Source organism: Zalophus californianus, chromosome 13 (genome assembly GCF_009762305.2).
Source record: "Zalophus californianus isolate mZalCal1 chromosome 13, mZalCal1.pri.v2, whole genome shotgun sequence".
Classification (NCBI taxonomy): Eukaryota; Metazoa; Chordata; class Mammalia; order Carnivora; family Otariidae; genus Zalophus; species Zalophus californianus.
Window position 1 is genome coordinate 45,820,720 of NC_045607.1, and position 72,089 is coordinate 45,892,808.

Here is a 72,089-nt window from a genome sequence, read left to right on the forward strand (position 1 = left end):
GAATAAAAGCAGACGGCATTTTATCTAAGTTATCCAGCTGATCAATCAATTCAAATGAGACTTTCTATTACAGGGATAACAGCCAAACTGCCACTCCGATCACTGATTGATAGAGGAGACTAGGATTAATTGTAAGTCATAAGAAAAGAATAAAACAACCATTCTTTTTTTTTATTTATAAATCTCTTAAAGAGATGATAGGTTCTTAGTTAGATAAATAAGCAAGCATATCTAGGACATTCATTTCAAAAATTCCAGACCATTGCTTATGCTATTCAGGTGATAACAAACTATCATATAATCCTCTTTTAATCAACCAAAAGAATTTAGACTCCCAAAGACCCAACCCCAATCCCAGGATTTATTATCTATGTTATAAAAAAAACAAAAACAAAAACAAAACTTTGAGTATCTATGAGTCCCTGGTTTACCCATCATACTTGATACTCACAAACCATTTAATGGGCTTTGGACTACCTATGGGTGAGACTAGCTTTGTGCTTCCTTATAAGTTCTCTTGCCCCTTTGACTAGCTTGAAGGTCCCAGGGATGTTATGTTGCTCTTAAATGGGCAGTCTGAAATGTGCTGCAAGTGACAGATTATGGTCAGGAGCCAGCTGTTCACATATTTGATCAGCCAGCGGGAAATCTTTCAGCAGCTCTTAAATAAAAAATACAGGATGGTGTCAGTGTTTGGTGACACTGTTTTTAATCTTCACATTTCTCACTGACAGGAGGTAATGGTTATCCATGGGAGACCTGTCACATGACAACAGCTTCCTTACCACCAGGAGAGTCACAATATGGCCTCCCTTAACAGTCATAGCATCTCGGGCTCCTCTTTCTGAAAATGCTATCTCATGCCTGGGAGGTAAAAAGAAGACTTTTATTAGTTCTAGAATTCTCTTTGATTTCTAAATAATTATAAAATGTCTTAACTAATCTTAACATTACTATAATCCCATAAATTAAAATAGAACATAAGGTCCCATTTCTGTTCCAATGTTCCTAAAATTAGACCATAAAGTGAACTAATTTATTAATAGGTCAAATTGATCAAATAATTGGTAGTAAAGACTGACATCTACCATTCCAGTCACCACTCATGGGAACTAAAACTTTACTTCCGCTGCTCAACATGGAAGAGTGGGTTTCATTAGAAGGTCCAGGGAATGTTTTATCTCAAATTCTGGAACTGTTGCAGAAATACCTATCACCAATTTATAGAAGGTCCAGAGAGGGCTTCATTGTATTCTATAGTCATTCAATAAAAATCAACATTTATAGTAATAACACAAAGTATTCAGACACAATGAAAATATAAAGCCAAGACTTGATCAATAATTTTTTTAAAGAAAACTTCAAAGCAAAGTAAAACATTTATTTACTTCAAACAAGATCATAAGGAAAGAAGTCCCGTTCTTTGTTCCCACAAGCTTAACTTGGGCTTTGCGGGTTTCTTTTCTAGTGATGATGAGGGCCTATTAGATACATGGCATTATTTGTGAAGGTTATTCTACACTGATACATAAGATAATTGTAGGAGAGCTTATTTCTGGTGTGTACACATGTACATATGGTCAGGTGCTCTATTTTGTAACTTGAACATAAAATGTATTCCTGTAAACATATAAATCACAACTGGCTTCAAGCTTACCCTTGCCCATATAGGAGTCCCCTCAGAATATCTAAAATTCAGGGCTTCTAAACCTCAACACTATTGACATTTAGGGCCAGATAATCCTTTGTTGTGAAGTATAGTCCTGTGCACTATAGGATGTTTAACAACATCTTTAGCCTCTACCCACTAGATACCAACAGCCGTCCTCCCCCTACCCCAAGTTAGGACAACCAAAAATGTCTCAAATCATTGCCAAATGTTCCCTAGGTGGCAAAATTACTCCCAGTCAAGAAGCATCACTGGTCTAAATTACTAAAAAGTGGTTCCTTCCTTTTTTTTTTTACTGGGTATGGGTCAAGCTTTTTCTTTAACGCTCCACAAAATGAAACTAAAACATAATTTTAAAAGAAACATCACTGAAAGTTTGAAGATTTTAAAAAATGTGGCTCAAGAATAATTTGGGACTATTATATATAGCAGTTCTTAGTCCTCTCATTCTCTTACTGGGAGTCATCCTGCCAAACTCCTATGTATTTTACATGTAGAAACCACCTAATCTCTCACCACTCATACATTTACCCTCAGAAACCAGTATTCCAAAATGCTTGATGAGAGGAAGAATTTCTTTTCTTTTTTGTTTTATGATTTAAGCATGTGTTTATTCTCACATGCTGATACCCACAGTTTTCCAAACACATCTTTTTTTATGTTTTTATTTAAATTCCAGTTAGTTAAGATACAGTGTAATATCAGTTTCAGGTGTACAATTTAGTGATTCAACACTTACATACAATATTCTGTACTCATCACAAGTGCACTCCTTAATCCCCATCATCTATTTAAGCCATGTCCCCACCCACTTCCCTTCTTATAACCATCAGTTTCTTCTCTATAGTTGAGAGTCTGTTTCTTGGTTTGCCTCTCTTTTTCCCACTATGAGCATTTGTTTTGTTTCTTAAATTCCACATATGAGTGAAACCATATGGTATTTGTCTTTCTTTGATTTATTTTACTTAGCAGTATGCTCTCTAGCTCTATCCATGTTGCTGCAAATGGCAAGATTTCATTCTCTTTTATGGCCAAGTAATATTCCATTACACACACACACACACACACACACACACACACCACATCCTCTTTATTCATTCATCCGTTGATGGACATTTGGGTTCTTTCCATAATTTGGCTTTTGTTGATAATGTTGCTATAAACATTGGGGTACGTGTATCCCTTCAAATTAGTATTTTTGTATTCTTTGGGTAAATACCTAGTAGTGCAATTGCACTGGATCATAGGGTAGTTCTATTTTTTAACTTTTTGAGGAACCACAATACTATTTTCCAGAGTGGCTGCCCCAGTTTGCAATCCCACCAACATTGTAAGAGGGTTCCCCTTTCTCCATATCCTCACCAACACCTGCTGTTTTTTCTGTTATTAATTTTAGCCATTCTGATGAGTATGAAGTGAAATCTCATTGTAGTTTTGATTCGTATTCCTCTGATGATGAGTGATGTTGAGCATTTTTTCATGCGTCTGTTAGCCATTTGTATGTCTTCTTTGGAGAAATATCTGCTCGTGTCTTCTGCCCATTTTTTAACTGGATTATTTTGTTTTCTGGGTGTTGAGTTTGGTAAGTTCTTTATCGATTTTGGATACTAACCCTTTATCAAGTATGTCATTTGCAAATATCTTCTCCCAACCTGTAGGGTGCCTTTTATACTTGTTGATTGCTTCCTTTGCTGTGCAGAAGCTTTTTATCTTAACAAAATCTCAATAGTTCATTTTTGCTTTTGTTTCCCTTGCCTCAGAAGACCCATCTAGTAAGAACTTGCCACAGCCAATGTCAAAGAGGTTACTGCCCATGTTCTCCTCTAGGATTTTAATAGTTTCCTTGTCTCACATTTAGGCTTTTAATCCATTTTGAATTTATATTTGTGTATGGTGTAAGAAAGTTGTCCAGTTTCATTCTTCTGCATGTTGCTGTGCAGTTTTCCCAACACCATTTGTTAAGGAGACTTTTTTCCATTGGATATTCTTTCCTGCTTTGTCAAAGATTAATTGACAGCAATTGGACAACAAAAAGAAATAAAAGGCATCCAAACTGGAGGGAAGGAGTCAAACTTTCACTATTTGCAGATGACATGATACTCTATATAGAAAATCTGAAGGACTCCACCAAAAAAATGCTAGAACTGATAAATGAATTCAGTAAAGTCACAGGATACAAAATCAACATAGAGAAATCTATTGCATTTCTATACACCAATAATGAAGCAGAGAAAGAGAAAGTAAGAAAACAATCCCACTTAAAATTGCACTAAAAACCATAAGATACCTAGGAAGAAGCCTAACCAAAGAGCTAAAAGACCTGTATCCTGAAAACTATAACACTCTGATGAAAGAAATTGAAGATGACACAAAGAAATGGAAAACCATTCCATGTTCATGGATTGGAAGAACAAATATTGTTAAAATTTCTATACTACCCAAAGCAAACTACACATTTAATGCAATCCTTATGAAAACAATATCATCATTTTTCACAGGACTAGAAAAAACAATTCTAAAATTTTTGTGGAACCACAAGAGACCCCAAATAGCCAAAACAACCTTGAAAAAGGAAAGCAAATCTGGAGGCATCACAATTTCAGACTTCAAGTTATATTACAAAGCTGGAGTGATCAATATAGTATGGTACCAGCACAAAAATAGACACATGGATCAATGGAACAGAATAGAAAACCAAGAAATGAACCCACAACTACATGGTCAATTAATCTTTGACAGGAAGAATTTCTTACCCACCATTTGACTCTCACATCATTCAGAACTGCCTTCTCTCTTCAACTGCTATCAGTGAGCACCAGGAATGGCTACTAAAGACAGGAATCCTGGCTGGTGATCCCCAAACTTTTTTGTTAGCTGTGAATTGAGTAACAAATTTGAAGAGTAGGATATGAGTTGCCTGACTTCTTGTAAGTACATGATTAAAGAGAAATATACTGTATCTTCTACCTTCTACCCACCCACTTAGTTATGGCCTAAGTCTAGACATAATATCCACACCAATAGTCCATAATCACTTTTGTCTGGATTATCCATTCTTTATTAATACAGTGTGTAAGATGTTAATATCCCAGATCCTTTTTTATAGTTTTAAATCCAGCATGAGTGAATTAAGCCTATGGTTCTCTCCACTTGCATTTTTCATTGTACATTAAATTGGGACAAATGAAAAACATCCAAAATTCTGCTTGGACATGTCATGATTTGTATATGGCAGAGTGCATCCTAAATACACAGACAGCCAACAAATTTTTTTTTCTCTCTACAAAAAAAGAAAAAATCCTGAGAGAGCAGACTCAGGAATAGCACACTAGAACTCTTAGTCTGAAATGGAGGTATTAGCAGTGGTATTCCACTCAGGATGAATTGAAGGCTTCCATTCTGAACAATCAAAACTGCTTGCAGTTTTGAAAAAGTGGCTTTTAGAGCCCTAACTTCTTAAGATTTTAAAAACCATTAGAGGCCCATCTCAGCCAAGCTGTCCCATTCCATGTGTGTTTCAGTAGGACATCAGTTAAGCTTCACTCAAAGTATTTATTGACTATTTAGGCATACTGTGCAGGCAGCAAACAAAAATTTTAGGGCTTCAATAGCTGTATAAATACCTTTGTTTCTGAGCAATAGGAAACATGAAAAATAAATGCAATGAAGAAAAGAGAGACACTGAATTTTTTAGAATGTTATAGAGGATTGGCTTTTATGTTTTTTAAAAACATAAAATGTGACTGTTTACCCTTATAACTGGTTGATCTACAATTCTAAGTGCAACTCTATTTTGGTTTTTTACCCATAAATTTCTAAGTATTTACATCTACAAGGGCTTTGAATTCGATGCTTTTAATATATTTACAGTGCTTAGAGAATAATACATGTGAAGCTGAAGTTACTGGGAAAGTAGTACACTTAATCATATTGGATAAATATACAAGTCTTATTGTTATATATTTTAAGCTGTATTATTTTGTTCATGGCCCAACTTCTTCATTTATACTGGTATAAAACTCTTGTTTAAAATGAGATAGGTAGATAGGTAGGTAGATAGATAGACAGATAGATAGATTTGAAAGCTTAGAATTTCCAGGACACATGTTTTCTGCCATGCTACTTGCCCTAATGAAAGGACATTGAAATCAAGGAAATTGTTTTGACCCATAGCCCCCCCCCAAAAAATCATAAACAGTTATTTCAACAGATGATTTTTTTTAAAAGATGATCCACTTCCAGTTTTCAGCTCCAACATGTAGAGAGTGCAAAAGCTGTGACTTTCATCTTTATAATAAGTAAGAGTTGAACTCTTAATGAAACTGAAAATAAATGAATGATATTGTAAGAGATGAGATAAAATTGGGAATACTCTTCTCTAAGTTACTAACATCACCCATGAAGTGATTTAGTCTTATTTGAAGATGGACTTAGATTAGTTAAAAATGTATGTTTAGGGACTCCTGGGTGGCACAGTCAGTTAAGTGTCTGCCTTCAGCTCAGGTCACGATCCCAGAGTCCTGGGATCAAGTCCTGTGTTGGGTTCCTTGCTCAGCAGGGAGCCTGCTTCTACCTCCGCCTGCCTCTCTCTCTCTCTCTCTCTCTCTCTGACAAATAAATAAATAAAATCTTGTACTTTTAGAGTCATCACTAAAAATTTTTTAAAAAGGAACTATAAGTGATATGCAAAGACAGGCGATAAAATGGAATAACATAAAATAAAATGAGAGAAGGCATAAAAAAGGGGAAAATAAAAGAAACAAAAAACAAATTCAATAAATAGAAAATAGTTACAAATGTAAGGTATATTACCTCACTATGTTAATAATCACTTTCAATGTGAATGATTTAAATATACCAATTAAATGACAGAGATTGTCAGAGTATTTAGAAAGAAAAAAAACAAGATTCCATATGTTGTGTACAAGAAACCCACTTTAAATATAGACTTAGAAGAGTTAAAAGTAATGGGATAGAGGAAGGTATAGCATGCTAGCATGCAACAAAAGAAAGCTATACCTATAATAATAGACGAAGCACACTTTAAAACAAGAAAAATTATCAGGGGTCTTTTAAAGAGTGGCACTGTGTATGATAAAGGGGTCAATTATCTAGAAAACATAGCAATCCTTAATGTGTATGCATCTAGTGGTACAGCATTAAAGTATGGGAGGCAAAAACTGATAGAACTGCAATGAGAAATAGACAATTCCACTATTACTATTCATAACTTCAACACCTTTCTTTCAAATCATTGATAGATCGAGCAGGCAGAAAATCAGTAAGAACATAATTGACCTGAACAGCACTACCTGTCAATTTGATCTAACTGACATTTATAGAATAGTCCACCCAACAACAGCAGGATACACATTCTTTTCATACTGAGCATTTACCAATATAGACCACATTCTGGGCCATAAAACACACCTTAACAAATTTAAAAGAATAGAATTTATACAAAGTATGTTCATAGACCACCATGGCATTTAACAATAAATCAGAAAGACAGGCAGAAAATCCAAAATGTTTGGGGAATAAATAGCATATTTCTAAAACAGATGGTCAAAGAAGAAATCTCAGGAGAATTTTTTTTAATTGAACTAAGAGAAAATAAAAATACAACTTATCAAGGGCCCCAGGTGGCTCAGTAAGTTAAGTGTCCAACTCTTGATCTCAGCTCAGGTCTTGATCTCAGGGTCATGAGTTCAAGCCCCACATTAGGCTCCATACTGAGCCTGGAGCCTACTTTAAAAAATTACAAATTATCAAATTTTGTGGAATAAAATTAAAGTAGTGCTTAGAGGGAAATTTATGGCATTAAATGCACATATTAGAAAAGAAGGATGACCTAAAATCAGTAATCTAAATTTCTATCTTAGGAAACTAGAGAAAGAAGAGTGATTTAAGCCTTAAGGTAGTAGGAGGAATAATAATAAAAAAAAAATAGAGCATAAATCAATGAAAACAGAAAAACAATTTTAAAAAAATCAATAAAACCAAAAGCCTGCTATTTGAAAATATCAATAAAATTGATAAACCTCTATCCAGGATAACCAAGTTAAAAAGGAAAGAAGACATGAATTATCAATATCAGAAATGAAAGAGAAGTCATCAGTACTGATCACCTAGAAAAGAAGCCCTTTAAACACTATAGCCACAAACTTGAAATGAACCAGTTCAAAGACACAATCTACCAAAAGACATGTGAAGTTAAATAGATAATCTGCATGAACTTCTATGAGTTTAAAAAATTGAACCAGTAGTTAATAAAGAAAGGACCAAGCCAGATGATTTCCTTTATGAATTTTATCAAACATTTAAGGAAGAAATTATGCCCATTTTTCACAAACTCCTCCAGAAAATAGAAGCAGAAGGAACACTTCCTAACTCATCCTATGAGTTAATTTACCCTAGCCACGTTGGAATCTTTGATCTTACTTAAATAAACTTGGCACACTTCTATCTCAGGGCCTTTACACTTTCTGTCCCTTATACCTGGACATTCTCCCTCAAAATGTCCATATGGTCTATTTCTTTATCTCCTTGAAATTTTTATTCTATGGGATCTGACATATAATTAAAATAGCAACAAACTTGCACCTCAACCATCACTATTTATTCACTTTCTATGCTTTTTTTTTTCCTCAACACTTAGCTCTATCTGGCCTATTATATATTTTACCAGTCATCAATTTTCTGTCTCCCCTCATGGGACACTCCATAAGGATATAAGTTCTGTCATATTTTTTTCACTGTTGCATCTTCAGTAGAATAGCACATAATCATAATATTTGCTCAATATATAACCATAATTCTTGAGTAAATGAATGGATGAATTGTGCAAAACAACATTAGACTTTTTTCCTAAGCCTGGCTTACACTGTAAAGAGTAACTCAAGAGCTACAGATGACTCTCTTTTCTTTAGAAGAACTCTTTTCCTATAACAAAATTAATTATAAGATTTCTCCTAAATGAATAAGTGATGTGAATGTTCATGTGTCTTTTGGGGAAAGGAAGGGTGTAGTTCATTATCCTATTAAAATCTTACAACTTTTTTTATTTAAATCATTCATATTCCATTCAATTATATACTTTCTTTATATTTAATATCATTATCTTATGTTGTTATTTAATTTTAAGTATGTTATAATGGGTTAATAAATGTGATGCTATGTATAAATGTTAGCACATGTTCCAGGCACATAATAATTTCTCAATAAATGTTAGCTATTTTAAGTTTGTCCTCAGGGAACATGTACCTGCTATTTGTGTACACAGTCACCAGATGGCATTCTAGTTCACTTTGGTGAACACAATTCATGTTTTTCTTCTCCTGGGGACTATCCAGAAAATTAAGTCCTAGCCATCCTCTTTTACTAGCCAAACTCTTTACTATTAAACACCAAACATTAAAATTGACACAGCTAACCCTTTATATATACTAGAAACATAAATCCATGACCATCATCACCATCTCAAATGGACACATGAAGATCCTATATTTTTGAACCCTGAAATACTGTTCAATATTTTAAATATTATTTAAGGTCTTTAATTCAGTGAATTTTTCTATCTCTCATTCTGCAAACCAAATATCTGGAAATTATACACAACACCTCTATTCCTCTTATCCACCAGTTAGGTTTTATCACCAAATTCATTTGACTTTATTGGCTAAATATTTCTCAAACCCATCCATTTCTTTTCCCTCTCTATTGCTCCTACCAGAACAGACTAAAATCAACTTTTCCCTGGACTAAATCTGATCATATTAGATGCCTGCCTTCAGTTGAATACCATTGTTCTTATAATAGAAACAAAAATCTTAATATGCCAATCAAGACCTTCCATGCTTAACTGCCACTCTTTCTCAGCTCTCATTGTCCAGGGGCACTGGTATACTGTACCATGCTCCCTTCTTTTATCCTAGTGCCTCTGACATGCTTTTTCTCTCCCTTAAATGTCTCACTCTCAACCCCACCCACCGTTTTCATCTACTTAACATTCTTTCTAAACATTAAATGGTCAGTTAGAAAAGGAAATCTTACTTCTTTATAGAAGCCTTCCCAATCTTTTGTGCCACTGATTCTACTGTTATTTACTGTCATGGGACTATCTTCCATTTTTTTCATTTATATTAGTTTATAATTTTAATTAATTTTGTGAGTGTTCAATTATAGTCTTCCTCTTTCTTAATCACCTATGAGTTCCTTAAAACAGAGATTATGTTTGATTTTGCTGTTATTTAATCCCAAGCCTCTGTTTGGTACCTGGAACATTGAAGGCATTCAATATATATTTGTTGGGTGAATGAATGAAAAAAACATCTTCGTGTTTTTTTTTTTATTTTAATCCCAGTATAGTTAACATATTAGTTTCAGGCATACCATATAGTGATTCAACAATTCCATGCAGAAAACTTCCTTGTTGACTGCCATTAACATGACTGTACTCCAAATATTCCTAGTCTCTTTCTGTCCCACATGTCCAGTTCCTGGAAGAGAAAATCAGACTATCCTTGCTTGGATCATATCCAACCCTGGATCAACAAACTATGGCCACAAGTTTAAAGTTAAGAGTAGAAATGTAATCACTATAGGTTCATATATTTTTCCCAGAAAAGGGGCGATTACTTTGAGCCAGCAGCTCACTGAAGAAGTATCTACTACAAATCCCTACCTCACTAGATAGTTACAGGGAGTAAACCGGATGTCATACCTATAGCATGGTGTTCTGCACAGTGTGGAGTAACTGTTTGACACTTCACAGACTTGCTTTTGTTTTTGGTTACTTTTTCAAGTATTTTACAAACATACATGAAGATTAGAAGTCTGCCCTCAAATATTTCAATATAGATTTTTTTCACTGATCTGGGGCTATAAAATCTTCAAACAGGCAAATGACTTACACCATGTATCCATAATACTTAATTATCTGGCATAGATTATAAACTGGTGACCATTTGTTAACAATCATATATTGAAAACCAATTATCCACAAAGCACTGACTTAATAATAAATAGTGGATAAGTAAGCCCCACACCTAAGGAACTCATAACCAGAGTGGTAAAAGATAAACAATCAGGATGAAATAAAAGGTCTTATGAGAGAGCTGAGCACCGAATACCACAGAGGTACAAAGTGGGAACTACTCAATAAGCAGATTCTTCCAAGGGTATTTAAATGTATACATGTATACATGAAATATTCTCCTGCATAAATTGCTATTGGGTGTTTTATTTCTTCACAGGATAAATGTAGGGGATGTTCTCCATTTCGTTCAAAAAGCCTTATGTAGGTCTATCACATTCATAAATGCCCAGTGTCTTATAGTCATAGAAAACCTAAACCCCTGGGCGCCTGGGTGGCTCAGTTGGTTGAGCGACTGCCTTCGGCTCAGGTCATGATCCTGGAGTCCTGGGATCGAGTCCCACGTCGGGCTCCCTGCTCAGCAGGGAGTCTGCTTCTCCCTCTGACCCTCCCCCCTCTCATGTGCTCTCTCTCTCTCACTCTCCCTCTCAAAGAAATAAATAAAAAATCTTTAAAAAACAAACAAACAAAACTTCCCATTAAAAAAAAAAGAAAGAAAAGAAAAACCTAAACCCCCATGAACATCTCCCTCTTTCCTACATTTTCCTATGATCTACCGGTGAAAAGGCTTCCCTTCTAGTTTAAATCTTGTAAAAATTAGAAACAGAGGGGCACCTGGGTGGCTCCATCAGTTAAGTATCTGCCTTTGGCTCAGGTCATGATCCCAGAACCCTGGGATCTCCCTCAACCCCATCTCCCTCTCCCCCTGCTTGTGCTCTCTCTTGCTATCTCTCTCTCTCTCTCTCTCTCTCTCAAATAAATAAATAAAATGTTTTTTAAAAAATTAGAAATAGGAGGCAGATACTAACAAGTGGGGACTATATAGTCTGTTTCATGACCTTCAAGAATCCACTCTCTCCCTAAATTCCTTGACTCCTAAGACCCCACAATGATATTGAATTTTTCCTCAAAGTGATCAATATTCTAGTTTTCTCAGTTTAGAAGAATCAAGTTAACAAAGTAGTTCAAATACCAACTTAAAAGCAATGGTGAAATCATGTGGCAGAGGAAGAATGTGAATTTCAGCAAAGTTTGCTTCTAAATCAGTTGACTGGACATAAAATATTTTAGGCACTTGAAGGATTTCTATGATTAGGCTTTTTTATATATTCTCTTTTCTTTCACAAATTTTGGGTTAGATCTAAATCTTAGAAAATCTTTAGCCAATTCCACTGAGTAAGTACCCACAACTCCTGGGCAATGGGTTGTCCTTCTATCTTTTAGTGAGTTCAAAATCCCCAACATACTCTGATCATTTTAAATCATTTCAGAATCAGTTGTAAATATTAGATAGCTACTTCTGAGAAGCTAATACTATTTGTACTCATCCTCAAAACAAATTCTGTTTATTTTTATTATCTGCACTTCTGTATGTTTCTCCTCATCTTATACTTTTTGGTTAAACACTGCTTAGTGAGATTTTCCCCCAAGCAATCAATTCATTTTAGAATAAATTTGTTTTCCTTTCCTTTGTTAATCCATCACCCAAAAGTGGGAAAGATACAGTATAACTATATTTAAAATTTTGTTTACAATAAAAATGTACTAACTTCAAATGGTACAAAAAAGAAAAACTCTCATCTTGTACAGTATGTTATTAATAGAGATATGAAGGGCTTACAGTGAAAATCAAACCCCAATAAATGAACATGCTATCCTCATATGAACAACTGCACACACTGTAGCTCCACTCTCTGACTGAATGCACACATGCTCAGAGCAAATACTCATAAATTTGCATTCTCACCTATTGCTCCATTGATCTGGCCTTCTAAATATGCTTGTCTTAAAGACAAAGCAACCCAACAATATTCAGAATCAGCAAGAAATAAATGAAGTATGGTTATATATCACTGGGAGAAGAAAAGATCTGATACAATTAAAATAATGAAGTGGACTAATATGGGTACAGAGAAAGACCCAGAATAGCACATAAGACAAACTCTAACACCAAATGCGCAAGTGACACCAGTAATGGGAGTAAAGAAGATGTTCTGACAACTACATCTGTTACTAAAATAGATACCATGACAAATAAAAATAGCAAGAACAAGCCCTATAATGGGATTAAGACAGAGCATAGGAAACTAATGACTGAGGATAAAGACAAACGCGGTGACAATGGCAGGTAGTGTGACAAATGAAATGCTTGGATAAGCAAAATTCGGGAAATCAGACAGCTGAAAGACCCAAGACCAAGACTGAGACAAATCTGTCAGCAATACAGATAGCATCACACTGTGCCAGAAGACAGTGCTAAATTATAAATGTTAATGATAGATGGATTCAGCAAAGCCACAAGCAGAACAAAAGAAATGAAATGGAAAAACACCCTTGCTGCAGTGTTTGATATAGGTCTTCATTTAAGGAAGATGTAATAGTCATGTTGTTTTCTGAAGGGGCCATCTTTGATTTCACATAGAATGGCAGCATGCTATTTTGTGCCACCAGCCATATTCTACCACTGTCCTCTAGTTATTAGGAGATAGTCACGGAATCTTGAACTCAGCAGTAAAATAGTCCTCACAAATCAAGAGGAGAGAAGGAAGAAATGAGGAACAAAGAAAGAGGACAAAGGGCAAAAGGAGGAAACGAGGCTAAAAAAAGAGAAATAATAGGTAAGAGGAAAGGAAAAATGGTAGGAGAATTTTAAAAATCACCTATTCAAGTACTTATTGAGCAACTACTGTGTGACAGATTCTACACAAGGCATTAGAGCGAATGTGGCGGAAAAAAAGCCATCCTGGTTTCTGGACTCATGGAGCTTATAATTTGGTAGCAGAAAAAGACCTTAATCAAACAGACACACAAAGAAATGTAAAGTTGAAAGGCTGATAAGTGTCATGGAGGAGTGCATAATACTCCGAGTGCACGGAGCAGAGATTATAGGCAGGCCAGGGATGCCTACTCTAAGGAATTGATCATCAAGCTGAGATGTAAAGGAGCAGAGGTTTGAGAGTGTAGGTGGGGAGTACTGCAGGCAGTGGAATGGCACATACAAAGGTCCTGTGGTGAGAAAAATAGTGAGAGAGGAGGACCCAAAGAAGGAGGGGGCAGGGCTGAAACACAGAAAACCTGAGGGAGCCTGGCATGCCAAATGAGGCTGGAGGATTCAGCTTTAATTCAGGTTTTTTTTTATCTTCATCATAGGAGCAGTAAAAGCCATTGAAACTTTTAAGCATAAAAGTAGCATGATCTCTGTTTACTGAGTGGCTACCACACCAACCCTCATGGGCTGGCCCACTGTCCACATGCATCTCTTAAATCACATCACTGTCCATCTGCCACAGAAGCCTTTCTCTTCATCCAGCATGCCAGACTTCTTTTCAACTCAGGGTTGAAAACTGAAATATTGAATATATATATATATATATATATATACACACATATAATACATACATATAATACATATACATATAAATATATAAAATATTCAAAATTTCATAATATTTCATAATATTCATAATATTCTCCCCCTGCCTGGAACTCTTTTTCCCAATGCCCACATGTCCTACCCCACACATCCTCTCAGGTCTCTGCTCAAATATCTTCTCACGCAAACCTTTCCTAAAATAAAAACAAACTCAGGGACTACTAACCCCACTCTTCTTTATCCTCTTAACCTGCTTTATCTGCTTTCACTATTCTTATCACTACCAGAAACTATATTTTAAATTTGTCAATTTGTTAAACTGATGAAACACGCATGTGCATCCATACATGCACACACACAGAGAAAAGCATAATTTGGATCCAGGAAGACAGGGATGTTATTGCTAACTATGCCAGGCACATGGTAGTGCTCCGTGAGTACTGAGTGACAGAAAAAATGATTCATAAAGAATGAGTGCTGACTGTCACTTAGATTACAACCACTCAAAAGACCTGTATTCTAGCCCTGGCAATTCTATTATCTGCATTCTCTCCACAACCTCATCCAAACAAGAGAGCATCCCATTTAGAAAGAATTGTAAATCTGAATCACCTACTTACCTTTCCTATTTGCCTCAGAACACAACAGTACATGGAGAGAAGCATGTACAGGGCATGCCCCAAAGAGGAGATTTGCAACATCACAGGCAGGACTGGGAAGATTAGATATATTATTTATAATATATATATATATATAAAATTTATAAAAATCAAGTTGCCATCCTGATTGAAAAATATACAAATACATAAAGAATAGAGAATTATTATATCATCAGACTCTACAGGGGGAAAACCAAACACCCACAAGTGTTGTCCTTACATCACTGAAAACCAGCATGGAGATGAGTTACCTCAAAGAACCAGGGTAATTAAATACCATGAACATGTATTAAGTGCATATTCATTCATCGAGACTTCATTGCACATATTAATATATGAAGCCACCACAATAGGTGTTGGAACAAAACTGGGCCATGCTTCTAGGTACATTCTCTAACATTGAGAGAGGAAGATGAATTCTAACTCTGGTTTTAAGAAGGCAATTACAGAGAGGAAGAAAAGAAGTACAAGATAGATATGAAAGAAATAGATCACCATGGGGGCTGGAGCAAGAAGAAGAAAACTAATCTCCCAAATTAAAATAAGAATCTACTGCTTCATCAACTAAAAAATAAAGAACAGTCAATAAATGTATTTTTTTTCTTTTAAAGACAAGTAAACAAAACTGGCATCTTGTACATGGGAATTCTTTTTTTTTTTTTAAAGATTTTATATATTTATTTGACAGAGAGAGACACAGCCAGAGAGGGAACACAAGCAGGGGGAGTGGGAGAGGGAGAAGCAGGCTTCCCACCGAGCAGGGAGCCCGATGCGGGGCTCGATCCCAGGACCCCGGGATCATGACCTGAGCCGAAGGCAGACGCTTAACGACTGAGCCACCCAGGTGCCCCTTGTACATGGGAATTCTTAATGTATTTATGAAAGGGGGGAAGAAATGCACAGGAAGAGGAAATTGTCTGCTCATGGTTGAAATTTGTGATCACTGAGGGATAACTTGTTTGACCTTCTGGGCTCTCTCTTTCTAAGATCTCAAAGGGTCTTTTTTCTTTTCTTTTCTTTTCTTTTTTTTTAAGGTTTTGTTTATTTATTTGTCAGAGAGACAAGCAGGAGGAGTGGCAGGCAGAGGGAGAAGCAGACTCCCTGCCGAGCAAGAAGCCCACGTGGGATTCGATCCCAGGGCCCTGGGATCATGACCTGAGCCGAAGGCAGCTGCTTAACCAGCTGAGCCACCCAGGCATCCCAAGACCTCAGAGGGTCTTACCAGAATGGACCTCATGCAGAGGCAATAACCACCTGAGTGTATGTTGTGATACAACAATTGTCAAAAACACCCTTGCCTGAAATTCCTATTTTGAGTCACTTTATAGGCTAAAATATTGATGTCTTCTACAAAAATGCAAATATTTTAAGTATTGTAGCAATTGTCTTGTCATTCAGAGTGTGGTCAATGAACCAGCAGCATCACCTGAGACAACTTAGAAATGCAGAACCCAGACTTGCTGAATCAGAGTCTGCATTTTAAGAAGGTCTCTGGGTGAACTACAGGCACATGAACGTGTAAGACACACTTTTGCACACACACACACACACACACACACACATTCCCCTGGAAGGTAATTCAGTAAAAGTTTGCTTGTCTTTTATACTTAGAGTTATATTCACACTATCCTAAGAAGAACTCAGAATTCCTGAATAACTGACAAACAACAACAACAACAACAACAACAAACAACAAACCAGTATTTGTGAATTAAGAGTAACAGGAAAGTCATGAATCTTGGGACACAGCCAAAATGGCAAGCCTGAGGCTGACAATCGTCAGAATATTTATAGAACCAGGTCTGACAGTGAGCATGAGCTCCTGCACACTGAGGTTGGGATTAAACAGGAGAGGAGGGGAGGAGGAGAAATGAAAGGGCACGGGGGAATACTACTTTATGATTTTCTTTACGGGTATCCCTGGGGCTTATGCAATTCACCAACAGATTTGCTTTGAGGTGCCATTTTACAATAAATTAACAATTCCCTAACTTGCCCACACCTTTCAGAGAGAGCAGGCAAGGCATATGTAACGCTGGCTTAGGGGTTCTCTAGCTTCTAGGCCTCTCTGGGCTACTAACTCGCTTCGATGCTCTAAAACAAGGCACTTAGCTTTCTGGGCCGGGCTCTCACCTGCAGAGAGGACGTTTGCACGGAAGCTCTCTACGATGGTTTCCAGCTAGAGTATGCCATGATTCTAAGTGGCATCTTACCAACATATGCCAAATCATGTTAGAATCACACATTTCTAGACAAACATTGCATTCAGCTGCCACTAAGGAGACTGTTCTCTCTCAAAAAGAGACTATGTACCCTAAGGAGATGCTGTTTAGTGGAAGGGCTGCTCTCAAATGGTGTAGCCCTTTTTATTTTGTACCCACCTGCCCCTCCCTCTTCTCCCCTTCAAAGTGCTACCCTCATTACTAACAGACATTCCCTCAGAGTCAGTACCTAGGTGAAAGAATGCATATAGGAGCTAGAATTGAAGCAGTCGCACTATTGTGTATTATATATTAACACACTCAACATATATTCATGTATGTGCAGATGCATATTACATATAAGCTGTAAATAATACTTTTCTTGTTATTCCTAACAGTTCACTAACTTTTCACTTAAAGTTAACTTAGTTGCAGTGATCATTGAAATTAATGGAAAGTATCTATGTCTCTACATATGGAAAACATATTAGCCTGAGGGAAATCTCTCACCCGGAAATTACTAAAGGAGATTTGTAGAAGAGACATGGCTCCTGGGTGGAGTGGAGTATTATCCCAAGAACGGACTTGTATAATGCATGAGCATCCCCCCGAGAAGTTCCCAAAATCCTGGGAAAGTGATCCAATAAAAAACTGTATCTCCCCTAACAAGGCACGGTGAAGATCTGGAATTGTTGAATTTATAGGGTTAACTATGGAAAGCTTTGGGGGAAAAAATGTAGTTGTTTTTTTTCAAATGCTCTCATGAAGAACTTTTTTTTATTCACATTTTGATGAGAGTAGGATTAGCAGCAGTGTCTAAATGGTTTTCAACACTGATATACTGAGAGAGGATTATTCATGGAACGGTAGTGTCTACGTTATACTTGGATTGGTTGAATTGGGACACATTTTTAACTAATGATATCCTTGGTTAGACTTGCAGTGGATAAGAGATTAATCAAACCCAGAAAAAAAAAAGAAAAGGCCTCTGCCCTTTTCTGCAAGTACCCATCCATGCTAGAAAGAATAAATGAAACAAAGGTGTTTCCACAGAGTACCCCACAAGAATTCTCCCTTGAAAAAAGGTCTCAGTTTCTCCAGTTAGTATTCCCACTCCAGGATCTAAAGTTCCCAACTGTGGCTTCTGACGACTCCCTCTTGTCTTGCCATTTGAAAGTCTAAAGAAAACCTGCTTGACTAAGTATTCCACTGTATATTCTTTCCACATTTCCATTCTTTCATCAATGTATTTACTATAAAATGGTCACTGATGATTTTCTTTTTATTCATTTATCACTGGCAGAAGCATCAAGTTCCTGATCCACATATTTGTCGCTGGTGAAACAACCTTGTTATTTCACAGGCCATGCTTTCTCTTTTTCTTTGCTGCTCAGCTCCATTCTACAAGAGCAAACATCTGAGTAGCAGCAGGACCTGCTGGTTTGAGCACAAGTCTGGGAGTCAGTAACTTTGAGTTTCAAATCCCAACTCTGACACATGTTTATTCTGAAGATGTCAGCTGTCCTATAAAAGCACTCTCCATGGCATTCACACAAGCCTAGAAACTACTGTGCTTATATGCTACCACAAAGAAATCTTTCTTGCAGCTGGGCTTATGGCATTTTCAATAGTCATCTAATGGAGGTTTGGTCTGCCGCAGAAAGTGTAGTGAAAGACAGAGAGCAAGTGGCCCAGCTTGCCCTTCAGTGAGAATGACTTTGACTGCTCAGTCCAGTAGGTGGCAAAAGGAAGATTTCAAGGTCAATTTCCTCACCTTTCAAACCTGTGATTTCATATTAGAGGATCAGGCCGTCAGCCTTCCTGTGTCTACAATTCTCTCTGGGAAGGTTAATGTCACTTCTAAGCTTAATAATGACCCCAAAGTTAGGAATGTACTGTAAACATCCTGAATGTGATGAATAAGTCAAAATAAACAAGGATACTAAAAGCAAACTGTGCTTGAAATTATTTACAGCTAATACTGACTGCAAAATAAAAGGAAAACATAAGCTAAGATTGTATCCATCGAGGATCAGATTTGTATATGAAAAGGAAAGCATTTAATCAAATATGCAGATGTACCATCTTCATGCTATGAAACTGAAAATTTCCAGTCTAGTGTTTAGCAACATATAAGCAAACATAAATCTTCTGAAAATTAAGTTCTTAATGAAATTTTAAAAGTATAAGGTCTCAGCATTTTCTTCTGTAAGATAAGTATAGCATCATCTCTCTTACTCGTATCACAAGATCATCATAATGAGTTTAAATATGACTTTTATGTTAAAGAGCTAAGGTAAATTGCAAATCACTATAGAATCATCAGATTTGGCCCTGGTCTTAAAAACTTGTTAAAAAGTATTTGTTCAGGGGCGCCTGGGTGGCTCAGTTGGTTAAGCGACTGCCTTCAGCTCAGGTCATGTTCCTGGAGTCCCAGGATCGAATCCCACATCGGGCACCCTGCTCGGCAGGGAGTCTGCTTCTCCCTCTGACCCTCTTCCCTCTTGTGCTCTCTGTCTCTCATTCTCTCTCTCTCAAATAAATAAATAAAATCTTTTAAAAAAAAGTATTTGTTCAGTTATTCTAAGCTACCATGATTTTTGCTTTTCTCTAGTACAGTGGTCCTCAATCTGGCTGCCCATTGAAATCATCTAGGGAGCTTTTTAAAAATTTCCAATTCCCAACCCCATCCTAGACCAATTAAATTAGGAGATCTAGGGGTGGAATTGAGAAATTACTATCTCAAAGGGTGCTTCTGAAGTGTGGGTAGAGCAGAGAACCACTAATGGAGTGCAAATCTACTTATATAATAATAAACTGGAAAGCCGAGAGCTAACAAATGAAAGCTAGGCATGCTCCAGGATATGATGCAAACATCTTCCTAACCTTTATATTTCTTCTTATGTGCAGTTTTCCATTAAGCTTCTAATTATTATCTCACCTAATAAAGCTTGGAAGACCAAAGGATTAGTGAGAGAGAAAATCAGGACCCATCCCCACAATTTGGAATAATTACAAAAAAGTCTATCTAAATTAAGAGAAATTCAACAAGTTAAGATACTTTTAAAAGAAATGTAATCTTCTGCCTCCTCAAAATGCCATCCTTTTTCAAACAAAGGCTTATAAATTCAACCAATGCATCTTTCGTTCATTGAGGGAGGCTTGTAGAGGTCCTTCAGGGATTTCCTTCAATGAATAAGTTTTTAAAATTGTGTCAAATCACTATGTTGTGCATTTGAAACTAGTGTAACAGTTTAACTGTTAAACAGTGTAACTGCTTAAACAGTGTAACTGTTAGTGTAACAGTGTAACTGCTTCTAACATGTATATCAATGATATTTTAATAAAAAATAATTTTAAAAAATAAAATAAAATAACATGGGAAAAAATTAAAATAAAAAATAAAATGTGTCATTAGCAAGTAAATTGCATCAGTGTATCATTTGTGTAGAAGATGTTAATATATTTGTAATAATGATCAGATGACTGTGACTTTACAATAAGGAACAAATATAATATTTGTAGTAGTCCTTATTTTCCTATTTCTTCCCAACTACAGTTGGGAGATTCTGATACTTTCTTCTACCTGTAGACTCAGTTGCAGACACCCACTCATTTCTCATTCCAGCTTTCTGTCTTTCTATCTCCATCTCTGTCTCTGTCTCTGTCTCTCTCTCCTCTCTCCTCCTCCCACACACATACACACACACAATCTTTGAAAATGTGTGTGTGTCATCATCTCAATTCTCTAACTGGCAGAGCCTAGAATTAGTCTTGTTTCCCACAGACCTGACATCTACTGAGCTGGGGAAGAGAACTGGCATCTTAAGCATTGCTGAGACTACACTGCCTCATCACCATTTGACTCACAGCTAGACTGAGGGACTTGCTAATCAGGGACAATAAAATGTTATAAGAATTAGAGTTATTGCTGGACATGTAATGGGAAAACTGATTAATCAGAACTCTTCTGAAGAAGAGTACTATATTCCATTGGTAAGAATGAGCCACCTTCTGAGGAAGGAGAAATAAGATCATCAGGGAAGTTAACTGCCTGCCAAAGAGTAAGGATCTGGCTAATTGCAGGACTTTTGAGGCGAATAAGTTTGGGATTGTGGTTGACTTGCTCAGAACCATGTTAGGGAGGCTAGGCACTGCCACCATCAGTACTCAGTCTCCACCTTCCTGCCTTCCCCTTGCTTTTCTTTTAAGTCAGTGGTCCTCTAAGTGAAATCTCCAGACCTACAGTGTCTCCTGAAAACTTGTTAGATTCTCAGGCCTTTCCCCAGATCTACTCAATCAAAAATTATAGTGTGGAACCCAGTAATCTGTGTTTTAACAAGTTCTTCAGATCATGCTGATGCATTCTTCAACTTCAGAACCTTGCTCTAAGGGTTGAATAGAAACTAAAGAGTAAAAAACAAAATGTATGCTACAGATAGTATTCCAACCCTGACTAATATTCTGTACAATGTCCCTATCTAGATTTCCAGTTCCTCATTAGGAATGGAACCATTTCCTCACCTCTAACCTATTGTGGCTGAGACCCTATCACTATCTAGCTATTACCATTTCTCCATTATCAAGGATGTAGATCCTGTACCTTTATCCATTCAGTCATCCCCTGAACACCATCATGAATGTACTGACTGCTTCTAATAACTACCAATGCTTCTTTTACCCCTTTCCAACTCATGACTACCTTATATTCTACAGTGAAGGTTCTCCTGGTTTGTCTCCCTTAATTTCCTTAATCATGAGTGACTAAATGAAATCCAAGTACTTTCTATGGCAAAGGACTTGCTACAGTTTGTACAGATACAGTTTAGGTATCATTACAGCTAAATGATACCTAAATGGTTTAGGTATCTTCAGTATCAAATCACCTTCCTTAACCTTTCCACACACTATCCAACAATGAGGGGTTGTGCTAAAATATTTAATAACTCAATCTACGAGGAAAAAGTCATGATCTGTAATGTTTGCCAATTTCTGAGATGTAAATACTCCCACTTAACTACCAACATGATGTCACCAAATGTAGAGTTGCAACGAGATGTGAATAATCAGCTCTGGAGAAACTGTGAAAGCCAGCTGCAGCCCACCACTGTCAGAAGCTTACAGTAATCTGAATAACCCTCTATCCAAGTCCACCAAATTTATAAATACAAAAGTGTTAAAATGAAAATATAACACTAGCAAGTATGAGAACATAAGCCTACAAAACCTCAGGTTAACATAGTTAACGTCTACATTTCTCAACAAACATTTATTCTGTATCCAGTAGGCAATATGAATAGAGCAGCAGGCAAAATAAACGTACTTTTTTACAAAGGGTAGACAATAAGCACAATAAGTAATTAAAATAAGTATATTAGATGGTGATAAGTGCTAAAAGAAAAGTAAAAGGAGGTAGAGAATATTCAGGGTTTCAATTTTAAATAGTTGTCAGTGAAAGTCTCACTGAGAGGCAGGCATTTAAGCCCAGGCCTAAAGGAAATGAGGGAATAATTTTTCATAGAGAAGCGACAGCAAGTACAAAGGTCCTGAGGCGGGAAAGCACTTAGCCTTCTCAAGGCACAGCAAGGAAGCAGTATGTCCTGGGTGGAATGAACAAGGAAATAACATAAAAGAATGAAGATCGTATGAGGGCTTATAGGATTTTCACAGTGATATGGGAACCCTTGGTGGGTTTTAAGCAGAAGAGTGACATGATCTGACACACATTTTAGCAGGATCATTCTGGTTTACATACAGAGAATAGATTCTTGTGCAAATTGAAAGACGTGTGCAAACAGGACAACTGTAAGAAGGTATTACAGCAACCCACAGGAGAGATGGTAGTAGAATGAGCCAGAGTGGTAGCAATGGAGATTAAGAGATATGGTCAGATCCTGAATGTGTTATGAATATAGACACAACAGATTTGTTAATGAATTGGTCATGGGGTATATAAGAGAGAAAGGAACCAATGTCAACTCCAAGGTCTTTGATTTGAGCAACAAGAGGATTCAGGTGGCATTAGATGAGATAACAAAACTGGTAGGAACAGACTGAGAAATTCAGTTTTGGACGTGTTATATTTGGAATGATTATTAGATAACAAACAGAAGATGTAACATAAATAGTACCTGTAAGAGCATGAAGTTCATGGGACAATTCCAGGGCAGAGCTGTACATTTGTGAATAGTCAGTGAATAGATGGTATTTAAAGCCATGAGACTGGATGATTCCAACAGTCAATTCAGGCATAGAATGGAAGAAGTCCAAGAACTGAGCCTTGGGAAAAGCCAGTAAAGATTATAAAGACAGGAACCAGAAAAGTAGGATTTCTTGGTTCATGTATTTCTGTGACTAACTTGAGATAGAATCAAATTCATTAACAAACATAGAGCACTTACTAAATGCTAGGTGTTATTTCATCTAAAAATGTCGAAGTCTTATAACACTAAGTTGCATTAATAATGAAGATAAGATTGATAAGGAAAGCCTGCCCTTACTAGGGAAGGGTGGTTTTACTTAACATAGCCTAGTTTCCAAATAGAGTATCCAAGTTAAAGATGATTCACTGTTCTCATTCAAATTGGAAAAAAGAACACCAAAAAAATAAACCCATTATTTTAAACTTTCATTCCATTTTCCTCAACTGCCAACTCCTCCTTGAAATGTGCCCTGATTGTAATCCTTCAAAATTCATCTTACATTTGATCTACTACTCCATAAATTTTTCAGTTGCTCCCAACTATATGTTCACTCCCTTCTTAACCTTCCACAAAAGTAGGGTTGGCTTACTCTTACAGCACCCACTTTATTTCAATTTATAAAAGTCACATTTTTTTCCCAATTCCTTGCCTTTCCTTCCTTCTTTCATATACTCACCATTCATTCCATCAACAAATAAGAATGTGCAAGGTACTATGCTCAAGGCATGTGATTTTCACTGGTCTTTATATATCTAACCTCCTGGAAGGGAGCTTTGCAGATTTTAGGAGATCAATTAAATATCACGTAATTTAAAGAATAGTTTTCTTAGTTATTATTTAAAATGTCTTGGCTCTTGTTCTGTCTTTTCTCTGAAATTAAATATCTGTGCCAACCCATAAGCATACCCAAGAAATAGCACAATGAGAGAAAGTTTCATGGAATGGAAAGAACACTTGGACCACTGCTTAGTAGCTCCCAATTTCAAATCTTGTTTGGTAAGGAGAAAGACAAAGCATTGCTGTGAGCCTCAAAGCAGGCTGCACAAATGCAGTCCCAATGATACAATCAGAATTTGTTCTTTATATAAATTTTATCCCCTTGCTTCTGTCATCAAGAATCAGAGTGAATATGTTCCTCCAGGTTGTGTTTTCAGAAGTGGGAGTTCATTCCCAAGTGACTGATTTACTCCCAAGACTAGCTCATTAGCAGCTGTATCCTGCCTTTTAGTTCTTTTTTTTTTCCATTAAACTAAAGTTTAATTATTGTACAACAAAGAAGCAACATCTACTGTTGTATATATGACAAAAGACTACATCCCAAAACAGTTTTTACCTTTTTCATGATTCTCACTTTCTTTTATTCCAATTAAACTTAATATTAAAATCCTTCTCTAGTCCTAAGTTCCAATGATCAGAACTCAAAATTTTATTCATGGGTAGAGCTATATTTATGCAAAAATATCCATCATGTGGGAAATAAAATGATATAAGTGAATATGACATGTTGTCTTTGCACTGGATATTACAAATGCTATATGATATAATGACAGTAGGTTTTTAAATTTCTTTATTTAAAGTATTACTTATCTGCACAAGATAAACTATATTTGGACTTGGGATCCATGAATACCTAGAAAGTAATAAAATGCAATTATAACCAATTTTGTAATTGTATTTATAATTGTAACCAAAAAATCATGCTTTTTCTTTTCTGTTGACAGAACAACTGAAACAAAATTACATTATGTTGGCAAATATGTGATAATATATTTGCTCAAAGGAGTAAAAGAACAAAACTTTGTCAAAGATATGTTTCATCCACCAAAGGCTGTATAAGGCTCTTAATTATATGTCTTTATGTGTAAAGTACAGACATTGGAAGCAAGACACTTGAGAGTATTGTTACCTTGTGTATTAGAAATTTTACCAAAATTTACTTGGTTACTTATGCCAGAACAATAAAAAATAAAATCCTTTTATTATTAAACAGGCAATTCTTATCCTTTATGTTCGTTATATAATTCAACACATGTCTAATCAAAGTAGATTTTACTAGAATAAATCACTTATGAGCACTCACTATTAGAGGTTCATTCATAAATAAAGTGGAACAAACAGAAGTTTCTACACCCTGAAACTTTCATAGATTTCTGAGAATTAGAAATGATAATGTATACAAATGTATCCACTGTAGACTAAAAGAATATGAAATATATGGCTTTGCTTTTAATTTTTTAGTTTTTATGAAACACATGCAGAACAGTGAATAGAATAGTCATTATACAGTTTATAATTATTACTGTAATTACTAGCTCCTATATAACCATAATGGGTCAAGAATAGGGCACTGCCAACCCTCCAACAAGTAGAGAATTGCTGAGTCATGGAAAAAGGAAAGGAAGGAAGGAAGGAAGGAAGGCAAAAAGAAGAGAGAAAGGATAGAAGTAATGTAAATAGTTAATCTAATCCACTAAAATGAACTATGTTTCGGTACAAAAGTGTAAAAGGAAAATGTAAAATTAATCCATTTAAAGTAAGTCATAACTAAGAAAAATATTAACACAAATAAAATTTATGTTATAGATTGAGAACCATAAATAATTCAGGAATAATAACATAAATTTATTTCTTAAATCAGTAGTATAATCCTGTTATTAGATCATCTAATGGAAGAATGCATCTAGAATTCCATGTAATGGAAGATGAATACAAGTGTCATATTTATAAGGTTTACTCAATATACCAAAGTGTAAGAAAAAAATCTCAGACAACTTGAAAATTGCACTGTCACATTACAAAAAAATTGCAATATCAATAGGTTCTTAAAGGAGTCTTCATCAGACACAACTTATCTTGGGTCTGGCATATAACCAGTCTGAATTTCTAAATGCTTCTTTGTGTAAACACACACAGTTATACTAGATAAAATGGAAAACATTCAACATATATTGTACTGGTTTAAGAATGTGGAGACAGGATTCAGTTTCAAGTCTTGCTTTGAGCTTGCTATATGACCTTTGGTAAATCACTTAACCTTAGCTGACTCAATTTCTTCTCCTTAAAATGAAGACACATGTTTATTTACTAATCCACTCATTCATTCAGCAAGTATTTATTGAAAGCTTACTATGTGCCTCACACTATTTTAGACACTGGGAATGCAACAGTAAACATGTATCTTACCTCCCTGTATATATACACACAGGAAGGGAGTAAACCCATAAGCCAGAAAGCAAATAAGGAAAACAAAAAAACACAAAACAAAAACAAGAGGTGCTATGAAGAGAATCCACCTGGCAATCTAATTTCTGAGAAACTGGAATTTTTCTCTTTAAGTTTTCACAGTTTTACAGTAGGGAGGGAAGGGTTACTTTTGTTTCTAACCATATACACATTCATCTAAGTTAATGCTCACCTATTCCCAAAGAAACGTTGATATCTCACACAAGACATTTCATTCACTCACAGAAAATCTACATAACTACCAGGGAATTGCACAAGGGAAAATTTCCTCCTAAACATGAAAGAGCAAGAAGTGATGAGCTAACCTTTGGTTTGCTTGTTTTGAAGATAATATATTGCCTGAGTTTTCCAGGGTGAAGAGCTCACTCAACTAGAGCATGAACAGAAAAAGTAAATAACTAAACCCAGGAGGAGATGCTCCTAAAAGCTATTGCATTCTTTCCTCACAAAGACTGATTTTAGAAAATTCAAGTTTCTCTTCTCCCCCTAGGTGCCTCCTTAAAACTTTGTATCAGGACATCTGCCATTAGCTCTCAGCATATAATTTCCACAAATTAAGGATATATGGTGTATATTTGTTGTGGAAACTGGACAGTTTTCAGACAGATCAACCTACTTCCATACCTTAACATGCCTTGTCTACATGCAAAGAACTGTTTAAGGGAATTCAAAACATTAAATGGAGGAAAGCATGTGAATAAAATAATGACGCTTGATTTTGGAGAAGTATGCAAACAAACAGACCTCCACTACCATGATCACAGTAAAATCAGGCCTTGGGCAAAGAAGGTTCCTGCCGGAGAATTACTAGCTCTCTACAAATGGACCACAGAACTAGATAATCCCATTGGTGTTCCATAATTGGATATCTGACTCACAAAGATGAATTTACACAAGAGAAGAAGAAAGCAGTAAAAGCATGGAAAAATATAGAGAAACATGAGAGAGAGAGATCTAACTTGAGAACCATTAATATAACAATGGCTGCTCCCTCATCTTCAAATTTCCCCTTTATGAAGATGCCTAGCCTATCTACAGCCAGTCCTTCCTCCCAAGGTCCACATGCTCATTTCTAACCATCTTTTGAATAATTCTGCATCTGAAACCACGTATCTCTAAAATCCTTCAAAATGTATTCATTTTTAGGATTCACCTTTTCATGATTATTCAATTTGCAAAGTCTACTCTTACTTTTTAAAAAGTTTTCTTCATTATATTCAAAACTGGAAACAGGTTTTCCTTTCTTTCTCTGTTATTATTTGCTAGCATGATCTCCAGTATCCAATAAGTAGACGCTATTCTTTTTTTTTTTAAGATTTTATTTATTTATTTATTTGACAGAGAGAGACACAGTGAGAGAGGGAACACAAGCAGGGAGAAGCAGGCTTCCTGCCGAGCAGGGATCCCAATGCGGGGCTCAACCCCTGGACCCTGGGATCATGACCTGAGCCGAAGGCAGACGCTTAACAACTGAGCCACCCAGGTACACCAAGTAGATCCCATTCTAGATATATATATACAGCCTTTCATCAAAAACTTCAGACCTTTTTGTCAAAATTCAAGTCAAACCAAAGTCCCATTGAGAGAACGGGGACTCAGCCCAAGCAAGAACTCACTTATTAACAAAACACAAGTTTGTCTGTTTTGTTTTGCTTTTTAATCTGGAAGGTAACAGTGGCTGCACCAGTTTGCATTCCCACCGAGAGTGCATGAGGGTTCCGGTGCAGCCACTGTGGAAGACACTGTAGAGGTCCCTCAAAAAATTAAAAATGGAATTACCATATGACCCAGTCAGTAATCACACTACTGAGTATTTACCCAAAGAATATGAAAACGCTAATTCAAAGGGATACAGGCACCCCTATGTTTATTGCAGCATTATTTACAATAGCCAAACTATGGAAGCAACCCAAGTATCCATCAATAGATGAATGGATAAAGAAGATGTGGAATGGGCCACAATGGATATTATTCAGCCATAAAAAAGAATGAAATCTTGCCATTTGTAATGACATGGATGGAAACTAGAAAGTATTATGCTAAGCGAAATAAGTCAGTCAGACAGATACCATACGATTTCACTTATGTGGAATTTAACAACACAAAGGAGCAAAGGAAAAATTTAAAAAAGAGACAAACCACAAAACAGATTCTTACATAGAGAACAAACAGAGGTTGGTTACCAGAGGGGAGATGGGTGAAGTATGGGTGAAATACGTGAAGGGAATTAAGAGGTACACTTATTTTGATGAGCACCAGGTAATATATGGAATTGCTCAATCACTGTATTGCACACCTGAAACAAATATAACACTATATGTTAACTACACTGGAATTAAAAATAAATTAAATTAAAAAAACAAAAAATCTAGAAGGCAACACTCATCAGACAGGGAAAAGTATAAATTTCAAATTCTAACACAGTAACATATATCACATGACCTTGAGAGAGTCTGCTCTCCTTTCTTCATCCCATTTTTCTCCTCTACAAAAGGTAATAATCCCGGTCTCATAAAATTAAAAAAATAAATAATTAAGTCAGTGATTTAAGCCAGGGATAGGCATAAGCACCTTTTAAACTAGTTGTGATAATTAGAGCTATGAATACAGAAAGGGCGACCCATGAGGTACCTACAGACCATGTATCAGCTAGTCTCATAATAAAGGTCAACAAGATTTTGTCAAACAAAAGGGCTAAATCAGTGTTTCCCAAAATTTGCCTCCTAGGAAACCAAGTCCCAAAGAGTTTATCTCTTAGAAGAAAATTCTGTAGTCAAGTGAACTTTGGGAACGCTCTACAATAGATACACATCAGAATGATTCCTAATACCCATTAGTATATTAAAGCCCCAGAAATCTTAGAGTAAAATGATCTCTAATATTTTTTGACATAGTTTCCTGAGCTGCTTTGACCATAGAACGCTTTTTGTCAGAAACTATCTAATAAAAGAAGTTTCTAGCCCAATTTAAGTTAGTATTAATAATATACGTTTTATTTCCCCAAGTCTGTGAAGTATTATCTTTCTTATCTGTGCTCTCACCCCATGGAATCCATAGTTGATTCAGCTTAAAGTAAGCAGAGTTTTGGGGGTTTTCCACATTATTAAATGAAGTTTCACTGTGGCATTTGTACCACTCCCTATTTAAGTCTTGCAAGAAGTGCTTTCATTTACTTCATCGCCTTTTCAGTCTTTTACATATTCACCCAGACTTCCTATTTGAAACACCTTCTCAAGGACTTTTGAAGAATTCTGTTTTACAACACGAGGGTATTTAGAAGAAATATTTCCTTCTTCCTACGAGTTTATTTTGCTCTGCTAACATCATCTGACAGAACTTTACCTTTGCATTTGATGAAGCCTCTTTCAAGGTGTGTTGACATGTCAGTGGATGGTCTAGCAACTCTATTATTTGTAGCTGCTAAAGTGTTGCTTTTCTAAAAATGTATATACCACTTGAAAAATCAATCCAGAGCATTCTACAGTTCAACCCTCACACATAAGCAGTAATATCAATTTCACTGTCAAAAGTGAAATAATTGGAAACTTGGTTGACCAGATTCTACCACTCCCCAACTAGACCGGGATACCAAGCTCTTGCCTCACTGTCCAAAGTTGTCAATTTTCTGCTCTACCTAGTCCTGGAGCTCTCAACTGTTTTATCCTCATGCTTGCACTCTCTTCTGTTATTATTTGAAATATCAAGAGAGTTAAATAATACAACTAAAGAGAATTTTAAATTACCTTAATATGAAACATGCCTATTTCAGGGGCACCTGGGTGGCTCAGTCGGTTAAGCATCTGATTTGATTTCAGTTCAGGTCATGATTCAGTCCCGCATCAGGCTCTGGGCTCAGCAGGGAGTCTGCTTGAGGATTTCTCTCCCTCTGCCCATGCCCTCTGCTTGCTCTCTCTCTCTCTCTTTCTCTCTCTCAAATAATTAAATAATTTTTTTTAAATGCCTATTTCAAACAACATTTTTTGTGCTTCTCCTGGAAATTCTGAGAAAAACTCTGGAACCAGGTACAAGGAATGGAGCTGGGGCAATGGATGCTAGTTAAGAATACCAGACCTAGGTTACTTACAATAGCTTTTAAATGGTCTTAGTGCCTTTCTTTCTGATTCTGCTTTCTGCAATTTCTCTTCACATTTACCATTCATTCATTTTTTGGAGTTCTAAAGGCCAGCATTTATGTTCTTATATACTTCATACGCTTGAAGAGTTATATATAAATTAAAGGAAAAAAATGAAGCAAGCTCTTTGAATATTTGCTAATAACTAACCCATCTACATCAATCCACATTTTCTAAAGATCTGATGGAAAACACTGACATTAAAGGATGTATTCTAGGGGCGCCTGGGTGGCTCAGTGGGTTAAGCAGCTGCCTTCGGCTCAGGTCATGATCCCAGGGTTCTGGGATCAAGCCCCACTTCGGCCTCCCTGCTCAGCGGAGCGTCTGCTTCTCCCTCTGCCTCTGCCCCCTTGCTCATGCTTGCCCTCTCGTGCTCTCACTCTCACTCTCTGAAATAAAAATCTTTTTTTAAAAATTTAAAAATTTTAAAAATATTTTTAAAAAGAATGTATTCTATAAAAGAGTTCTGTGGTCAAATGACCTGGGGGTTGTCAAAAGAGTTTAGAAACACTGGTTTAAACAGGTCCTTATCTCAGGACCTTTCAGATTATTCAATATACTAACGTTCTTTATGACTCTCTAAGAAAAGCATATAGGATACAATATTCCCCAATTATTTAACCATGTAAACTTTTCAGTTTGTCATATATGTATTAACATATGCCAGAAGTGAGTCCAGTAGAAAAATGACCCAAGCCAGGAACAAGGCCTTCAGGGAACTCTGGGCCAAGTCAGGCCTCCATTGTGGTTACTCCAGGTATGGTGAAAGTAGAAACAGCACTCCATAGGAACTTATATTTATTCCCAACCCCCCTCAAAAATAGCAGGAGCTAAAAATAACATTAAGACAGTTTCCAAATATGCTTAAAATATGCTCAAACAAGCCACTGAATTTATCATTTTCAAATTTTAAAATAGAGAATATAAGTAAATTTGAAGTTTACCAGATTAAATTTGGAATGATATATTACTTATGATTTTCTTTTAGAGAGGGAGAGTGGAGAGGCAGAGAGAGAGGGAGAGAGAGAATCTTAAGCAGGCTCCACACCCAGCACAGAGCCGGACACAGGGCTTGATCTCACAACCCTGAGATCATGACCTGAGCCAAAATCAAGAGTCAGACACTTAACTGACTGAGCCACCAGGTGCCCCAAGAATGATATATTACTTATAAAAGGAAAAATACAATCATTTGATTATAATTTTTTTAAATAAAGTCTATCTTTCAGTATACAAGATCTGGTCTTGAAATTGTTCCAGTTAGTATTCTCACATACAAAAACCACCCCAAAATTTGATAGCATAAAACAAACATTTTTACTATGCTCACAGAAACTGTGAATCAAAAATTCAGAGTATAGCTTGTTTCTGCTCTTTGATATTTTGGGCCTCAGCTGTGAGTGATTCAGACAGCTAGAGCTAGGACAGCTGAGGTTAGGGACCCACTTTCAAGGTGGTGCCTTCACCCACACACACATGCAGCACCTTGGAATGGAAGGCTGCAAATTTGGCCTCAGGTGAAGTGATTAGCTGAGCACATGAATGCATGGCCTCTCTAGCCTGGGCCCGCAGCATAGTCAGGCTTCCCACATGGCATCTCATTGTTCCAACAAACAAGTCAGAGCACCCATGGCCTTTCATGATCTGCTCTCACAAGCCGTAGGGTATCACTTCTGCCATACTCTCTTGGTTTTAGCAGTCCCTAGCCCACCCAGGTACAAGGGGAGTGAACAGAGATCCCATATCCCAATGGGAGAATTGCCAAAAAATTAATTTAAACTGTCACAGAAATACTGTACAAGAAGTTTCTAACATCTTTTTCCACCAAAAGAACCTCTAGACTTCATCTCTCAGATCCACATGAGATAAAGTGAATTGGCATGATAGGACATAAACTTAGAGAAGAATAATAGAGCTTAAGAGCTGGAGCTTGAGAGAAAATGGAGTGTGAGTATTGGTGAGGGAATTGTTATCTTCATTTTTGCAGAAAAAAGAAAAATAAACAAATACAGAATATGACACTTGGTTGAAAAATTAAGAAGTGGCCTTCTCATTTGTGAGTTCGAATCAAAGTTCCCTCTATTATTGACATTAATCAGACTGGTTTCCTAAACATATTAGTAAAAAGCACACCTTGTGCTGGATTAGCAATTCGTATCTAGGTGTAACAGACTAATCTTCCCTGAGATATGAACGAATCAACTTTTCAAATGGATATATGCATCTGTGCCTTCATCTCTATTAGTATCTCATCTATTCATGCAGTCATTCAACAAATAGGTCCTGACTACTTTCCATGTGTCTCTACTGTACTGGTTGCTGAAAACACATGGGTAAATGGTACTGTTAGTTCCTGCTCTTGGACAACACAGTGTAGAGCTATGTTCTCACCTTCACTTGTTCAACTTTTTTTAGGCAGTTGCTATCACAGTATGCATGGCCTCTCTAGCCTGGGCCCTCAGCATAGTCAGGCTTCCCACATGGCATCTCATTGTTCCAACAAACAAAAAACCCCCACAAAACAGTGTATTAATAAGTCACGAAATGAATGGTACAGACAATAAGTTAAGTTCAGAGTGGAAAGGGATCACTATGGAACCGGGCAAACTAAGAAGACTTCATGGAGGTGCTTTAGAAATTCATTCTCTAAAAAAAGATAACTCACTAATTGCCAAATATTGAGCTTTATTTGTACTGATTTACATTGTCAAAGGTATGTGACAATTAAGAATTGTGCTATGAAACACATAAAGGATGGACAATGGTATGTGCTTTTAACTTATCTAAATCAAATTATATTTAGCTCCAACTGACCAAGTTTGGTGAAAAGACCAACATTAATAATTTTTTGTTTCACTACATTCCATTCCCCTACATGCCTTTCTCTCCCTTTCTCCTCCTCCCTCCCTCCCCCTGGTCCCTCAACCCCATTCTTCTCATTCATTCATTTTATATTGTACCAAGACATCAGAACTTAAAAAGTCCAAGAAAAATAGAGCAAATTCTCAACCAGGGGTCATTCATGGTCATTTCTAAAAGTAGTCACTGTCCTTGTTAACAGAGCTCATTCAGAGGTGGCCCATGTTGCTACTGGCTCTACTCCATGTTGTTGCCAAATTGTCCCTATGCACTTTCTCCTCATCTGTCAAGTCAATGTTGGGGATTATTGTCCAACCTTTGGGGACACTTCCACATAAAAAAAAGCTTGTGTAAACTTTTCCCTAGGGTAAGGAGAGCTAGAACACAAAAACACTAAGCACTGGCTGAACTTTCAGCCAGAAAATGTGTAAAATTATTTTTTTATTCGGTTGTTGATAAATCTATTCCAGCAAAAAGCCTAAGAATGAGGTATAAAATTATTAATATATCTCCCTGCTATAAGTGATAACTGTACTTTTTCTTTTATTTAAAGGTCACCAACTTCCAGAAAAGAGCTACTCTGTTGAAAGGGGAGATCAAAGCACACAAATCTTGAACACCTATTAGCGGCACAAATGTGAGACAAAATGTGTAAATGGCTCTGGTAATAAGAAAATGAAAAGGCATTTCTATTTAGTTATACATCTAACATATGTAAAATCAATCATTTTGCTCTGTGCTCTCATTTTTAAACTACTTGGTATTCATTGTAATTTATCCAATCATAATAAATTCATTTTACTTTGGAGATTATAGCCTAGACATTGTCATCCAATTTGTATATTTTTTAGGATCAATTGCTTACCAATACTGTGAATTTTTTTTTCCTAATTTGAAAACTCAGTTGAAACAATAGTTTTTCATAACTGACAAGAAGCTCATAGCAGTAATCCTGGGGTTTTTTTTCTTTGCCTTTTTGACGGACACACTTTTAACGCAGCATCTCATTATCAGAGATTTCCATTGTTATCAACATGTTGTTTCAATCTATCTTTAATCTATACCACCAACTGAGGAATATTAACCATATTTTACATTTCAGTAGTCAATCTGCCTTTTCTATTTCCTTTGTGAATAAAATACTTAGGTGTAATTCTTGACTGATCATATTAGCAGACGGTGTTGGTATTGGTATAAAAATAATAACATTGCATTTAAATATGATTTCTCAGTTGAGAGCGTCATTTTACAGGAAGTTAAAATCACTCCCGTCAGGGATAGAACAAAGTTAAGTGTTTTGCCCAACACACTGAGCTATTAATATAATCAAAAAACTTTTCCTCCTTTCCAATCTTTATGCCCACCTTCATCCCAGATCCTCACTAAGTACTGTCTATCCATGAATAGACTCTGCACATTTTAACTACATCTACCAAAACAAGCTCCACAGCCCCATAGACTTGTGGAATATTATTGCTCAAAAATTCTTTGGAGGTGTTGAAACTTGGTTGCAAATTGGAATCACCTAGGGAGCTTTAAAAAATGCCTGTTGCCTGGGTCACGCCCCAGAGATTCTAATTTAACTGGTAGAGAGTGAGGCCTAAGCATCAGGATTTTTTAAAGCTCCCCAGGTGATTCTAACATGCAGCCAAAATTGAGAACCACTGTTCTAAACCTTTGTTTTACAGATAAAACAATTAACCCTATCAGTGACACATGCAAATTTAATGTTAAAACTAAAGCTAAAACTTGAGTCTTCAGGGTTCCAGTTAATAACTCATTTCACTAACCCAAATGTTTTCAAATGTGTTTCCCCAGGCCTGGGTTTCCTCAGACTTACTGCAGTAGGGACCATAGAAATAATGGAGATAAAAGAGCAGAGGTTTAGACCCACGTACCCCTCAACAAGAGCGGCTTTGATTTTTCTTTTTTATATGCTGGATTTGCTTTGCAAGATTTTTTCCAGGCAAGAAATTAAAAAAAAAAAAAAAAGGAAAAAAAATGTCTACTTGCTTAAAGTAAAAAGGAGTTTTAAACTATTGCAAATAGACCATACATAAGTGGGAGATCCCCTTCTAAGAAAAGAAAAAAAAGGGGGGGAAGGACAGGGAAGGGAAGAGAGGAGAAGAGAAAGCTCACTTCAGCAGTATATATACTAAAATTGGACTAATACAGAGATTAGCATGATCCCTACACATAGATAACACTCAAATTCATTAAGTGTTCCATTAAAAAAGAAAAAGAAGGAAAATTATGACTTCTCAAGGATAACCCAGGGCTAGTGGATAAAATTATATATGTTAAAATATAAATCTGGGGATTTTATCTGTTTCAATCTAAGACAATGAAGAGTCCTTAAGGCCAGAAAGTAAGTGCTTTTGACATCCCGGCTCAGTGGGGAGCCTGCTTCTCCCTCTGACCCTCTCCCTTCTCATGCTGTTTCTCTCTCTCTCTCTCTCTCTCTCTCTCTCTCTCATAAATAAATAAATAAAATCTTAAAAAAAAAAAAAAAAAAAAAAGGCATACAGCCTGAGAAGAAAAAGTGGAAGATGGCTATTTCACTGTCAAAATCTTTGTCTGGAAAACCTCCATTCTTTTACTTTTAGAGCAGCCTAGAATGATGAAAAAGTCAAGCCACAATGCTGAACATGCCTATTCACTGCAATGACACTGGCTAAGACTCATCAACATCTACTGAAATCTCCCAAGTTGTTACATAACACTTGTCTCTATACTTTTGCTATTCACATCTTTCTGCCTATGAATTTCCAGCAGTCATCCATTTTTTTATTTTTATTTTGATATGTTTATATTCCCCATTACTATATAAAATCTCATTGGAGATAATATATAATTTATAAGAATAGCTATCATACACTAATCACTTACCACATGCCAAAAACCATGAGTGTTCAGCCTGTAAATATTATCTCTAATCCCCACAAAAACACTATGAATTTAATGTGATCTACTTTCTACTCCTGGGGAATCTTGGGCTCAGAAAGGCTATTATAGCCCAAGGTCACACAACTTTAAACCATTTTCCTTAAAATTTTCAAAGCGCCTGTTGTTTACCATACCATACTGTTTCATTCTCTCCATAAGACCTCTGAATTAACTGGAAATGCCCCCCATGTTTCTGAAGTATGTAGGCCAGCAAATAAGCATATTTGAAGCTACTTTTTTTTTCCATTAATGGGCCTCCATTTTCCTTTATACCCAGAGGCCCTCAGGAAATTACTACTTTACTATGAAGTAAAGATTAAAGTAAAAAAGAATAAAAGTATTTATAAAGAGCATTTTGTAACATAGAATGATATTTATTTCTGAATGAGACTTTGAAAACTTTCATCAAATTTTACAAGGCGTAAACACTGTATATTAATGAATCTAGAAGCCCACCCCTATCTAATAGTTCATCTTATGCCTATCTACCTTATAGCAGACCGTTACACACACTTATCTTTGAAAATCCTTTTTTTTTCCCTTTCCTCTTACAGAATATCTAGAAAAAAACAACAACATTGTTGGGGGTGCCTGGGTGGATCAGTCGTTAAGCATCTAACTCTTGATTTCAGCTCAGGTCATGGTTTCAGGGTCATGAGATTTAGCCCCATGTTGGGCTCTGGGCTGAGCTCTGGGCTGGGTATGGAGCCTGCTTAAGATTCTCTCTCTCTCTCCCTCTCCCTCAGCCCCTCCCCCACTTCTCTCCCTCTCTAAAAACAAACAAAAAACAAAACAAAAGAACACAACATTGTCATTAGCACTTTGGGTTTCAAATGTTAAATTGTTTCTTATTAAAATCTTAAAAATAGGGTGCCTGGGTGGCTCAGTCATTGGGCGTCTGCCTTCGGCTCAGGTCATGGTCCTGGGGTCCTGGGATAGAGCCCCACATCAGGCTCCCTGCTCCGCAGAAGGTCTGCTTCTCCCTCTCCCACTCCCCTGTTTGTGTTGCCTCTCTCACTGTCTCTCTCTCTGTCAAATAAATAAAAATAAAATCTTTAAAAATAAATAAAAATAAAAATATTAAAATGTAGAGGTCCTTTCTTTCTTCCATTTACCAAGGATGCATGCCTTAACTCCTCTCTAAAATAAATCCACCATTGTATAAATCTGACAAAACACTAAAGTAAGATTTTGCTGGATCATTTTGTATTTCATATATATGTATGGTTTTGTTAATAGTTGATACTGACTTGTGATATAATCAGTATTCAGCTTCCAAGGGTTACATTATTTCCAATTCTCTCTTCTTTCAAAATTTAAATCATGTTGCAGATGTCTTTGCTTGCTGAAATAAAAATAACTATAAGCTACTGAATACTTAATATATCTTAGACATTTCAATCATTTTAAGTAGAATGTATTGATTTATCCTCATGGCAAATCTATAAGGAACATATAAATATTACCCCCATTTTACAGATAAGAAAACTGAGTTTAAGTAATGTACCCAAAATTACTTGGTTAACAAGTGTATAGCATTGATTCAAATCCAGGCAATCTGACTGTAGAGTCCTTTGATGACATGGCTACTCTTTGACATACAACTTTCATTCCCTTTAGTCCTTCTTTTACTCTGCCTTAAATTATTGTTATACCTCATTGCCTGCACAAAATTATAAACAAGAGAAAGAGACTCTATCTTTTGTATTCCTTTTATCATCTTACCAGCTCCTAAGATAAGGCCTTGCACAAAATAGATGCCTAACAACTTGAACTAAAATACTAAATTAAATTGAACTAATTAAATTAATCATTTATTCATTCCATAAATATTTATTAAGCACATCTCTGTGCCAGTCACTGTAATATTTGATAGAGACAGAATGTTGAATAATATAAAGAAGGGCCTTTTTTGCCCTACTAAAATGAATATTCTAATTTGGAGACATTATTTTTAAAAAAATGTTCTAGTTAATCAGTGATTCAGTTGGTACAATTTTATTTGTCTGTGCAAGGAACTCAACCAAAACTAGCTTAAATGAAAAGGTACCTTAATGTCTTACATTCCTGTAAAGTCTAAGAGGTGCTGACTTTAGACTCCATTAGATAGACCCAGGGCTTCAAAAATGCCATCAGTAAATTTTGTCTTTCTCATTCTTGGTTCTGCTTTCCTCATTCTGTTTTGTCCTTAGGCAGAGTTCTCCCCACATGATGGCAACAAGAGCTCCCAGCAGCTCCAACTTAAAACCTAGCAACTAAGAGGTAGAGGATGTACTTTTTCCTGAAAGTTCCAGCAAAAATTTTTGGTTGGCTCTTATTGGCCATGTTTGGGTCACACATCCATATCTAAATCAATCAAAATGGCCCAACTACTGGCCAGGCCCTGGTAATGTGCTCACAGCTCAACCCTGTGGTAAGTGGTGACTTCTAGAATGCTGGGGAAGAGGAAGCTTGCCAATAAACCATATACCTATTACTGTCAATGAGATAAAAGTGTTAGCTACTCCATATACTCACTGGGCAAGGAACAGTTCTCCGTCCATATCCTTCAAAGAAATTACCCTTCATAAAATGATCACTGCCCCCAAGAAAGATTTTTTAAACCTTAGTTTCAATCATTTTGTTGTATTGGTAACTGTACTAAGCTCACCAATTATATTGAACCCATTAGTTTAAAAAAAAGAGATAATCCCACCAACAAAAGCAGCAGGCTACTAGCCAGACTCTAAACTGATATGTGCATTGAAAGAGCTTAATTTGAGAGATATTTTATATTAAAAAAGATCTAAATTTGAACAAAATGTTGTATTGCTTCTCCTAGATTGTTGGGATTATAATCTCTTCAATTTATACCATATCCATAGAAATCCTTTCCTGAGTTCAGTTTAAGCAATCTTTATCTGTATAGCATTGGCTAATCCCAAAACTGCTTGATAAAGACTGTCACAAAATAGCCCATAAAAAGTGAATTCAAAGTCAAACTGATTCACATATCAAATTCTGAAAAACAAAATTGTACAAAATGCAACTATAATGTATAAAACACACTGGGAGACCAAAATTAATGAGAAGGTCAGGGAATGGGGAACAAACAGACATAATTGAAGTACTCATTAACTTCTTTCACTTTGGGGGACTGAATGTATAAGTAGTGATAAACAACCACCCAGTTGATTATGGGAACATGGGGAGCAATCAAAGTTTAAAAAAAAAAGGAACAAGAAATCAAGGTAGCTAAAGGGAGTAACTTGGAAACAGATAAGAAATAAAAATAAAGAAAGCAGCTGACAAACTGAAAAAGGTGACAGGGGACTCCTTAGGGGATAATAAGGGAAAGTGGGCTTTCACAAAATGTAAGGACAGATTTCCAACTATAATTAAAAAGCTCGAGAAACATTAACATTGAGCCTATTAGTTAAAATCAGAACTAAACGCAGCTGGTATCATTTCAGAGTCCAGTAGATAGCACCAATCTATAAGAAAAGATCCCTTGAGTATGCTTAGTGAAAAATTTAAAGGTACCAAAGTATATATGCCTACTGCATAAACTAGGCTAAGTATAAAAGCAATAAAAAGGGTAGTTTAAGACACTTAAATAAGCAAACAATAAAACAAAGAAACAAAATTGATGAGAGCCTCTTCTTTCTAAGGAATTTGGAATTATTAAATCAAACAAGAAGGCCTGCTTAAGATGGTGAGTTCATGGATAAGAAAGGAATTTCTTCTAAAATGTTAGTAAAGGAGTGGAGACCCAGACTGGGCTTCTACTTAGCAGGTCAACCTTATATTTTTCGGAAGTTTGACAGAAAGAATCTTATATATTCATCAAAGAAAATTTAATTTTCTCTGGAGCACACAGCCAGACAGCATTTTGCACCCTCTCTTGTAGTTAGTGAATAAGTTCTGAATAGTAGCATACAGGAGGGAGTGACAAATGATACTTCCAGGCCTGACCCTAAAATCTCTCAGGCCATCCTTTGAGTTATCTCATTTGTCCAAGGAGAGAGTAGAGCCACTACATGGAAGGTGCCTGGTGCCCTGAAGGACTGCATGGGGCAGAGCCTCTCTGGGAACCCACAGCAAACCATGACATAAATATTAAATGCTAATTTTATTAAGCGAGTAATATCAGCCTCCCCTAAATAATATACAAACATAGGCCCAGAACTTACTGAAGAAAATTGAATTGTTTACATTATAAAACCAGATGATTTTTGAAAAGAGAACTAAGGAGAGACAAGAAAGAAGGGTCCTGCAGTACAAGTAAAGTCTAGGGATAGATGAGGTGGAACTGGAAAAAAAAAAAAGTTCACAATATTTCAGACAGCAGAAGGGTATTTAAGAGAAAGGATGTCTAATATAAATTTGAATTGTAGGCTGTGCTGTGCTGCACTGTGTGTTAATCCCCCTCTTGGATGCCAAATCTTTAGTAAAATTTGCTAAATGCAACGACTTTTTAAAAAATAATATCTTGGGATGCCTGGGTGGCTCAGTCAGTTAAGCGTCTGCCTTCAGCTCAAGTCATGATCCCAGAGTCCTGGGATCAAGTCCCGCATCAAGCCTGCTTCTCCCTCTCCCTCTGCTGCTCCCCCTGCTTATGCTTGCTCTCTCTTTCTTTCTCTGTCAAATAAATAAATAAAATCTTAAAAAATATATATTTTCTTGATAGTGAATGAATCTAATCAGGGTGGTGTCTAGCAGGGTAATATAAGGGAGAAAGAGAGCAATGTGCACAGGAGGGGAAACAAAGAGTGGAGATTAAGAATTTAGTAATAGCAGCTTTCTTACTTATTCTGTGAGGACAGCATTACCCTACAACCAAAACCAGCAAACAACCATTACCAACAAACAAACAAACTACATACCAATAACTCTCATGAACGTATATACAAAAGCCTCAATAAAATATTAGCAAATTGAATCCAATAATGTATGAGAAGAATTATACAGCATGACCAAGTGGGATTTATTTCAAGACTGGTTTAATGTTCAAAAATAAATTAATGTAATGGTATTGGGAAAACTGGATATTCACAAAAGAATAAAAGGGAGCCCCTATCTTAAGTGACTCACAAAAATTAACTCAAACTGGATTAAAGGATTAATGTAAAACCTGAAATTGTAAAAATCCTGGAAGACAATATAGGAAAAAAGCTCTTTGACATTGGTCTGAAAAGGATTTTTGGATATATAAAGAGCAAAAGCAACAAAGGCAAAAATAAACCAGTAAGACTACATCAAACTAAAAAGCTCTGCTCAGCAAAGGAAACCAGCAACAGAATGAAAAAGGAACCCATGGAATGGGAGAAAATATTTCCAAACCATAGATCAGATAAAAAGGTTAACATCCAAAATATATATAAGGAACTCATTCATACCAATAAATAGCACAATAAAATAAAATAAATAAAATAAAATAAAATAAATAATACATTTAGAAAACAGGCAAATGACCTGAATAGACATTTTTTTCCAAAGAAGGCATACAAATGGCCAACAGGTACATAAAAATATGCACATCACTAATCATCAGGGAAATGCAAATCAAAACAGCTGACACCTGCTAGAATGGCAATTTTCAAAAAGGCAAGAGATAAATGCTGGTAAGGATGTGGAGAAAAGGGAACCCTACCTAGTGCACTGTTGGTGGGAATGTAAACTGGTACAGCCACTGTGGAGAACACTATGGAGGTTCCTTAAAAATAGAACTACCAGGGCGCCTGGGTGGCTCAGATGGTTAAGCGTCTGCCTTCGGCTCAGGTCATGATCCCAGGGTGCTGGGATCGAGTCCCGCATCGGGCTCCTTGCTCATTGGGAGCCTGCTTCTCCCTCTGCTTCTCCCTCTGCCTCTCTCTCTCTCTCTGTCTCTCATGAATAAATAAATAAAATCTTTAAAAAAAAAAAAAAATAGAACTACCATATGATCTAGCAATCCCACTTTTGGGTATATATCCAAAGGAAACAAAACCATTATCTCAAAAAGATATTTCTACTCCCATGTTCATTGCAGCATTCATTTCTGTATACATAGAAATAGAGAATAGAAAAGCAGTTGCCAGGAACTGGGATTGGGGGAAATAAGGAGAGGTTAGTTAAAGGGTACAAACTTTCATTTATAAGATGAATGAGGTCTGAGGCTCTAGTACATAACATAGTGACTGTAGTTAATAACACTGCATTCTATCATTGAAATTTGCTAAGAAGATAGAACTTAAATGTTCTCACCTTCCCCAAAAAAAGCAAAAAGTATTGCATTTTTCATTGATTGTAAAAAAATTTAGAAAAAAAACACAAAAATTAGAGGCTAAAACTATTGATAATCCATAATCCCAACACTCAGAGGACCACTACTATAATTTCACAATTATAATGTAATGTTAATAGCTGATATCACCTTCCATATCCTTATATTTTTCCATTCAGTAACTACTTTGTTATTATTTGAGTATAGTGGACATACAACGTTACATTAGTTTTGGGTGTACAGTTTAGTGCTACTTAAACTAACCAAATTAGAACAACAGAAATATTCCCATTTAGTGAAATGGTTATGTAACCATTTTGACCTCCTGTACTATTTGAAATGAACTATTTCAAGTGCCTAGCATGTCACATACCTATACGCACAAATTTGGCATCTTTTTCCAAATGGCACCACTAGGCTTTTCTTTTTTTTCTTTTGTTTTTATTATGTTATGTTAATCACCATACATTACATCATTAGTTTTTGATGTAGTGTTCCATGATTCATTGTTTGCATATAACAACCGGTGCTCCATGCAGAACGTGCCCTCTTTAATACCCATCACCAGGCTAACCCATCCTCCCTCCCACCCCCCTCCCCTCTAGAACCCTCAGTTTGTTTTTCAGAGTCCATCGTCTTTCATGGTTCATCTCCCCCTCCGATTTTCCCCCTTCATTCTTCCCCTTCTAGCTTCTTCTTTCTCTTTTTAACATATAATGTATTATTTGTTTCAGAGGTACAGATCCATGATTCAACAGTCTTGCACAATTCACAGCACTCACCATAGCACATACCCTCCCCAATGTCTATCACCCATCCACCCCATCCCTCCCACACCCCACCACTCCAGCGACCCTCAGTTTGTTTCCTGAGATTAAGAATTCCTCATATCAGTGAGGTCACATGATACATGTCTTTCTCTGATTGACTTATTTCGCTCAGCATAACACTCTCCAGTTCCATCCACATCATTGCAAATGGCAAGATTTTATTCCTTTTGATGGCTGTTATTTCTCAATCCAAATAGATACTGAAAAGTTGTCTCAGCGAAAGACAAAAAACAAGGATGTATATTCCTCCTAAATTCTCTTGTTCAGTCCCTGCTTCCCTGTGATAACAACCAGTTGTACATAAGGAAGTTGCCTATCCTTGACTTTTCCTTCTACTTGAAACCCAGCTGCATTCCAGATTGCTAATAATTGAAAGATCAATTGCATCATAGGCACTTGACTAAATGTCATTTCAAGTGGCACATTTCCAAGATAGCAAAAGCTATAATATTGACCAAAACAAAGAAACTGCTGAAGTTGTTGGAATAAAAGATGATAGATCTATGTGTGATTTTTCCAGCAAAACATCAACTCTTGCGTTCACTTCTAGGCTGTATTCTTGGAACAGACAGATGGGACTTAACTAACCATATTTTAAAATACAAAATATAACATAACTTTTAAAGTATGATAAGTTTTAAAAAATGGAACCTTGAAAACAAAATAGAAGTCAGGAAATAAATACACACGCATACAAAAATTTAGTATAAAACAAAGATAAGGCAATGACTAATTATTCCATAAATGATACTGTAAATTTAGATAGCCATCTGGGGGAAAAACAATTGCATCTACACCCATTTCTTATTCTAATAAACATTGCAATATATCACTATTTAAATGTAAAAATGAAAACATATTAGTTCAGAATAAAATATGCGAAACGACTACCTTCATAACCCAGAAGTGGAAGCCTTTTTTAAGTATGGCAAAACAGAGAAGCTATAAAAGAAAAGATGGACAAATTGTGTCTGAGCTTAAGAATAAAATCTATATGACAAAAAGCTCACCAAAAGTTATGTCAAAAGATTATCAGCAAAATAACAAAATGAGAAGTTATTTTAATTCACATTACAATGGACTAATATTTCTGTAATATACAAACATTGTCCTAATATTTCTCTAGTATACAAAGAGCATCTGCATCTTGACAAGAGTAACATAAAAAAATAGAAAATATAGGCAAAGAATATGAACCTATATTTCACAGAACTGTAAATACAGATAGCTCTTAAAAATGTGAAAAGATGGGGTGCCTGCGTGGCTCAGTTGTTGGGCATCTGCCTTTGGCTCAGGTCATGGTCCCAGGGTTCTGGGATCGAGCCCCGCATCAGGCTCCCTGCTCAGCGGGAAGCCTGCTTCTCCCTCTCCCACTCCCTCTGCTTGTGTTCCCTCTCTTGCTGTCTCTCTCTGTCAAATAAATAAATAAAATCTTTAAAAATAAAAAAAAATGTGAAAAGATGCTGATGAAGAAAAAGAATTAGAAATGACCTTACCTTCAGGACTTATCATTATTCACAAATAATTAAAAGGTGGGTATTTAGGAATGACAATGTCACCTATAATTTTGCAATTTGCAATTTAATAATATTTAATTAGTCTTCAGGTGAATTTTTCTTCCATCACTGTTAAGTGTACAAATGAGTTTGTTAGATCACTTGTATTAAACATAACTGAAAAGGAAAAATTATAAAACTTTGCAAAAATTAGAGAAGAAACAATATGGCTGGGTTTGGGTTTTGTGCTTTTTTTAAGTTGGTTTTTCGAGGGAAAGGGGACTGTCAACTTTTTAAAAATTTCAGAAATTCTGAAAAGTACAAAAAGCATAATAATCATCATCCATAATCACCTGAAAATGGTCACATTAAGCACTTTAATGTGATTTCAGTCTCCATGTCCTCTATAAATAGCCATTCTTTTAGTATACAAACACACACACACAACACACACACCATGCATACAATATACATTGTGTATACAGAATATATTATATACTGTAATATAGCAGAATTTTGTAATCTGCATTTTTCACTGAACATATCATAAGCTGGTAAGAGTTTTAAACCACTCTGAAGGAAATACAACGGTATTTTAATATATGAGCTAGCCATTTCCAAAATTTAAGAATGGGAAGTTGGAGGAGGGAGGCTGAATTTGAGTTTCTTCACAGCAATGTGTGTATCTGTTGGAGAAAGCTTATTATTTTCTGTCCTCATGTTTCCTTTCCATGCAGAAAGACTTCCCCAAAAAATAGCACTTCCAATTTCTTTCCCACATAAGGTGGAGTGACTTAGGCGACTGATGTGTCTGAAAACAGAATTGTCCATGCGCAGCTCCGTTCCAAGGTTCTCTTGGCCTCTGTACAGGATGCATTCTTCTCTTTGCTCTCTGCCTTTCAGTAAGTTACCTGTCCCAGTGGGTAAGACTTGCACCTACCCTTGCCTGTGTATGCCTGAGTGGGTAAATTTAATTCTAGGGAAAGGATTAGAAAGTACATCAAAACTACAATCTTCAGTACAGCTTTAATCTGTAATTAGGTGGCTACTTTGATCTTGAGATGTCTGCCTCTTCTCATTTCACTTGAACTTGCAAGGTGAAGAAAGTGGTAGTATGTGTTGACTCCCCAAAACTCTAACTTTGTCTATAACTATGTTTCCAATCCACAGGGCATTTGCGTGTTCATTATTGTATTTGATTTTCACAGTAACTTAGATGTAGGAGGGAAGATATTAACATTTGTTGAGTGAATGCCTACTATTTGTCAGAAATGTGCTAAGACTTTTACCTTTTGGTAAAATCTTAATTAATGATCGCAACTTTGAAAAATAGAATTGCCCTTATTTTAAAGATCTGAAAGTGGAGTTTCAGAGAGGTAAAATGATTTGCCTAAGATAGACAACTGGTAAGTGACAAATCTAGAAGTTCAAACGACTATAAACACCAGGATCATATCTCTCGTTCACTTTTGAATTCCCGGGTCCTGCTGGTCTCATGCTCGACACAGAGAAGGCATTCAGTAAAAATAATTAAATAAATGACTCCAAATAAATGCTCTTTCCACTAAATCACAGAGTGAGAACAGAGATTTTTTAAACTACAAAACTCAGGGAACCTTCAAGCTGCAATCCTATTTCCATGGGAGTTGGTGGTGGGAGCTGTGCAGAGAGAACCTGAGGCTCATTTCTGGAGATGTGTATGGAAATCCTATGAGGTTACATGTGGTACATCAGAAAACAGAACGGACAATGAAATGCGAGCTCTAGTATTTCATGGGGTCCCATAGTTTTGAATATAACATAGTTCTCACAAGTTGACAAGCCCAGAAACTCCTGCGGCTAGAAAGACAGGAGATGTGAATCCATAAAATCAGAACATCTTAAAAGGAAGTTATGGCATAGATTCTGCTTGAAAATGTATTGTTCCAAAGTCATGATTTAGAACTTGCCATTAACACTGAGCAGATCTAAGACTAAATAGGAAAACAGTTTTGCCTAAGTAAAGGAAAAGAAATATACCTACCTTTAAGCTTTCTCCTTTGTGCCTCACCCTCCCACGCATGCTTGCACACGCACACACACAAACACACACACCCCATGAATGATATTTTGCCACAAACACACACCAGACAGGTACCTAATTTTAAAAGAAGGGAAAAGGTAATGAAAAGAAACAGTCATTTTCTTTTTCACATCTGAAAATGCCTCCAGCAACAGGTGACAATGAAGGAAATCAGAAGCAATATGCATCCTGCTATCTCTTTGTTGACCTGAATCTTTCACAGTCAAAAAGAAAGCAGCTAATGTCCTCCATTAACAGAAGAAAAGCTTTAAAAATTGCTCAAGTTCACCAGCATGGTTATTATGCTATTTGAATTTCTTTAAGATGCAGATGTAAGATTCAAAGTGACTGTAGAATGTACGTGTCAAAAAATATTCTATTTAGTCGCCTGAATTTTAAGGAAATAAAGAAACCTGAAAATTAACTTAATCTATTTACAACAGGTGTAAACCATAATGTTGTAGGAAAAAATAACCACAAAATGCATTAAGGTCATCATTGCCTGCATCCAGAGGCATATAAATAATTACCTGTCCATTGGATACCAGTTCTAGCCAAATCATTCCTACAGAGTAGCAACAAAAGAGTGTTTCTTGCTAGATAAGAATCAAGTATCATCTTACCAATATTCCAAAGAAAAGGGGATGAGGGAGGGTGCTATGTATATGTTAGAATTATTAAGCAAGTACGTTTGTTTTGTTTTTTTTAAGAGACAGAGAGCATGTATGTGAGCAGGGTGGGGGCGGGGGCGGGGGGCAGAGGCAGAGGGAGAGAGAGAATCTTAAGCAGGCTCTGCACCCAGTGCAGAGCCTAATGCAGAACTCAATCCCATGACGCTGAGATCATGACCTGAACTGAAATCAAGAGTCGCACATTAAGCAAGTACTTTTAAATAAACTGCGTGGGGGTGGCCTGTCTAATATTGCTATGTAAATGATCATTATTTGGTCCAACAGAGTTTTGTAGTTCTCACTCTAACTTTTGACTCCCTCTTGAAAAATCTAACCCTGACACCAGTTATCTAGCTTTAATATCAATAAAAATCTCTTCTGCTGTAGCAGCTTCATAGCGATAATCTAGCCAGAATTAAAAAATAGTCCCTTAGAAATGTACCCTTTAGCCTTCAAAGCACTTATACATCCATTTTCAAGAATTATAGAAAACATGAACAAAAAGGGGCATCAGGTATAATCTTCTAAAATCTCCTTATATGACAAATCATTTAATTCAGTAAATACCATTTGTGTATTTACTAAGTAAGTCCTGTGCTGGAGATAAGAAGGAAAACAAATTTAAAATTAAAAATGCAAATGCTGTCATCGTGGAGTTTACCCACTTGTCTAAGTTCATCTAATTTACAAAAAGCCTGACCCAGGACATGGGACCATAGTGCCTTAAGCTCTCTTCAGTATGAAACATGCCCTTCTGTTCTTTTTTTTTGGTCCTTTAAACCACGTAACGACTATGATTCCCATTTTATAGATGAAGCAATGGAGGACTGAAAATAAGTTCAAAATCATATACCTAATAAACTTCAAAGCCAGACTTTATCCCATGTTTCCAGACACCTAGCCCACTGCTCCTACTAGTATACCGGAAGTGGTAAGTAATATTCTATGAATAGGTACACTAACATAATTTGGCAGTGGCTGCCCAAACTGCATGGTTAAAGTGGTAATTGTTGGCTATATCCAAGATTAGGGGGAAAGAGTTCTTTAACTGATTAGTGACATCTGCCCTGGGGGCAAGAACGGGGATGATAGCAAATGTGTTCAATACTTTCCATTTGTGTACAGAAGTTTTAATACAAACTCAAGAATCATTCATATTATCAAACAAATACACTATTATGATAAGTTATATAATATGCAATATTTTCCATTTTTATCCATCCAACAAGCACTATAGCTATTATGTGATGCTAGGTATTGGTAATATAAAAATGGATGAGATTTGGTCTCTGTCCTAAAATAGCTCATACTCTAGCAAGAAATACAGAAATCTAAACAGCTAATCCAATAAGATAAGCATTGTACTTGTAAATATGGCTCTAATATTCTGATGTAACATCTTTAAATTTATAACATGGGAAAAACAAGTTTTGCTATCTTCATATACCAAATATCAAGTGAGTGTTTTAATATGACCTATAATTATCACAATAACCACAGTTTAAGTGCATATGATGAATGTAACTCTTTTATAAGCTTGTTGTGTAAATTAAATGATATAATGCCTTTTACATGTTTAATACAATGTCTGAAACAGAGAGTACTTTAATACCAGCTACTATAAATAGCCAACTGCCCCTTCCTGAAACTCTACCATAACTTCCACTAAAATGCTCATGAAGCACAAATATGAAAATTCACAAAACCAAAAACTGAACTAAGATTCAAACTATTGTCAAAATCTGGAATAAATTAGCACTAAGTAAAAAGGCTATGAAAATGGATTTTAAAATATCAATACACTTGTTTTTGAGTGGATATAGTAAGTTGTAGCTGGTAGCAAGTAGGAAAAAATGGGTAAATTGGCACAATTTTTTCATACGGAAAATTGGAGAATCTGAGAGCAAAGTATACTAGATGAATTAAAATTCCAGAGGAAAAAAGGTCCTTCTCGGGATTATGGGTTAAATTGTGTCCCTCAAAAAAGATACGTGGAAGTCCTAACCTACAGTACCTATGAATGTGACCTTATGTCAAAACAGGGACTTTGCAAATGTAATCAAGTTAAAATGAGGTCATTGGGGGGGACCTAACCTCCAGAACTGTGAGAAAATAAATTTATCTTGTTTTTAAGCCACCTAATCTGTAGTAATTTGTTAAAGCAGCCACTGCAAACTAATACACTATGTGAGGAAACATCATTTCTTTCTCTGGGGGCATTTTCTGATTCTGGCCATGGCTAAAGATCAGCCCTTTCCCATGTAGAAAGACTATAGCAGAGCATTTGGCAGCCCAGTGAGGTTGGCAGGGCAGATTAGAAACTGGTGAAGCACAAAATTTGAGCCGAATTTTCCCCATTTGCTGAGCCCTAAAGTAGAATGGCAAGCTGGGAGGCTAGATCAAAAGGCTTTTAAATGCACAGAAAAATCCCTAAAAGTCTTATGAAAAGGCAGATAAATGTAACCAATAATCAAGAGGGGGAAAAAGCAGAAGCAGATCCAAAGATTATTTACATACTGGGCTGAATAGAGAAGGACTCTAACATACTACGATTAATTAGTCCCTAGTAGGACCTTTCTCAAGGAAAGAGGGGGCAGACATCTCAAATTATCAAAATCAGGATAAAGAGGCAACATTACTAAAAATTGTTAACATACTAAAAAAGGAGTAGGAGGATATAATGAACAACTTTATGCCAATAAATTTAAAATTTAGTTGAAATGGAAGAATTCCTTGAAAACCATAAAATGGCAAAACTGAAATAAGAAAAATATCAAAATTGCCACTTATCAATTAAAGAAATTTAATTTGCAATTAAAACCTTTCTCACAGACAACCACTACTGCTTACCTTCTACTTAAATCAACCAATAAAAGAACAAAATATATGAAACAACAGTTTTCAAGACACTTGACATCAGGTCAAAGGACAATGATTACTGAGAAATCAAAAGAAATGGGATGAGTCAACCCTACCATTACCTCAACTAACTGCTTTTAGAGAGTTCCTAGGCATCTACTTGGGACGGGGAAACATAGGCAGAGTCCAGTAGACTCCCTGAGATGAAGAGACAGTGCTGGAAGTCTGGAGACACCAGTCAGCAAGAGTTTGCTGGAAAGAGTCCCAGAGAGGAGAGAGCAATAAAAAGAAAGAATGTTGGAGAACTGTACAGTCCCCTTCAAGTTTTCAGCTGAGTTTGATCAGCACAAGCACATGAAGAAACTATCTGGGGCCAAGGAAAGAAAGTTGAAAGGGTTAGAGGAAATAATGCCTGATGCTTACACCAAAAAAAAAAAAAAAAAAAAAGGAAAAATTATGATTCATGGGGCAGTGAGTATACAAAAGGGTTTATCTCAGGAGTGAGGAAAATTTAGCTCTAGATTGAGCATGGCTCCAGTCCCACCTCATAAATCTTAAAAGCAACACCTAAAAGGATCAAACTGTTTCCAAGAAATTTAATTGCATCCCAGACAAAACATCAAGAATATTTATAAGAAGAGAAAAGTCTCTGGAAATAAAAAGACAAAATTCACAATATCTGACATTCAATCAAAGACTACCAGTTGTGCAAAGAAGGCGGGTAATATTACCCATAACAATGAGTAAACCAGTCAGTTGAAACCAAAGGATAATTCCACATATGGTAAAATCAAAAGACAGCATTAAAATAGCAATGATAACTGTATTCCACATGTTCAAGGGCAAAGTGGAGATTTAGAAGATTAAGAAAAAGAATCAAATCTCATTTTTAGAGATGAAAACTATAATTCAAAAGATTAAAAAAATGCAATAGATGAAAATACCAGAAGATTTAAAGGAATAGTAATAGAAAATATTCCAAATAAAACACAGAATAAAAAAAATTTTTTTAAATTAACAGAGCATCAGAGACCTCCATTACAACTTCAAGCAGCCTAATGTACATATAATAAAAAAAAAGCTATAAATCAGTAGGAAAAATTGTAAATTACATACCTGATAAAGGACTTGTATCCTTTAAGATAAATAAATAACTCTAAAAATATAACATAAATACCTCTAAAAATTCAATAATAATAAAACAGCTCAATTTTTCAAATGAGCAAAAGATCTGACTATACATTTCATCAGAAAAAATATACAAATGTTAAATGAGCATATGACAAAATGATTAACATTATTAGACATTAGAGAAATACATATTAAAATCACAATAAGATACTACTACATACCTACTACAAGGGCTAAAATTTGAAAGACTGACTATACCAAGTGTTCATGAGGATGTGGAAAAATTGGAATTCTCATACACTGCTGGTAGCAATATAAATGACATAACACCTTTGGAAAACAGTTTAGCACTTCCTAAAACTACATATTCACCTATCATTTGATCTAGTCATTCTACTCCTTGGTACCTACTAAAGAAAAATAAAAGAAAATGACCATACAAGTCCTACACATGAAAGTTCATTGTAAGTTTATTTGTAATAAGCAAAAACTGAATGCGACCCAACAAGAGATTAATTAATTAATGTAATATATCTGTACAGCGGAATACTACTCAACCATAAAAAGAACAAACCATTGTTACACACTTCAACATGATGAATACCTAAGTGATTATGTTGAAAGAAAGAAGCCAGGCTAAAAAGTGTATACATTGCAGGAGTCCATTTATATAAAATTCTAGAAAATATAAACTAATAGTAACAGAAAGTATATTGATAGCTCTCTGGGGTCATGGAAGTGGAAAGAGTCAGAAGGAAGGGATTTCAAATGATCAAGACAAAATTTTACAGGTGATGGTTTCAGTGGTACATACATATGTTGAAATATCAAAATGTTTTGCAATTTCTTTAATTTACTGCATGTCAGTTATATCTCAATTATGCTTTTAAAAATATTCTCGAAAAGAATACTCCAGGCCCAGTTGGCTTCAGTAGTGAATTCTACCAAACAACAACAACAAAAAGAAACACATTAATTTCAGGCAAACTCTTCCAAAGAACACAAAAAGGGAAAATACTTTCCATTGTCCAGCTACCAATATATCCCTGATACTAAAAGCTGGCAAGGACATTACATAAGAGGAAATCATAAGCCAATATGGCCCATAAAAATAAATGCAAAGACCCTAAACAAGATATTATTGAGTTCAGCAATATATAAAATATATCATTACCAAGAAGAAGGGCAAGTTTGAATTAACATGTGAAAATCAAACAGTGTAATTCACCATTTTAACAGAATAAAAAATTATCATTTTAATATATGCATAAAAGGTATTTGATAAAACTTAAAACTTATTCATGATAAAAGCTCTTAGCATACTAGTAATAAAAGGAATCTATCTAAATCTCGAGAAAAGTTAGCAACAAAAATCCTACAGTTAGCATCTTATTTAATGGCAAAATATCACATTCTTTTCCTTTTAGTTAAGAAACATGATAAGGATATCCACATCACCATTTCTATTCAACATTATACTTTCAATAACACAAGACAAATGAATAAAAGCTTTTAAAATTGAAAAGGAGGGTGCCTGGGTGGCTCAGTTGGTTAAGCGACTGCCTTCAGCTCGGGTCATGATCCTGGAGTCATGGGATCGAGTCCCACATCGGGGGGGGGGGGTCCCTGCTCAGCAGGGAGTCTGCTTCTCCCTCTGGCCCTCTTCCTTCTCGTGCTCTCTATCTCTCATTCTCTCTCTCTCAAATGAATAAATAAAATCTTTAAAAAAAAATGAAAAGGAAGAAATCACATTGTGAATATTTATAGATTATATGATTGGGTACATAGAAAATCTAAAAAATACCTACAAACTATTAGGATTAGTAAGTAAATTAATAATTAAACATAGTGAATTAATGGCCTATAAGTATGAGTTCAATATACAAAATATGTTTTTATACACTTGCAAGAAACAATTGGAAAATGTAATTTTAAAAAGAATACCATTTATTTAGCACACAAATATAAAAGATATAGGAATAAATGTAATAAAATCTATAAAAGATTTCTACAACATTTCTACAATGAAAAAACACAAAATGTTATTGAGAGGAATTTAAGAAGCCTTACATAAATGCAAAAATACGCAATATTCATGGGTTAAAAGGCTGAATGTTGTTAAAATGTCAATTCTCTTCAAATGGATCTACAGTCAATGCAATCCTAATCAAAATACCAGCATGTTTAATATGTGAGAGAGAAATGACAAGTTGATCCTAAAATTTATATGAAAATTAAAAGGACCTAAAGTAGCCAAGGCAATCTTGAAAAAAACAGAATCTGAGATCTTAAGATACCAGACTTCAAGACTTATAGGAAGCAACTGTAATTAAGATAATGTGGTATTTGCAAAATAAAACACAACTACACCATTGGAACAAATGGGAGTCAGAAACACATTCATACATAAATGGTCACTAAGTTTCTTTGAGGGTAACTGTACTTTTAATAGAAGAAGGATGGTCTTTCAAATAATAATCTTAGAGCAATTGGATATATAAATGGGAAAGTATGAACCAGGGCTACTTCATATCATACACAAATTAATTTGATATGGATCATAGACCTAAATGTTAAACAATAACTCTTTTAGAAAAAAAAAAAGAGCACAAACAATGAATCATGGAACACTACATCAAAAACTAATGATGTACTGTATGGTGACTACATAACATAATAAAAAAAATTAAATTAAAAAAACAGGAAAATATTGTCATGACCTTGGGCTGAGCAAATTTTCATAAAAGAACACAGAAATCACTAACCATTAAAGAAAAAATTGAGAAATGGCATTCCATCAAAGTTAGGATATTGTGGCCATCCAAAAGCATAATTAAGAAAGTGAACATGTAAGCCACAGAGAGAGAGAAAAAATATAACTGATAAAAGGGCTCACATCCAGGAAATACAAAGAACTCCTAAAAATCATTAAGAAAGAGACAGACACCTCAATTTTAATGGGTATATTTCTTAAAGTGGTACCCATAAGAAAGGCTATCAATGGCTATTTACATATATGAAAAGATACATAATTAGCCATCAAGAAAATTGAAATTAAAACAACAGTGAAATACTTCTACATATCAACCACAATGGCTAAAATTAAAAATGACTGATCATACCAAGTGTTGGTAAAAATATGGAGCAACTAGAATTCTCATGTGTTACTAACTGGAATGTAAACTGGTTAAACTACTTTGGAAAACTGCACTGGTGATGTTATGACCCACCAATTCCAATCCTAATTATATATCCAAGAAAAATGAATGTATACCAAAAGCATGTTCAAGAATGTTCATAATGGACATTATTACAACCAGATGCTAGAAACAACCAAAATAACTATCAACAGTAAAATGAAAACATAAATTGTAACATGGGATGTTTCACAAAAATTTCAAAAAAGGAACTACCACCACACACAACAAGCCAGATGCAAAAGAGGTCATAATGCATGGTTCTGCTTATGTAAGAACCTGCATTAGGTTATAAACAAAGACAGGACATGATCAGATAATACTTAAGATAATTCAGTCACCAACCATTAAGCAAGCAAGAGTAATGTAAAGCAAAGAGGATAATATAAAAACATACAGTAAAATTCTGCGATGAGGTTACACATGAGATCCAAAATATTGAGTAAAGTTTGGAGATGCAGGATCTGGCTACTTTTTACAAATCTGCTCTAAAGTTTGACACAGATCTCACTGGGCACAAATCAAGGTGTTTATAGGGCTGTGTTCCTTCTGGAGGTTCTAGAGGAGAATCCACTTTCCTTACCTTTTCCAGCTCTCAGAGCCTGCCTGCATTCCTTTGGTTCATGACCCCTTCCATTTTCAAAGCCAGGAATACCAGACAAATCTTCCTCATGTTGCATTATTCTGATACTCACTCTCCTTTCTCCCTCTTTCATTTTTAAGAACCTTTGTGATTACATTGGACTTACCCAGAATCTCCAGGATAATGTCCATATTTTAAAGTCATCTGATTAGCAATCTTTTTTTTCAAAATTTTTATTTTTATTTTTATTTTTTTTAAAGATTTTATTTATTTATTCGAGAGGGAGAGAATGAGAGAAAGAGAGCATGAGAGGGAAGAGGGTCAGAGGGAGAAGCAGACTCCCCGCCGAGCAGGGAGCCCGATGTGGGACTCGATCCCGGGACTCCAGGATCACGACCTGAGCCAAAGGCAGTCGCTCAACCAACTGAGCCACCCAGGTGCCCCATCTGATTAGCAATCTTAATCTGCAACCTTAATTCCCCTTTGCTGTGTAATAAACATATTCAGGGAGTTTAGGTATATTAAGGATTAGGATAGAAAAATCTTTGAGGGGCCATTACTTTGCCTACCACACTTGGGTATCCATCCATGATCCAAATTCCCTCACACTCTCCATCTCAAGATGCAAATAATACCCTGAATTTAGTGTTTATCAATAGCATATATATTTTAAGCTATTCTATGTGTTTGTAGGCATAGCAATATATAAGTGTCATTTCAAAGCTTTTTTATGAACAGCATAATATATATAAAACTCTGCAACTTATCTTTTCATTTAATATTATGCTTTTGTATAGCCCTACATCATTTATTTTGAGTGATGTTCTATATGTATATGTCACAATGAACATTCTTGTACTTATCAACTCATGCCCATGTGCAAAACTCTTGGTTAAATATCTAAAGGTAGAATTGCAGGGGTGCCTCGGTGGCTCAGTCAGTTGGGCGGCTCCCTGCGGCTCAGGTCATGATCCCAGAGTCCTGGGATCGAGCCCCGCATCAGGCTCCCAGCTTGGCAGGAAGCCTACTTCTCCTTCTCCCACTCCCCCTTCCCTCTCTTGCTGTGTCTCTCTGTCAAATAAATAAAATCTTTAAAAAAATAATTTAATAATAATAAAAGTAGAATTGCAGAATGGAAGATAAGCACATCTTTAAAGTAACTTATTATCAAATTGCTCTCCAACATGGGTTTGCCAATTTACATTTCTATGAGCACTCTATTGTACATTTCTCTGCATCTTCACAGCATTTTAAATATTTCCCTGCTGTTATAGGCTGAATTGTGTTCTCCAAAATTTCATATATTTAAGTCCTAAACCCCAGCACTTCAGACAGTGACTGTATTTGGAGATCAGGGTTTTTAAAGAGCTAATTAAGTTACACTGAGTTACAATTCGATGAGCCTTAATCCAATACAGCTGATGCGTTCATAGTACCATTTCATAAGATTATTGGCCACCCAGATTTTTTATGAGTGCTGTCTTTTTTCTTATTGATTTGTATATGCTTAATACATTCTAAATACCTTTCTGTTTGTTTTTTGTCTGCCTCTGATATAACTTATCTTTATCTTTGTTAAACAGATACTTAAATTTGTACATCTTTTCCTTTATGGTTTATTCATTTCTGTTTCTTTTTCACCAAAAATGTCTTTCCTGATGTCATACAGTCCCCAATATTTTCTTTTCTAAGTTTTAAGATTTAAGCTTCACATATCTGTGTATGATATGATGTGCCATCCAGATCCTCTTTCAAGAACAAAGCACTCATTCTGCATGCATCACCTCACTTGTCAGGTATATTGGGTACTCATGGCTTGCAACTGTATCTCGAAGGCTCACCTTCAGGCAAAGAACACAGCCCTATCCAAGGTTGCTATCCTTCCCTGAGCATAGTCCATGTATAATGACTACTCAGTAAGAGGTTACAAAGGTCAGGTCTTGTATTTGTTAGTTTTATCTTTCTAACACATAAAATTTAGTGGCTATCAGTTCTTTTGGCAATATTAATTGAATTTTATCAATTTCTATGGTTGTCATGATTTTCTTTCCCATATATTTCATCTATGTTTACTTTTCTTTTTGTTGTGGTACATCTTTTCATGATTCTTTTAGTGAAAGTGGGTGTTATAAACACTCAAACTTTGTCTAAAATGTTTTTACTCTTCCCTTTTCCTCAAGTAATTCTAAGATGATATTTTTTCTCATTACATTAAAGATATTACTCTATTATCTCCTACTATTAATTATTGCTAAGAAATATGTTGTTGGTCCAATGACTATTTTTTTTTTTTTTTTTTTTTTTTTTTTTAAAGATTTTATTTATTTATTTGAGAGAGAGAATGAGAGATAGAAAGCACGAGAAGGAAGAGGGTCAGAGGGAGAAGCAGACTCCCTGCTGAGCAGGGAGCCCGATGCGGGACTCGATCCCGGGACTCCAGGATCATGACCTGAGCCGAAGGCAGTCGCTTAACCAACTGAGCCACCCAGGCGCCCGACTATTCTTTTCTATATAGCTTAAAATTCTTTCAGGGAGTTTTTGAGATTTGCACGTTTTAACCCTGAAGTTCTTCAATCAAGCAGTGTCTAAGCATAGACTTATTTTTGTATTTGTATTTATCTTATATAGCATTGTGTATGTCCTTTAAATTTGATAACTTGTGGCTTTATTTTTGTGTACATGTAGCCATTATTTCCTCAAATTGTACATCTCTACCATATGTACTGGTGCCTATCAATCTATTCTCTGCATCTCTTACAGTCACTTCGAAATTTTTAACTATGTTTCTCTTTTGCATTCTATATATTTTCCTTAGAACCACCTTCCAATTCACTAATTCTTTTTTTGACTATGTCATTCTTGAGTTTACCTCATCTATCACATTTTTTAATTAATATTTTGGTCATTATATTTTTTAATTTCCCCAAGATTTGTATTTGGTTCTTTTATAAGCCACCTATTCTTGTTTCATTTCTACCTTTTTATAATTTCTTACTCTTTTTAAATGGAAGCTCTTTCTTATTTACCTCATTGAGATTTTAATTCTAAGCTTATTTATTTTGAAGTGTTTGTCAGACTGTTCCATACAACTGATTTCATGTGGAACAAATTATATTTTAATTCCTGAATGTGTTGTTCCCACTGGTATCATTAAGTATCTCATGTAGTGTGGATTATTATGGGAAAATTTTTAATGCTCTCTCAACAATCCATTCACCTACCTATTCTCTTATTCTCTGTGTTCATCCCTCTCATCTCTCATAATTTTGCAATTGTTTCTTCCTATAACCTAACCTCATATGAAACCAGTCTTATAATGGCATTTGACAGCTACTGACTCTCAGTGAAACCAAGAATAACTGAGATGAATACAAATTCAGTCATGCACTATTAGAAGAGTTTTCAGTTCTTGACATCCTGAAAGTGGTGTAATATGCTAATTGTTCCTATGGTATGAAATGTAGGAAATTCTATAGCTGCTAGCAATGATCTGAAATAAACTTTTTTTTTTTAGATACCCTTATCTGCAAGAAATTCTCATCCAAAGCCCTATTTTCAAGCAATAAATTTAGATTTTTCATCTGCCTTTTCCCTTCCTTTCCTCTTGTCTGGAGTACTTTTAGTCTCCTTCACCCTAAAGGTATCCCATTCCTGGCTGCCCCTATGTGTAGTAGATCAAGATACCAGAAAGTCTGTGACTTCAGCCCCACTAATATAATTTTTCATTCATTTTCTGGTTCTCAGAGATTTTGATCTTATGTTTGAACTCTGCTAGGTCTACATGGTTTTCCATTGTTATAAATTATTTTCACTGCTACAGTTTGAGGAGGAAGCAGTGTGTGATAGCTTGAACTTATGCCTGTATTTTATTTTCTCACCAAAAAAAATTCTGATAAAATTTCTCCATTTTCTCATAATATAAAACATTCAGGAGTTAAATACAGAACATAAAAGGGTCTCATTATCCTGTGTAGAATAATGCCTATAGGATTTTTCCTTTAAGAAAGAATAATCCATTTAAATCAGTGGTTTTCAGAATTTCTGGGATTTTTAATATCTTGAGAATCATGTTAAGAATGTGAAATTCTGGGCCCTAATTTTCAAGCATTCTGATTTTTCAAGTCTAGTATTAAACCATTTGGGGGGTGAACAATTTTGGTGAACACCAAGTGTTATATCCTATAAAAATGATTTTTTTAAAACTATAAATTGAATCTCATATGTAGTGATTGGTTTTTAAAAACTGATCTATTCCAAATCTACACACCTTATAGCAAAATGAGGGAAAAGATAATTTTATTGGAAAAATCTCTTTTCTCTCAAGATTTTTATTTTTCTTTTAGTTTTTAATTATCTCAAGGAAAATTGGTTTAAGAATAGATTACATCTAACTAAACTTATAAGAAATAAGGTTATACATCTCACCTTGATAACAAATGGCCCAGTTTGTACTTCTTGAGATAAATAAGGCATATTTTTTTGTCACAAAGACTACTTCTCAATGTTTTAGTGGAGTTAAAAATAGCCCCTTTTCCATGGATGCATAGATGTATTCCATACTTTGAATCACTTAGTGTGTGTGTGTGTGTGTGTGTGTGTGTGTGTGTGTGTGTGTGCAGTAGAGGTGGAAAAGGGAGGGGTTATAAGGAGACACAATGAAATATATTCCAGTATAAAGGTCATTGATTTAGGTCAGGGCAATGAGGGAAACAGTAATAAATGCTAAGCCGTGTCGAAAAAGTCAAAGTGACTGACTCATTACTGCATACCTTTCTCTTCCCAGCCTCACATTTCATGAAGCTATGTAGTTTAGTACCTTAGTACTGCCAAAGCCAATTACCAAAGCCAATTTCATGCATGGACAACCTTGAGTTTTACCCTCTCTCTTCTTCCTCCTCCCTGTTTAAGCCAGAGTAAATGTATTCCTAAATCATCACAAATTCAAATTTATAAATGAGCATGAATACTAGGATCTGTATTTTAGAATATTTTGCTATCCCTAAAACTCATGTTTCACCAAGCCAACTTGGATATAAGATATATCTGTTTATTGTGGGCATCTAATACTGAGAACAGAGAGATTTCACAAAGATAATTAAACATTCCTCCAAAAAAGCTTAGTTTAGGAAAAATAAGCTATAGGAATGCAAATATCAAGCATTTGGAATTAAAGTATAATTTTATAATAAAGAAACTGGGAGGACCTCTTTTAACATATTATGTCACTATTACATATAACTATGCAGAATTAATAGGGCAGAATTTAACTATTTCTCTGAATCCCTAATAAAATATATAATTATCTTTTAATAATACAAGAAACATAAAGAATATAGAGAGGTTCTCACGATAAGAATTTGATAGCTTTATGAATTTTTTAATTACCTTGATTCCTTTCCAAGAATAAGACAACTACTTGGCAATTTTTAACCACCGAAGATATGGCATTGCAATCTAGAAAGAAGATAGTTATGTTTCTAACTATTCCAAATAGAAAATAGGATGATCACTGAAACAAACTTAGACATGAAGGGTTTTTCACAGTTTCTTAAAACACAAAATTATACTCAGAGTTTATGCGTTCTTTGATTTGGGATGTGAAAATGATGTAGTGTGATAGAATTAGATGATGGAAATAAGACACACTTTTTAAAATCTGAGTCAAATAATGACTCATAGCTAGTTAGTGAAACCAAGAATTGAATATGGGGATCTTTCCGACTCTAAAGCATATTATATTATCACATATTCTAGGCACCATACTGCCTAGAATGTCTTGCCTTCCATCCCTTCATATACAACTTCTACATTTTCAACACTAGATAAAATGCTGCCTCCTTTATGAAATTTTCTGTGATTCACATAATGGGAATAATCTCTCCCTCATATAAAATTCAACAGCAATTTATAACTCCATCATTTTCAATAGACTTATTAGCTTATTAGCCCACTATTTTAGTTAATTTGGGAGAATGACAATATCCCCTGCTATAATGTAATTTTGTTTAGGGCAGGTTATTTGCCATATTTTTACAGCACCAATGAGTTAAAGATACTGCCTTGTCCCTAGTACTTGCTTAGTTATTATTTTTTAAATGAAGGAAGAGATGAATGAAATCCAACTCTTCTATAATGTAAATGAGTTAATAATGCATTGATCTAATCAGTATAAAGTTAGGTTTTATCAGCTAAATTTGTGAACATGTTCACAATATTGCCCCTTATAGCTAAATAATAGTTACGTAAGCTAATGAAATTTCTATAATTTTTCATGTAAAAATGTAACTATGCTAGTTATTGTTGAAAATCAGGATTTTATGTTTATTGCCATTAAATTTTAAGCTGCTACTTTCATCTAATCATCACAAACCATTGTTCTATTTCTTTATAATAATTCTGTAAATGAATGCTTGAATTATCTTTTCTTTTGGGGTATACTTACATCTGGTAAGAGTTTATACCTAAGTGGCCAATAATGTGTTGAATAAAAGAAGTAAAAGAAGAGCACTGGAAACCTCTCAAATGAATGAAAGTGACTTATTAGCAAGCCATCTTTCAGTAAGTTCTTTTAATCTAACTATTAATTAAGGGCATGTTTCCATATCATTTTCAAGAGCTTATTATTGACTTAATATCAAATTACTTGTTTAAATTAAGATGGGCTAGCTATTTAAAAATCCTATTTGGGAGAGGCGCCTGGGTGGCTCTGACATTAAGCATCTTCCTTCAGCTCGGGTCATGATCCCAGGGTCCTGGGATCGAGCCCCACATTGAGCCTGCATCTCCCTCTCCCACTCCCCCCTGCTTGTGTTCCTGCTCTCACTATCTCTCTCTGTCAAAATAAAAAAATAAAATCTTTAAAAAAAAATCCTATTTGGGAATTTTATTTCCAGAAATGAAGGACTAGTCTATTTGAAATCACCTTCCTAATGCAAATAAATAGAGAATTAAAACAAAGAAAACATGAAATACAAAATATGATAAATATAATTGCCAGAAAAAATAAAATTACTGAAATTAAAAATCTCAATACATGGGGCTAAAAGATTATATGTAACTGAAAGGAATGTTAGTGAACAGAAAAAGTGAGTGAAAAGGAAATACGAACTAAAGCCAAAGAGAAAATAACAAAACTAAAGGAGACTGTAAGAGACAAATGGGAAACAGTGAGAATGTGTTTTAAAAAAATCTAACATATGTAAATAAAATGGACAAAAACTTTCTAAAATTAAAAAAAAAAACATGATGTCAGAAACTTAAGGAGGGCAAGCAAGATAAACACAAGAAAATCACACCCACACCTAGGTACATCAGAGAAAACCTACTGCAAACTAAAGACCAAGAAATATCTTAAAAACGGTTGGAGAAAAGAGACCAATTACTTTCACAGAAGTGGTAAGTTTGATAACTAATTTCTCAATAGAAACAATGGAAGCAAGTAGATAATAAAATAATTTTCAGATTGTAGGAAGAAAATAACTTCCTGGAGAAGGAAGTAATATTTAAGAAGCATCACTAAAGATAAGCAAGCACATTTTATAATGACAAAAAGATAATTTACCAAGAAAATAAAACACATCTAAATCCATATGGACAATCACTTAGCCTCAAAATATACAGAAGAACTAAAAGGAGAAAGCAAACTCACCATCATTGTGGATTTAACCCATTTCACTCAGTAACTGATAGAATAGTCAGACAAAAAAAGTAGTATGGATATGAACAATTTGAATGCCATGATTTAAAAACATGACCTTGGAAGAGGAGTTAAGATGGTGGAGTAGTAGGGGGACGCTGGACTTCCTGTCGCTCAAATACAGCTAGATCAACATCAAATCATTTTTTAACAGCTAGGATATCAATCTGAGAACTAAGAAAACAATCTGCACAACTGGAGGGAGAAAACATGGCAGATCCAAGGTTTGGAGACATGAAGTTTCCCTCCCCAGGGACCAGCTTTGGGGCAATGCCATCTTCCACCACCATCACCACCACCATCACCACCCTCACCTGACCCAACACCCATCAGCATGCTCAACTTCAGAGAGAAACACAGCACCTCCAGTGGAGGCTGGAGTCACTTACACCAACCCCACCCATCCTGCACTGCAGGGGTAACTTTACTAGGGCAGGTCTGACTGTGAGCCAGCATAGCAGGCCTCTCCCTTAGAAGACCAACACAGGCCCCCCACACACATATACCAAGTGTTAGCTTTAGTTCTGGTAGAAATAGGACCAGGTTTCCTTTTTGTTTTTGTTTTTGTTTTTGTTTTTCCCTTTTCTTTTTTCTTTGGAATCAGGCTTATAGTTTTTCACTTATTCATTTGTTTGTTCCCTTTTCTCATTTTTTGAATCAGGCTTTTTTTCTTTTCTTTTTTCCTTCTTTCTTTCTTTTTCTTTGGAGTCAGTCTTATAGTTTTTTCTCTGTTTGCTTTTTTGCTCCTTTTTTCTTGGATTTTTATTATTATTATTAGGCTTGTCTTAACAAACAAATCAAAGTACACTTAGTTAAGAATCCAAGCACTCGGGGCACCTGGGTGGCTCAGTTGGTTAAGCAACTGCCTTCAGCTCAGGTTATGATCCTGGAGTCCCTGGATTGAGTCCCTCATCAGGCTCCCGGCTCGGCAGGGAGTCTGCTTCTCCCTCTGACCCTCCCCCCTCTCATGTGCTCTCTCTCTCATTCTCTCTCTCTCAAATAAATAAATAAAATCTTAAAAAAAAAAAAAGAATCCAAGCACTCCCCAGTGCAAGCAAGGAGGAACTCTACAGAGGACTGACTTGTGGAAAAGAACAGCCAAAGCACAATAGCAGAGTGTACACAGCATACACCAGAAACATTTCTTGAAGTGCCAGGCCCTGGACAGTGTAGGACCCCTTCTTAATATGGCATTACTGTCAGCAGGAAACATAACAACCTTTCATAATATGCTAAAGACAGAAACCTAGACAAAATAACATGATGGAGGAATTCTCCCCACACAAAGATCAAGAAGAAATAATAGCCAGGGATCTGCTCAGATATATATAAGCAATATATCTGAATAAGAATTTAGAACAACAGTCATAAGAATACTAGCTGGGCTTGAAAGAAGCATAGAAGACACCAGAGAAACCCTGGCTACAGAGATAAAAGACCTAAAAACTAATCAGGCCAAAATAAAAAATGCTATAAATGAGATGCAAAACTGACTGGATGTAATCACAATGATGGAAGAAGCAGAGGAATGAATAGGTGATAAGGAGGATAAAATTATGGAAAATAATGAAGCTGAAAAGAAGAGGGAAAGAAAACTATTAGATCACAAATGCAGACTTAGGGAACTCAGTGATTCCACAAAGTGCAATAATATACATATCATAGAAGTCCCAGAAAAAGAAGAGTGGGGAAAAGAAGCAGAAGGTTTATTTGAACAAATTATAGCTGATAACTTCCTTAATTTGGGAAATTAAACAGGCATTCAAGTCCAAGAGGCACAGAGAGCTTCCCTCAAAATCAACAAAATCAGGTCAACACTAACACATATCATAGTGAAACTTGCAAAATACAAAAATAAAGAGACAATTCTGCAAGCAGCTAGGGACAAAAGGTCCTTAACCTACAAGGGTAGACACATAAGGTTAGCAGCAGATCTGCCACAGAAACTTGGCAGGACAGAAGAAAGTGGCATGATATATTCAATATGCTCAATGGGAAAATTATGCAGCCCAAGAATACTATATGCAGCAAGGCTGTCATTCAGAATAGAAGGAGAGATAAAGAATTTCCCAGACAAACAAAAAGTAAAGGAGTTCATGAACACTAAACCAGCTCTGCAAGAAATATTAAAGGGCACCCTTTGAGTGGGAAAAAGAAAGGAACAGCAACAAAGACTAGAAAGGAACAGAGACAATCTACAGGAACAGCAACTTTGCAAGTAATACAATGGCACTAAATTCATATCTATCAATAATTACTCTGAATGTAAATGGACTAAATGTTCCAATCAAAAACACAGGGTATCAGAATGATTTTTTTAAAAAAATCAATACCCTACTTATAAGAGACTCATTTTTGACCCAAAGACACCTCGAGATTGAAAGTGAGGGGGCACAGAACAATCTATCACACTGATGGATGTTGAAAGAAAGCTGGAGTAGCTATATTGTCTATCAGACAAACTAGATTTTAAAACAAAGACTATGAAGAGATGAAGAAAGACACTATATCATAATAAAGGTCTATCTAACAAGAATATCTAACAATTATAAATATTTATGTTCCTAATATGGGAATAGCCACATATATAAATCGATTAATAACAAAATTAAAGAAACTCATTGATAATAATACCATAATAGTAGGGGACTTTAACACCCCACTCAAAGCAATGGACAGATCATCTAAGCAGAAGATCAACAAGGAAACAAAGGCTTTGAATGATACCCTGGACTAGATGGGCTTAACAGGTATATTCAGAATATCCTAAAGGAACAGAATACACATTGTTATCCAGTGCACATGAAACATTCTCCAGAATAGATCACATACAGGGTCACAAATCAGGCCTCAACAAGTACAAAAAGACTGAGATCATATCATGTATATTTTCAGACCACAAAGCTATGAAACTTGAAGTCAGACCACAAATACATGGAGGTTAAAGAACATCCTACTAAAAAATGAATGGATGGAGCACCTGGGTGCCTCAGGTGGTTAAACATCCAACTCTTGGTTTTGGCTCAGGTCATGATCTCAGAGTTGTGAAACTGAGCCCCGCATTGGGCTGTGCACTCAACTGGGAGTCTGCTTGAAGTTCTCTCCTTCTCCCTTCACCTCTGCCCCTCCCCCCACTCTGCCTCTCTTCTCCTCCCCCCCAAATAAATAAATCTTTTTTCAAAAAGGAATGAACAGGTTAACCAGGAAATTGAAGAAGGAATTTTAAAAATACATGGAAGTAAATGAAAATGAAAACACTACAGTCCAAAACCTTTGGCATGCAGCAAAGGCCCTCATAAGAAGGAAGTATAGGGCACCTGGGTGGCTCAGATGGTTAAGCATCTGCCTTTGGCTCAGGTCATGATCCCGGGGTCCTGGGATCGAGTCCCGCGTCGGGCTCCCTGCTCCTTGGGAGCCTGCTTCTCCCTCTGCCTCTCTCTCTCTCTCTGTCTTTCATGAATAAATATATTTAAAAAAAAAAAAAAGAGGGAAGTATAGAGCTATACAGGCCTTTCTCAAGAAGCACAAGAAAAATCTCAAATATACAACCTAACCTTACACCTAAAAGAGCTGGAAAAATAACAGCAAATAAAGCCTAAAACCAGCAGAAGGGAAATAATTAAGATTAGAGCAGAAATAAATGATATAGACATTTAAAACAAAAAAACAAACACTAGAAGAGATCAACAAAACTTGGAGCTAGTTCCTTTGAAAGAATTAACAAAATTGATAAGCCCCTAGAAAGACTTATCAAAAAGAAAAGAGAAATGACTCAATGAATAAAATCATGCATAAAAGAGGAGAGATCACAACAACACCAAAGAAATACAATTATAAGAGAATATTATCAGCAATTATATGCCAACAAATTGGGCAATCTGGAGGAAATGGATACATTCCTAGAAACATATAAACTACCAAAACTGAAACAGGAAGAAATAGAAAATTTGAACAGACACATAACCAGCAAAGAAATGGAATCAGTAATCAAAAATCTCCCAACAAACAAAAGTCCAGAGCTGGATGACTTTCCAGGGGAATTCTACCAAACATTTAAAGAAGAATCAATACCTATTCTTCTGAAGCTGTTCCAAAAAATAGAAATGGAAGGAAACTTCCAAACTCATTCCACAAGGACATCATTACCTTGATTCCAAAACTAGACAAAGACCTCACTAAAAAAGAGAATTACAGACCAATATCCCTGATGAACATAGATGAAAAAATTCTCAACAAGACACTAGCTAATTGAATCCAACCATATGTTGAAAGGATTATTCACCATGATCAAGTGGTCTTTATTCCTGGGCTGCAGGGGTGGTTTAATAACCACAAATCAAAGAACAGGATAGACCATATTAATGAAAGAAAAGATAAGAACCATATGATCCTCTCAATAGATGCAGAAAAAGCATTTGACAAAATACAGCATACTTTCTTGATAAAAACCCTCAAGAGTGTACGGCTAGAAAGAACATACCTCAACATCATAAAGGTCATATACAAAAAAAAAAAAAAAAAACACAGCTAATATCATCTTCAATGGGAAAAACTGAGAGCTTTTCCCCTAAGGTCAAGAACACAACACTGATGTCCACCCTCACCACTGCTGTTCAACATAGTACTAGAAGTCCTAGCCTCAGCAATTAGACAACAAAAAGAAATAAAAGGCATCCAAATTGTCAAGGAAGAGGTCAAATTCACACTCTTCACAGAGGATATGATACTATATGTAGAAAACCCAAAAGACTCCACCAAAAAACGGCTAGAACTGATACATGAATTCAGCAAAGTCACAGGATAAAATCGATATAGAGAAATCTGTTGCATTTCTATACACCAATAATGAAGCAGGGAAAGAGAAAGTAAGAAAGCAATCCATTTACAATTGCACCAAAAACCATAACATACCTAGGAATAAACCTAACCAAAGAGGTAAAGACTGTATCCTGAAAACTATAAAACACTGATGAAAGAAATTGAATATGACACAAAGAAATGGAAAAACATTCTATGTTCATGCATTGGAAGAACAAATATTGTTAAAATGTCTCTACTACCCAAAGCAATTCTACACATTCAATGCAATCCGATCAAAATAACCCCAGCGTTTTTCACAGAACTAGAACAAACAATCCTAAAATTTGTATGGAACTAGAAAAGACCCTGAATAGCCAAAGTAATATTGAAAAAGAAAAGCAAAGTGGGAGGCAGACTTCAAGCTGTATTATAAAGCTATAATCATTAAGACAGTGTGGTACTAGCACAAAACAGACACATAGATCAATGGAACAAATAGAACCCAGAACGGACCCCCACTATATGGTCTAATCTTCGACAAAGCAGGAAAGAATATCCAATGGAAAAACGACAGTCTCTTCAACAAATGGTATTAGGAAAACTAGACAGCAACATGCAGAAGAATGAAACTGGACCACTTCTTTATACCATACACAAAAATAAATTCAAAATGGATGAAAGACCTAAATGTAAGACAGGAAACCATCAAAATCCTAGAGAGGAACACAGGCAGCAACCTCTTTGATCCATGCTGCACAACTTTACTAGACACATCTCCAGAGACAAAGGAAACAAAAGCAAAAATGAACTATCAGGACTTCATCAAGTTAAAAACTTCTGTACAGCCAAAGAAACAAGCAACAAAACTAAAAGGCAACTGACAGAATGGGAGAAGATATTTGTAAATGACATATCAGATAAAGGGCTAGTATCCAGAGTCTATAAAGAATGCATCAAAATAACACCCACTAAACAAATAATCCAATCAAAAAACGGACAGAAGACATGAACAGACATTTCTCCAAAGAAGACATAAAATGGCCAACAGACATGAAAAAATGCTCAACATCGCTCAGCATCAGGGAAATACAAGTCAAAAACCACAATGAAATATCACCTCATGCTTGTCAGAATGGCTAAAATTAACAAGTCAGGAAACAACAGATATTGGCAAGGATTCAGAGCAAGGGAAAACCTTTTGCACTGTTGGTGGGAATGCAAACTGGTGCAGCCACTCTGGAAAACAGTATAGAGGTTCCTCAAAAACTTAAAAATGAAACTACCCTATGACTCAGCAATTGCATGACTAGATATTTATCCAAAAGATACAAAAATGTTAATTCAAACATTTTTCAAACATTCAAACATTGGGGCACACACCCCAATGTTTATAACAGCACTAACAATGATAGCCAAATTACGGAAACAGCCTAAATGTCCATTGACTGATGAATGGAGAAAGAAGAAATGACATGTATATATATGTATAATGGAATATTACTCAGCCATCAAAAAGAATGAAATCTTGCCATTTGCAACAGTGTGGATGGAACTAGAGGAACATGGTATTATGCTAAATGAAATAAGTCAGTCAGAGAAAGACAAATATCCTAAGATTTTATTCATATGTGGAATTTAACATGGGGAAAGGAAGGAAAAATAAGAGACTCTTAACTATAGAGAACAAACTGTGAGTTGCTCACAGAGAGGAGGGGGATGGGTGGGGGTGATGGGCATTAAGGAGGGCACTTGATGTAATGAGCACTGGGTGTTATATGCAACTGATGAATCACTAAATTCTACTCCTGAAACCAATACTGTACACTATTTGTTAACTAACTTGAATTTAAATTAAAAAATAAAAATAAAAACATAACCTCAGGACATATAAACAACACTGAATTCAATAATGCATAATAGATATTCTTTTTAAGGTTTATCAACATTTAGGAAAACTGATAAGCTGAAGTAAAGGCTCAACAAATGTCAAAGGCCGCTCTCTAAAATTACAGAGGTCACTCTCTAAAACACAGTGGAAATAAAGCTAGAAAAAATAATAAACAGAAAACTCGAAAGTCCTCAAATGTTGAAAATAAAGCAATTATACTTCTAAATAACCTATTATTTAGGTTTTAAAAATCACAATATAAATTAAAATATTTTATTTTAATGATAATTAAAATGTGATATATCAAATTATACAAGATGTAGTTAAAGCCATGAGTACAGGGAAAATTATAGCCTTGAATCTATAAATTAGAAAAGATGAAAGTTCATGATTAAAGCATCTGTCTCAAGAAGTTAGAAAAGTAATAGCAAATTTAACCCTAAAAATCAAGAAGAAAAATTATAAATATAAGTGCAGAAATAAATAGAAATAGAAATTAGCAAAAAGGAAAATACTAATAAAACCAATAAAATACTGACAAGATTTATTTTTAAAATGGAAGAAAAACACACCAAAAAAACAGTATCAGGAGAGAGTACTGCATATTCTGTAAACAAGAATGAAGGGGGTGAAATTGGAGGGGGAGACAAACCATGAGAGACTATGGACTCTGAGAAACAAACTGAGGGTTCTGAGGGGAGGGGGTGGGGGGATGGGTTAGCCTGGTGATGGTATTAAAGAGGGCACGTTCTGCATGGAGCGCTGGGTGTTATATGCAAACAATGAATCATGGAACACTACATCAAAAACTAATGATGTAATGTATGGTGATTAACATAACATAAAAAATAAATAAATAATAAATAACATATTTTAAAAAAAACATTAAAAATAAATGGATATAGGGGCTCCTGGGTGGCTCAGTCATTAAGCATCTGCCTTCGGCTCAGGTCATGATCCCCGGGTCCTGGGATCGAGTCCCATATCAGGCTCCCTGCTCCTCTGGAAGCCTGCTTCTCCCTCTCCCACTCCCCCTGCTGGTGTTCCCTCTCTTGCTGTGTCTCTCTCTGCCAAATAAATAAATAAAATCTTAAAAAAAAATGGATATATATAAATCCAATTTGGGTTTATTTCAGGAATTAAAGATTCATTAACATTTAAAAATTAATCAGTGAAATTTACTGTATTGACTGAACAAAGAAAAATAATTTTATGTTATTTTAATTGGTACAAAAAAATTGATGAAGTTCAATGTCCACTTTTTATAAAAACTGTGAACAAATCAGAAATAGAAACATATGCCCTTAGTCTGATAAAGGGTAGCTAAATGGTGATTATAAAAAGATGTATCCCTGTGACTGAAAATAAGACAAAAATGCCTACTGTCACCACTTCTATCCCAAGTTGGACCAGAGGTTGTAGTGCAATAAGACAAAGAAAAAATTTCAATATTAGCATAGAATATTATTTTATACATAACGCAAACTCAGAAGACTCTATAAGCAAATTATTAGAATTAATAAGTGAATTTAACTTGGGTTCAGAATACCTGATCAATATAGAACATTGAATTGTATTTATATACACTAGCAACACACAATCAGATTATAACTTTCAAAATATACTACTTACAATAGCAGAAAAATTGAAATAGCAAGAAATAAATTTAATAAAAACTGAACAAGACTTCTGCACCATAACAGTTATATGGTGGAGGAAAGGGAATGCTGGTGCATTGTTGATGAGAATATAAATTGGCACAGCCAGATTTGTTAATATTAAAAAGACTGACAGTACCAAGTGTTTGCAAGGAGGTTGTCTTAGTCTATAGAGGCTGCTATAACAAATTACCACAGAATGGGTATCTTATAAACTACAAACATTTATTTCTCTCAGTTCTGGAGACTGGGAATTCCAAGATCAAGGAGCTGGTCGTGTTTTGGTGAGGGCCGTCTTCCTGGGTCATAGCCAGCACCTCCTCACTGCACCCTCAAAATGGTAGAAAGGTGGAGGGAGCTGTGTGGAGTCTCCTAAGAGACTCTTGAATTAATCCCATTCATGAAGGCTCCACCCTCATGACCTAATCACCTCCCCAAAACCCCACCTCCTAATACCATCACAGTGTGCCTTAGGATTTTAATATATGAATGGGGGAGGCAGGGCAGGAGAACATAAAACATAGAGCACAGCAGATGTAAAGCATCTAAAATTCTCAGTCACTGCAGGAAGACATGTAAATTGGTAAACCACTT

General features: G+C 35.7%; 1 pseudogene; it reads left to right on the forward strand.

Annotated features, from left to right (window-relative positions):
- The first annotated feature begins 35,569 nt into the window (after positions 1-35,569).
- LOC113935189 lies at positions 35,570-35,669 on the forward strand (annotated as a pseudogene).
- Positions 35,670-72,089: the final 36,420 nt, after the last annotated feature.